The sequence below is a fragment of the Anolis carolinensis genome, unplaced genomic scaffold (assembly GCF_035594765.1).
Source record: "Anolis carolinensis isolate JA03-04 unplaced genomic scaffold, rAnoCar3.1.pri scaffold_10, whole genome shotgun sequence".
Lineage (NCBI taxonomy): Eukaryota > Metazoa > Chordata > Lepidosauria > Squamata > Dactyloidae > Anolis > Anolis carolinensis.
In genome coordinates this window covers 27,373,391-27,445,479 of record NW_026943821.1, presented here as the reverse complement: position 1 = coordinate 27,445,479, position 72,089 = coordinate 27,373,391, and the positions used below count along the sequence as shown (strand labels likewise).

The 72,089-nt window shown below is 40.9% G+C and overlaps 3 protein-coding genes and 1 long non-coding RNA gene across 7 annotated transcripts in view; all 4 read right to left on the bottom strand.

Annotated features, from left to right (window-relative positions):
• The window catches only part of sesn2 (sestrin 2), a 29,196-nt gene extending 637 nt beyond the window's left edge, over positions 1-28,559 (bottom strand). Inside the window, exons 1-10 of one of the 3 annotated variants that reach the window (XM_062962046.1) lie at positions 28,401-28,559; positions 17,028-17,093; positions 13,188-13,385; positions 12,229-12,411; positions 11,079-11,294; positions 9,171-9,321; positions 7,434-7,549; positions 6,245-6,435; positions 4,705-4,849; positions 1-3,537 (exon numbers count right to left, since the gene is read on the bottom strand). The exon at positions 1-3,537 is cut by the window's left edge and continues 637 nt beyond it. In XM_062962046.1, the coding sequence (XP_062818116.1) occupies positions 3,451-3,537; positions 4,705-4,849; positions 6,245-6,435; positions 7,434-7,549; positions 9,171-9,321; positions 11,079-11,294; positions 12,229-12,411; positions 13,188-13,385; positions 17,028-17,093; positions 28,401-28,469 (1,422 nt within the window). In that variant the 5' untranslated portion in view covers positions 28,470-28,559 and the 3' untranslated portion in view covers positions 1-3,450. The remainder of the gene's footprint in view (positions 3,538-4,704; positions 4,850-6,244; positions 6,436-7,433; positions 7,550-9,170; positions 9,322-11,078; positions 11,295-12,228; positions 12,412-13,187; positions 13,386-17,027; positions 17,094-28,400) is intronic. The other 2 variants (XM_062962048.1, XM_062962047.1) reach the window with 2 other exon arrangements.
• On the bottom strand, positions 20,375-24,023 carry LOC134293708 (uncharacterized). The gene is made up of 2 exons (XR_010000667.1): positions 20,854-24,023; positions 20,375-20,767 (listed from the first exon to the last, which is right to left on the bottom strand). It is a non-coding gene; the product is annotated as an uncharacterized LOC134293708 (long non-coding RNA).
• Positions 28,560-36,479: 7,920 nt separating the features above from the next.
• fam76a (family with sequence similarity 76 member A) lies at positions 36,480-48,663 on the bottom strand. Of its 2 annotated transcripts, XM_062962049.1 has the most exons (10): positions 48,506-48,663; positions 47,154-47,218; positions 46,734-46,788; positions 46,495-46,647; positions 45,510-45,664; positions 44,315-44,401; positions 43,654-43,785; positions 41,358-41,493; positions 40,710-40,811; positions 36,480-39,716 (listed from the first exon to the last, which is right to left on the bottom strand). In XM_062962049.1, exons 1-10 carry the CDS (start codon positions 48,584-48,586, stop codon positions 39,630-39,632), a joined length of 1,053 nt encoding a protein of 350 aa, XP_062818119.1. In that variant the 5' UTR covers positions 48,587-48,663; the 3' UTR covers positions 36,480-39,629. The 2 variants fall into 2 exon arrangements, with proteins under 2 accessions (XP_062818119.1, XP_062818120.1); XM_062962050.1 differs by lacking the exon at positions 43,654-43,785.
• A 2,341-nt stretch (positions 48,664-51,004) lies between these two features.
• On the bottom strand, positions 51,005-68,769 carry LOC134293707 (digestive cysteine proteinase 2-like). The gene is made up of 11 exons (XM_062962045.1): positions 68,562-68,769; positions 67,624-67,704; positions 64,205-64,297; positions 62,006-62,178; positions 60,206-60,446; positions 58,809-59,010; positions 57,705-57,898; positions 55,765-55,856; positions 54,160-54,321; positions 53,162-53,351; positions 51,005-51,634 (listed from the first exon to the last, which is right to left on the bottom strand). The coding sequence occupies exons 1-11, from the start codon at positions 68,599-68,601 to the stop codon at positions 51,447-51,449; spliced, it is 1,656 nt and encodes a 551-aa protein (XP_062818115.1). The 5' UTR covers positions 68,602-68,769; the 3' UTR covers positions 51,005-51,446.
• Positions 68,770-72,089: the final 3,320 nt, after the last annotated feature.

Below are 72,089 nucleotides of genomic sequence, written 5' to 3'. Positions count from 1 at the left end.
GAAAGAGCCGAGCAGGTTCCAGAAAACGTGACAATTTACAAGTAAACAAAAACAAAAAATTCAAGCAAACACGGAAATGGGTTGCTGTGAGTTTTCCGGGCTGTCTGGCCATGTTCCAGGAGCATTCTCTCCTGACATTTCACCCACAACTATGCTCAGAGTTTGGGAAATCTGTTGTAAACAAGGGTTATTGGGTTGCTGTGAGTCTTTTGGGCTGTATGACCATGTTCCAAAGCTTTCACTCTCCCACATCTGTGGCAGGCATCCTCAAGGGTTGTGAGACATATAAACCCCACTTGCCTAGTTTCCAACAGACCTCACAACCTCTGAGGATGCCTGCCACAGATGTGGGAGAGAGAAAACTTTGGAACATGGTCATACAGCCCGAAAGACTCACAGCAACCCAGCGATTCCGGCCATGAAAGCCTTCAACAATACAAGCCTTTCTCCCACCCTGGACTTTCCACGGATATATAAACCCCACTTGCCTAGTTTCCAACAGAACATACAACCTCTGGGGATGCCTTCCATAGATGTGGGTGAAACGTCAGGAGAGAATGCTTCTGGGACATGGCCAGACAGCCTGGAAAACTCATAGCAACCCAGTGATTCCAGCCATGAAAGCCTTCGACAACACAAACATGGAAATAATAATAAAAATATCTCTAAACCTAGCAAGGATTTTTGAAAAGGAAAACAAAAGATACAACAGCATATTTTCTTCTAACAAACTAGTTCATGAAATCTTCAAAGAAACCAATCAAATGAAACTGAGACCTCCAAGGAAGGAGAGTCCACCAGCTTCCACTTGGGATTCATTCGGTTGGTTTCTTTGAAGCTTTTGCCAACTAATTGGATGGATGGTCATTTCTCAGGAGTGTTTTAGTTGTGTATTTGCACATGGCAGCCGGGCTGGGTGAGATGGCTTCTGTAGTCCCTTCCAACTTGATGGCACCAAGTTGCATTTATTTCTCTGGATTACAAGGTCTGCAAAATACTGCTTCAGTTCTGATCTGAGGTTAGCTTCACTTTTCCAATTCTACTGACAATAAGCAAAGATGGACCTCTCCTATAGTCCAGTTAGGACGTAATGCCGGCCTTTTCTGACCAGACTTCGCAAGGGGACGGGACTGGCTTGAAGGTCAATAAGACACCTCAAGGCTCAACCTCAACAAACCCGATTACGTTTAGCCCTTGTCATTGGAACTGATTGCTTCACTGAGTTCAGAAAGGTCTGGAAGGCTTGGCATTTTCACAAAGCGGCACAGGTCCCATCCTAAGATGGTCACGACTGACGGGCAGTTGCTTGGTTTTCTCTAGAACTCTAAGAAGAAGGTTCTAATTCCCAAAGATACTTGGTAAAGAGGAGCCAAGGCACAGAGATGGAGATATACTCCAAGAATTTAGGACTTTTCACACGTATCTTTTTCCCAATTTAAGGGGGAAACAACAGGATGATAGGTCTCCCTCCAGATGTCCAACAATCCTAGTCAACTGGGTGAAAATCAGGTGGAGGGCCCACCAAGACATGGAGAGGCCACTGAGACATGGAGAGCCCACCAAGACATGGGAAAGCCCACCAAGGCATGGAGAGCCCACCAAGACATGCCTACCAAGACGTGGAGAGCCCACCAAGACGTGGAGAGCCCACCAAGACATGCCTACCAAGACGTGGAGGGCCCACCAAGACATGGAGAGCCCACCAAGACATGCCTACCAAGACGTGGAGAGCCCACCAAGACATGCCTACCAAGACGTGGAGGCCCACCAAGACATGCCCACCAAGACATGCCCACCAAGACATGGAGGGCCCACCAAGACATGGAGAGCCCACCAAGACATGCCTACCAAGATGTGGAGGGCCCACCAAGACGTGGAGAGCCCACCAAGACATGCCTACCAAGATGTGGAGGGCCCACCAAGACGTGGAGAGCCCACCAAGACGTGGAGAGCCCACCAAGACGTGGAGGGCCCACCAAGATGTGGAGGGCCCACCAAAATGTGGAGATCCCACCAACTCTACTTGTTGCCACCTTGCAGAGGTGACACTTTGAAATAATGGACACAGAGACTCTTCCTTCAAACAGAACAATAGGTTTCAGAAGTCACTTCGACATGTCTTTTCACAGTTTAATGATCTACTCCAGGCATAGGCAAACTTGGTCCCTCCAGGTGTTTTGGACTGCAACTCCCACAATTCCTAACAGTTGCAGTCCAAAACACCTGGAGGGGCCAAGTTTGCCCATGTCTGATCAACTCTTTTCACGCAACCTTCTATACCAGTGGTCCTCAACCTGTGGGTCCCTCATCAGGTCAACCTTTTCATGCAACCTGGTCCTCAACCCGGCGTCCCCAGATGTTTTCAGCCTACATCTTCCAGAAATCCCAGCAAGTTTACCAGCTGTTAGGATTTCTGGGTGTTGAAGGCCAAAACATCTGGGGACCCACAGGTTGAGAACCACTGCTCTATTCTATCAGTGGCCAGATCGCAACCCTTGTGTTATCTCACCCGTGACTCTGTGAGATTAGCCTGCCAAAAACATTGAGAGGACGGTGTGTTCCCTAATCCTGTTCTATCCCTAGGTATTTTTCCCCAGCGGCAAAGAGATGTGCCCGTCTTCCTGTGCAAAATAAGGCAAGTCGGAGTGAAATCCCCAACTGAGCCACGTAGTGTGGTTGCCAACTGCAAGCGGCGTACGGCTCGTCCAGCTTCACCTACGTCTCCCCTCCATATAAATGTGTATAAATCACCCAAAGCAAGAAAAGAGAGATGAGGAATCTGCTTGGACATTCAGGAGTCGTACATTCGAGAGTTCTTCGGTCAGTAGAGGCCACGTGGAGAGGACGGGGTGGGAAAGAAGGCGCCGTGCCATTTCACAGCAGGGAGATCTCTTTGGTTGGCCGAGTCTTGTGTTTCAGCAGCACCTTTGTCAGAAAGGACACGGCCATGAGATCCAACATTCATTGCACTAGTCACCAGTTATGGAGGGAGGACGATGGGAAAGGCAGTTTGGAGCAGCCACAATCGAAGCACGGTGAGGCCGGGAGATTGAGCACGTACCGGACCCAGATACGGACACCGACTCTTCCAAATGTTCCGGAAAGAACGGGCAGCCCTTGAAACCATTTGCCCTCTTGGTTGCAGAGCTGAAACAACTCAAGAGAAAGCACAGGGAAAGTCCAGAGTCTTAGAGGAAGAAGGCAAAGATGTGCGGCTGAACCGTCTGGTCTCTCCTCCTCCTCCTGCTATCCTCTCGACCCACAAAACAAGCAACCTCTCGGCTTGTTGTTTCTTGGAGGGAGGGGATTGAGACGCTCTCGAAACACAAAACATGCCTCTCTCCAGAAAGCGACAGACAGGGATCCCTACCCTACACGGTATTCCAGAAAAAAACAAGTCTTTTGAGAAAAGGAATCTCCAGTCTGCCCGGTCCATCGCCACTTGGAGGGTCAGGTCATGTAGCGGGTGATGGCACGCAGCGCATACAGCAGGGCAGCTTGCATGCGCGCCTCCAACAGAAGCAGGTTGATGTGCACCTGGAAGACAAGGAGCGATGGGTCAGGGGGAGCATAAGCATCAATGGGAGAGAGAGAGAGAAGGAAGGAAGGAAGGAAGGAAGGAGAAGGTGAGTAAGCTGCGGAGGATGCTGCAAGGCCTCAGACAGATACGGATTCAGCCGAAGACACTATGGCCTGCAAGTCAGTCAAGAGCAGGCTCTTGGATCTCGACTTCCATAATCTGACTCTTGCAGCAAAGACAACTTGTTCCCCTACCACGTCATTAATTCCGTGTGAGAATGGCTTCTCTTTGCTTATTTTGATTAATCCCACCCAAGCAAGGCACCCACTGTAATGGGTATATTACAAAGAGCACACTTTTTTTTTGCTGCGCATTACATGAGTCAGCAAATACTTTTTTATTTCAAAGTACTGTACTGAAATGTGAGAAATGCGCATTAGATTCGATGGATTCGATAGATATTTTCATGGATTTTAACAGTGAATTTTAAAAATACTGTTTACATTTAATCCTGATTTAATGTTTGCGTACTTGTACATTTCAAATTGTATGCTGATGCTTTTATGTTAAGCCGCTTTGAGTCTCCTTCGGGAGAAATAAAGCAGAGTATAGATAAATATACAGTAGAGTCTCACTTATCCAACCTTCGTTTATCCAACGTAGTTTGCCATTTAGTAGTCAATGTTTTTGTAGTCAGATTTTCAATACATTGAGAAGTTTTGGTGCTAAATGTGTAAATACAGTAATCATTATATAACATTATCATGTATTGAACTTTTTTTCTGTTGTGAAGCATGATGTTTTGGTGCTTAATTTGTAAAATCATAATGTAATTTGATGTTTAATAGGCGTTTTCTTAATCCCTCCTTATTATCCAACATTTTCACTTATCTAACATTTTGCTGGCCCGTTTATGTTGGATAAGTGAGACTCTACTGTATAATAATAATTCAATGGCGCATTAGACTCGAGTAAATATGGTCATTTTCCTTAACCCTAAGAATGAGTGCCATGGTGAAGTTGTTCACATTTGGGCACAACAAGCGTCCAGTCCACACCTTGGGCCGGTTCCTATTGTTCACTCATCGGAAAAAGTTTTGTGTCTCTGCTTTGTGTGAAGTCTCAGCCCAGACTAGTCTTTAAGGTCCAGAAGAAATAGGAGGTGGCCACGGGCTTCTTCTCACCTTCTCAGAATGTTTGAAATGCCTCCAGAAGTGGGTGTACATTCTCTTGGTGGTTTTCTCTGGATAGCAGGCGACTGTTTTGATGTAGATTTTCAAGCTGCGCTCCAAAAGCTGGTTCACCTCCCTGTAATCATAGTCGTCGTACCTGGAGACAGGTGAAGACGGAAACATAAGGCTTTGGGCAAGGTCAGATCTTCACAATGCGTCCACAAGGCAAAAAAAGTTGGCCCATTGTCTCCAATGGTCTAAATCTTTCCAGAATGAAAACGGAACAACCCTCCCTATTTCGGCAATGACTCAGAAAATTATACGGTTTTGAGACATTAGGCACAACCCTATTGAGAAGTCCATTGATTCCCGTTCAGATCTATCTTCCCTACCTCTCGTATCTATTTGATGTACAGTAGAGTCTCACTTATCCAGCACTCGCTTATCCAACGTTCTGGATTATCCAACGCATTTTTGTAGTCAATGTTTTCAATACATTGTGATATTTTGGTGCTAAATTCGTAAATACAGTAATTACTACATAGCATTACTGCGTATTGAACTACTTTTTCTGTCAAATTTGTTGTATGACATGATGTTTTAGTGCTTAATTTGTAAAATCATAGCCTAATTTGATGTTTAATAGGCTTTTCCTTAATCCCTCCTTATTATCCAACATATTCACTTATCCAACGTTCTGCCGGCCCGTTTATGTTGGATAAGTGAGACTCTACTGTATGTCCTATTTGTAATAGACACTCCCTAAATCCGTTTTGATTATCGCCCAGATGTTACCTTATATTGGACCTTTAATGCCTGGATGATTGTTTAACATTTTAACTATGCCGATTTTAACTATGACCTGTTTAAATTGTTTTTAAATTGTGTTGTCTGAAGTCTAAATTGTTACTTTATGATTTTATGTGATTATATTGGGCTTGTTCCCTGTGTGAGCTGCCCCGAGTCCCCAGCTGGGGAGATGGAGGCGGCATACAAAAATAAATTTATTATTATTATTATTATTATTATTATTGACACAACGACACTGTATGACACAGTCACTATATTGGATCACATGTCGGACACTTCCCAAGTGTCTAGGACTGTGTGATGTATTATTATTATTATTATTGACACAACGACATAGTATGACACAGTCGCTATATTGGATCACATGCCGGACACTTCCCAAGTGTCTAGGACTGTGTGATGTATTATTATTATTATTATTATTATTATTATTATTATTATTATTATTATTGTTGTTGTTGTTGTACATTTATCCCTAATTTAAGGAAAGGCCTTGAAAACAGAAGATCAAAAAAAGAGACAATCCTAGCCAAATGTTGGACTGAATAGGAATCAAATGTCGGAATAATCCAGCTTTTAAGAAAATGAACCAAAACATCGAGAAGAGGGCTGGACTAGATGGCCCTTGGGGGTCTCTTCCAACTCTGTAATTCTATGATGATTCTCTGTAGGAGAAGAGGCACCACAATCAATGTGAAGAAGACCGAAAGGATGACGTTTTGATGGGGCAACAAACACATACCGGATCCCAAAGACGCAGTGGACGTAGTTCCAGATGGCTCTCCGGAGCATGGACGTGTCCACCCCACTGTGCATGGCTATGGTGTGATAGGTCAGGTTGTAGACCACCTGGAACTTCTCGTCGAGCAACTGACCCACATCGGGATAGAGGCGGTTGATGAGTGAATATCCGTGATCTTCCCAGGTGTAGTCCTGCAAGGAGAACATACGCATCTCTGTATCTGTGTGTCTCACAGGGTGGGAACAAGTGGTCCTCCAGGTATGGTTGAGGGCCTTGTCATCACTTAATATAGTGAAGGAGGATGGGAGATGTCATCCAGAAACACATTGAAGCAGGGCTACATGGGCCCTGAGGGTTACATTGAGACAGAGTTTGAGAGTGTAATGAAGTACGGATTTTTGGTTTACAGATATTATGTCTAATTGTGTGTTTGTGTTTTTAAAAGGGTAAGAATTACAGTTATTGCATTTCGGCACTCAGAGGCTGGTTGCCATGGAGAAGTAGGCGGAGCCAACTGCCGTTTTGTTGAAGAAGTGCAAAGTTTTTTTTAAAAAAGAGGTCAGTCTGTGCTCTGATGAGGCACAGGGAAGATTGATCCCAAGTTTAGGGGATCAAGGGAGACTCAATCGGTCATTTTGAGTCGGTTTAAAATAAGTTTGGTGACTTATTTAATGTAGTCTGTGTCCTAGCAAGGAACAGAGAATCTGTGATCGCATATCACAGGGGTGACTGTGGTTTTAAAAGTAGCAGAGGAAGAAGTTCTAACTACTTTAAGTAAAATAAGTGACACTTTAGGGAGTTTGACTCATCTTATTCTAGCATTGTAACTGTTAATAAAAATACCTCCAAGGAGAAACAACATTGTAACCACTAAGCTTTGTGCCTGAATAAACTTGTTTTTCCAACACTGAAGCCTCTGTCACATATATTATAAACCAAGTTACGTTACCATCTAAAGGGAATAAGAAGAAGAAAGGAAGAAAAAGTAGAAGGTCTAATCTCTAAGTCTTTGGTGGCTGTATCTTTACAAAGTGGTGGCAGCGTTATTAGTTCCTTAAAATTGGTAGCAGAGGTGGGATAAAAAGATCCTGAAAGAACCTTTAGACGTTCATAGCCTCTTTACAGAGAGACACGGGAAAGGAAAAGGCCTCTTGAAGACGATGGGCTTGGATACACAGAGATGGGATACCTGAGCTCGGAAAGTCGGAGGCGTTTGTTCTCCTCTTCTAGTAAAATCCTTGTATCCAAACTCAGGGTCCTCCACGAAGCACAAGATGTTGGGAGGCAGGGAGTGTTCGGCAATATCTGATGGGGAAAATATATATTTTAATGCTTTAGTGTGGTCAGTAAGGACTCTCCTTCTATTGCCCGGTCCTCTCCGGCCGCTACAGAGACCATAAATGGTGTGTCGGATAAGACGGCTGAATTATTCTTCACAAGGAGATGCGATTTGCCAAGAGATGACCAGGTTACAGGCTCTCTCTCTCTCTCTCTCTATATATATATATATATATATACACACACACACACATACACACCCGTATATACTTGAGTATAAGCCGACCCGAATATAAGCCGAGGCAACTAATTTTACCACAAAAAAACTGGGAAAACATTGACTCCAGTATAAGCCGAAATACCAATAAAGTTACATTAATTGAGGCATCAAGTAGGTTAAATGTTTTTGAATCTTTACATCAAACTGTAATTTACAATATGAATGTCCGACTCTGATTAAATCATTATTTTCCTCCTCTTCAATGTAAATGTGCTTACGTATCCTTTCAGTAATAACAGAGTGAAATAAATACAGTAAAATAATAAATGTAATGATAATAATTAATGGAGTGAAATAATAAATGTAACAATACCAATAATAATAGAGAAAAATAATAAATATACCATATATACTTGGAGTATAAGCCGACCTGAATATAATGTCGGCTTATACTCCACCAGGACCCTCACCCGAGTATAAGCTGAGGAGGGTTTTTTTTTCAGTCCTAAAAAAGGGCTGAAAAACTAGGCTTATACTCGAGTATATACAGTATATATACAGTATATATATATACATATATGGAATGTTCCAAAAGGGTTTGGTTTCTGTTGAAACACTTCTCCGTTTGTGTATGTGTATACACATTCACACACATATACAGTAGAGTCTCACTTATCCAACATAAACGGGCAGGCTGAATGTTGGATAAACGAATATGTTGGATAATAAGGAGAGATTAAGGAAAAGCCTATTAAACATCAAATTAGGTTATGATTTCACAAATTAAGCACCAAAACATCATGTTATACAACAAATTTGACAGAAAAAGTAGTTCAATACGCAGTAATGCTATGTAGTAATTACTGTATTTACGAATTTAGCACCAAAATATCACGATGTATTGAAAACATTGACTACAAAAATGCGTTGGATAATCCAGAACGTTAGATAAGCGAGTGTTGGATAAGTGAGACTCTACTGTATATATACACACACATCCAAAAGAGCTGATGGCAGCACATTGCACCTTGCAGTTGCCAAAGCTCTCTCCTGGGTGGGATGAATCGTCATGCGAAGCGATGCTGCTCTGACTCTACGCTCGCATGGAATTAATGACGTGGTAGGGGAACAAGTGGTCTTTGCCGCAAGAGTCCGATTGGAGTCACAGAACCATTTTGAAGAGGATATTTGTGAGAAGGTATGGGGTGAGGATGCCTTCAGGGCTTGGTGGTGCAAATGCTGCCTTCCTCATAACCCCCCAACGGCTTTTCCTACCCCAGTTGAGAAAAGTATTGCCAAGCTGCCCAAACCGGGATGGTCGACGGATGGGCTGGCTGGGGGTCCAATTCACCCAATAGCAGCAGGGTCATTGAGGCTTCTGCTTGGCCTTCCCTCCCCCCACCTGGTTGACTTCTTATCTCGTCTCACCCGCGGGAGTGACCAGGAGGCTCTCTCTCTTTTCCCTCTCAAAGCAGGTTTCCATTTCCTCCGGGGTGACCTCTTCTTCGTCCAGCTGGCACTCCTGCAAGAGCTTCATCCTTTCCATCAGCACCTCCACCTCCTCCATCGCATCGGTGCCCTGGGAAAAACAGAAGCAGGTGGGGCTGGTTGAGCCACGGCTGCAGGAGCCAAGATGCACCATGGAGTTCTCCCAGAAGATCTAGGCCAGCTGGGAAACATGCCGGCGGCCTGAACAATTTACTTCTGTGATTGTTTACTACTGTTTGTGGCATTGAATGTTTGCCATAGATGTGCCTTGTAATCCGCTCTGAGTCCTCTCGGGTTGATAGAGTGGAATATAAATAATAATAATAATAATAATAATAATAATAATAATAATAATAATAATAATAGCTTTATTTTTATACCCCACCTCTTATCTCCCCAAAGGGGACTCAGGGCGGCTTACATGGGGCCAAGCCAGAATAAAAATAATAGCAATATAATAGTAATAATAATAACAACTTTATTTTTATACCCCACCTCTTATCTCCCCAAAGGGCTCAGGGCGGCTTACATGGGGCCAAGCCCGAATAAAAACAATAGCAATATAATAATAATAATAATAATAATAATAATAATAATAATAATAATAGCTTTATTTTTATACCCCACCTCTTATCTCCCCAAAAGGGACTCAGGGCTGCTTACATGGGGCCAAGCCCGGATAAAAACAATAGCAATATAATAATAATAATAATAATAATAATAATAATAATAATAATAACAACTTTATTTTTATACCCTGCCTCTATCTCCCCAAAGGGGACTCAAGGCGGCTGACATGGGGCCAAGCCCAAATAAAAACAATCGCAATATAAAACACAACAATAGACAAGAGACATGCACAATGATAAAAATTTAAACATTAGCCAATAAAAACAAATGACAAGAACTAATAAAAACATGGATAAAAACGGAGAGGTTGTAAAAGTAGACTGGGTAAGGTGCACCATATAAATATTGTAAACACGAGGTGATTGATAAAGTGCTGCAAATTCTTGGAAGTATATAAAGTATATTATTATTATTTTTTGTGTCAGGAGCAACTTGAGAAACTGCAATTCGCTTCTGGTGTGAGAGAATTGGCCGTCTGCAAGGACGTTGCCCGGATGTTTTGATATTTTTACCATCTTTGTGGGAGGCTTCTCTCATGTCCCCGCATGCAGCTGGAGCTGACAGAGGGAGCTCATCCGCACTCTCCCTGGGTTGGATTCGAACCTGGAAACCTTCAGGTCAGCAACCCAACCTTCAAGTCACAAGGCTTTAACCCACTACGACACTAGGGGTTCCTGTATATTATTATTATTATTATTATTATTATTATTATTATTATCATTATTATTATTATTATTATATTGCATGACACAGCAAACAAGATAGATATGCTGGATTTCGTAACACAAAATCACAAGTCGAACACTTCCCAAGTGTTTAGGGTTATTATTATTATTATTATTACTACTATTATTATTGTTATATTGTATGACACAGCAAACAAGATAGATATGCTGGATTTCGTATCACAAAATCACAATTCGAACACTTCCCAAGTGTCTAGGACTGTGTGATGTATTTTCAGATCATGCACACATTATTATTATTATTATTATTATTATTATTATTATTATTATTATTATTATTATTCTGAATAAGGTATTATTCTGAATAAGGTTTCCTTTCTCTTGGTCTAAAATGCATTTCTATTTTTCTCCCTTTTCTTCTCTTTTTGTTTTTCATTTACATAACAACAAAATAAATAAACGTTCATCTTTTCAAACCCGCCCCAAAGGCATTCCTATTTTCAGAATGCGTCTTTCCCCTCGGCCAACTCACGCCGGGAGCGTGGACCCCCTCGTCGGAGCCGGGGCTGCTGCTGTCACAGCCGAGTGGGGAGGGGGCCTGGCCGGCGTGGGGGGCCTCCGGGTCGCTCTCCAGGTTGACGCCGCAGCCGAACACGAAGGAAGCCAGCGAGTGGTAATGGGTGAGCAGCACCAGCGCCTGGATGAGTTCTGCCAGGGACCAACTGTTCTCACCCGTTTTCAGGAGCGCCTGTGGGGGGGAAAACAACAACCGGAGTCTCTCTGAGCTCTACGTACCAAAGAACGGCCCATCTACAAGAAGGAAATTGGCAGGGGGTGGGAATGAATGGACGGCGGGTGCATCCTAAACATAAGGGTGGCCCAAGATGATTTACTACCTACACAGTGTGCAGAGGAGAGGAGATTCCTCCTGAACTTTAGGAAGAACTTCCTGACTGTAAGGAGAGCTGTTCAGCAGTGGAACTCTCTGCCTCAGAGAGTGTTAATAATAAATAATAAACTTTATTACGGTCCATGGACACACAGCTGTTAAGTGAATAACATACAGAAAGAGTTAAAAGCTTCCTAACTGAAGCATGTTTTGAGTTAAAAGCCACCACTCGGATTGGGCTTTGCTTTGACGTATGAGCAGCACTTTGAGTTAAGAGCTAAGTGAGTAGCATGTTGGGGAGAGCTCATATTTGGGAAGATGTGTGAATATTTGGGAAGATGTGTGAAGTGCCTTAAATGTATATTTAAATGTATAATTATGCATATTTTTAATGTATATTCTTAATTTTATTGTAATTTTTAATCCCGATGGATTTTTAAATTTGATGAAAACTGTTTTCTGATGTGTATGTTTATATTGTAAGCTGCCCCGAGTCCCCCGATGGGTGAGAAGGGCGGGGTAGAAGTGATGTAATAAATAATAAATAAAAATAATCTTTTATATTGCTTTATATTGCTTGCTGCCTGGGCTTGGCCCCATGTAAGCCGCCCCGAGTCCCCTCGGGGAGATGGGGCGGGGTATAAAAATAAAATTATTATTATTTATATTATTATGTTTGAATCTGACCATTCTCCCACATTGTTGAGATGTTTTTCCAAACTTGCAGAACGGGAACGGCTACAGGACTGCTAGCCATTTCAAAGTTCCCAGACCTGATCTGCCCTGAGCTCACCTTAATGTGTTCCTTGGTGATCAGCCAAGGCCGGTGGGCCAGGATCTTGTTGATTTCGTTGAGGTTCCTCAGCTTCTGTGGGGCGAACTGCAAGCCGCGCAGCCACTCGGGGTCCCCCCCCATGTGCAGGAACTCCCCCATGTGGAAGCCCACCAGGTAGGAGCACTGGTGCCTCGCCGCAGCCTGAGAAAACAAAGATAAATTATTATTATTATTTATTATTATGTACAGTATTTCTATTCCACCCTTCTTTCTCACCCTGGCAAACATTCAATGCCATTATTAGATATACGACATATAGACAGGCACAGAGGCAATTTAACATATTTCCAGCTTCATGAGGAAATATGCTCGATTCTGGCCACAGGGGGAGCTGCCGCTTCACCGTCCACTTGTGACACAGAGTCCTTGATGGGAGGAGTATTTCCTCATTCCTTTCTGCACACCGCTGGAAGTTTTTATGGTGTTATAAATTAGTTAAAATAGCCTCCCCGCATAAAGCGGTACCTAAATTTCCTACTCGTCAGATGCAACGGTGGAAGGCATTAAAAGCTGGTTCTATCTTTGGAAAACACAAAAAAAAATATTTTGCAGGTCTGCACCCTGCAGTATGAAGCTCAGCTATCCTTTAAAGGCAGAGAGTCAAAATTCTTCAGGCGAGACGGGGGTTCCCACAGAGGTTTCTGGATTGCAACCCCCATCAGGTCCAAGTCAGCACTGTCAACAATGCTGAAGCCCAGCAACACCTGGAAGCTTATATAGAAGGTTTCTGGATTTACAACTGTGCAATTCCAGAAGCTGGGCTATTAACTCTCAGCAATCTTCAGCTGCCAAATCCCAGTATTTTGCTCTGTTGTCTGAGGCTGCTGGGAACTGCAGCATATGGAGCTCCTTACGATGGGTGGTCTTGCAAACCAAACAAGGCTCCTTTGGAGTCTCCAATGCAGGTATGCGCTCACCATGATGGCGATGTAGTGGCGCTTGTGGTAGGGCAGAGGCCCGTCCATCCGCAGGAGGAGGTACTGCGTCTTCCAGAAGCTGGTCAGGTACTCGGGATGAAGGCCCATCACCATGGTGATGTTGTCCACCCTGCCGGACGACAGAAAGGCCTCGATGAAGAGGTGCCGCTGGGCCCGCTCCGCTCCTTCCTGCAGGATCTGCAAACACACAACACACAACTTTTTGATCAGCACAGTGGCTTAGAGCAGGCCTGGGCCAACTTCGGCCCTCCTTCAGGTGTTCTGGACTTCAACTCCCACAATTCCTAATAGCCGGTCGGCTGTTTTCAACGCATTCTGGCCATGTTCCAGAAGCGTTCTCTCCTGACGTTTTGCCCACATCTATGGCAGGCACCTTCAGAAGTTGTGAAGTTTGTTGGAAACTACACTGTGATGTACTTTCCAACTACTGTTTGAACATCAAGCGTAGTTTCCAACAGACCTCACCACCTCGGAGGTTGCCTGCCATTAATGTGGGAGAAACATCAGGAGACAATGCTTCTGGAATATACGCAGACAGGCTAGCTATATTCCAGAAAAACCCAGGAGAGAATGCTTCTGGAACATGGCCAGACAGCCTGGAAAACACACAGCAACCCAGTGATTCCAGCCATGAAAGGCTTCGACAACACTTCTTTTTTGCAAGGTGCAAAGAGAGTTTACTCTGGGTTGCTGTGAGTTTTCTGGGCTGTATGGCCATGTTCCAGAAGCATTCTCTCCTGATGTTTCGCCCACATCTATGGCAGGCATCCTCAGAGGTTGTGAGGTCTGGGTTGCTGTGAGTTTTCTGGGCTGTATGGCCATGTTCCAGAAGCATTCTCTCCTGACGTTTTGCCCACATCTAATAATAATAATAATAATAATAAACAAAAGTATGGATTGTCGATATAGCAATCCCAGGTGACAGCAGGATTGAGGAGAAACAATTGGAAAAGCTGACATGATATGAGGATTTGAAGATCGAATTGCAAAGACTCTGGCAGAAACCAGTGCAGGTGGTCCCCGTGGTGATGGGCACATTGGGTGCCGTGCCAAAAGATCTCAGCCGGCATTTGGAAACAATAGACATTGACAAAATTACGATCTGCCAACTGCAAAAGGCCACCCGACTGGGATCTGCGCGCATCATCCAAATATACATCACACAGTCCTAGAAACTTGGGAAGTGTTCGAATTGTGGTTTTGTGAAACGAAATCCAGCATATTTATCTTGTTTGCTGTGTCATAATAAAATAATAATAATAATACATTATAATATAATAATATACATCACACAGTCCTAGAGACTTGGGAAGTGTTTGACTTGTGATTTTGTGATACGAAATCCAGCATATCTATCTTGTTTGCTGTGTCATACAATATAACAATAATAATAGTAGTAGTAATAATAATAATAATAATAATAATAACCCTAAACACTTGGGAAGTGTTCGACTTGTGGTTTTGTGAAACGAAATCCAGCATATCTATCTTGTTTGCTGTGTCATAATAACAAATAATAATATATTATAATATAGTAATATGCATCACACAGTCCTAGACACTTGGGAAGTGTTCGACTTGTGATTTTGTGATACGAAATCCATCATATCTATCTTGTTTGCTGTGTCTGACTATGCCGTTGTGTCAATAATAATAATAATGTGTTGTCAGTGGCCTTCATGCTTGGAGGAGTTGTCGTTATTTATTTAGGTGGCAACATCAATGACCGACATGCTTGCATAACGAACAATGGTGTCACATATTATCCTTTAGGTTAAGAACATGCAATCTGAACAACAACAAGAAAATAAAAAGCCAACCGAGATTGCTCAAGGCAGGCCAAGTGCGCAGATGCCTGAAAGGTTGTTTGTTTGTTTGCTTCACCCGTGCAATGCACACCCGCCCTGCCCTTTCCTTTGCAGGTCAATTGCGAAGCTCCAAAGACACGCTTCTGGGGTCAATATCTCCCCAGTGACATCTTTAGATTGATGGACGGATGGATGGACGCGGGGACGGCCCGTGCTGCCAGCACCACAGAGCTGTCCAGGAACATGCGCGGATCGGGTTCCCATGGATCCAAGAGCTCGGCTCTGGACAGGGAAGGAGGAGAGCCGCCCAGAGTGACCGAGCGAGCGGTCAGCAGAGCCAGCAAAACAGCAAAGCGGTGGAGCCACAAGGGTGCTCTGATTGGCCGGGAGGCACAACACACAATCCAATGGGCGGGTGAAGCCGCTGGAAGGTTGCTGACGCCGTTGCCGAGAGATGTTGTTTTGTGCATGCCGGGGGAGTCCTTGACAAACGCGGAGATGATGACACCGCAAGGCAATGCAACAACATGTGTCACCTCCCGTCACCCAACCAGCAACCAAAGGGGAGGGAGAAAAAAAAATACACAAGGAAGCGAGGACGGACAAGCAAACAAAGGCCTGCCCTGCGCAACCGTGGTGCGGACTTATCGCTTCCAATGCCTTGTAATATCCATAGTCTGTTACAACACTCTTACGGGACGTACAAGCAAGGGACAAAGAATATTATTGCCTTTGTGTTGTCGAAGGCTTTCACGGCCAGAATCACTGGGTTGCTGTGAGTTTTCTAGGCTGTCTTGCCATGTTCCAGAAGCATTCTCTCCTGATGTTTCGCCCACATCTGTGGCAGGCATCCTCAGAGGTTGTGAGGTCTGTTGGAAACTATGCAAGTGGGGCTTATATATTATTTGTTTACAGTATTTATATTCCGTCCTCACCCCGAAGGGGACTCAGAGCGGATCACATTACATATGGGGCCGGGCTGTGGCGCAGCTAGCTAGTAACCAGCTGCTATAAATCACTACTGACCGAGAGGTCATGAGTTCGAAGCCCGGGTCGGGTTAAGCCTCCGACCATAAAAAAAAAAAAATAGCCCCGGCTTGCTGTTGACCTAGCAGCCCCGAAAGACAGTTGAATCTGTCAAGTAGGGAAAATTTAGGTACGCTTTATGCGGGAGGCTAATTTAACTAATCTACAACACCATAAAACTGCTCATGAGGAAACGAAGAGGAAGAACAGCCACCAATGGACGGAGAAGCAACAGCTCCCCCTGTGGCCGGAAATCGTGAAGCTGGAAGATGTTAAAAAAAAATGCCTCTGTGTCTGTCTAAAACTGAATGTTGTTTGTCTGTTGGCATTGAATGTTTGCCATATATGTGTTCATTGTAATCCGCCCTGAGTCCCCTTCGGGGTGAGAAAGAAGGGCGGAATATAAATACTGTAAATAAATAAATAAATAAATAAATAAGGCAAACATTCAGTGCCTTAACATAGAACAAAGACAGAGACAAACGCAGGCTCCGAGCTGGCCTCGAACTCATGACCTCTTGGTCAGAGTGATTGTTGCAGCTGGCTGCAGCTGGCTGCTCACCAGCCTGCGCCACAGCCCGGGCCTATCTGTGGAAGGATGCCCAGGGTGGGAGAAAGAAAGAACTCTTGTCTGTTGGAGGCAAGCATGAATGTTGCAATTGGTCACCTTAATTAGCACTGAATAGCCTTGCAGTTTCAAGGCCTCGTTGATTCCTGCTTGGGGGACTCCTTTGTTGGGAGGTGATAGCTGGCCCTGATTGTTTCCTGTCTGGATTTCCCCTGTTTTCAGAGTGTTGTTCTTTATTTACTGTCCTGATTCGAGAGTTATTTTTTAATACTGGGAGCCAGTATTCATTTTATTGTGTTCATTTCCATGGTTTCCTCCTTTCTGCTGAAATTGTTAAAACCTGTTGAAATGGTTCAAAGAGAACCAACCCTGTCCTGGGAGAGAAGGTCAGCAAAAGTTGCGAGCCACGCAGCCTACCTCTTCCACCGGGATGAAAGAACTCGGGCCTCGTCCCAGCTGCCGAGGGATTTTTATTCCTCTGGTCTGGGGAAAAAAGAGAGAGAAGGGCACGGGCATTATTACACACCCCAATTTGGCACACACCTAGCCGGGCCATGGTTGATTCCATGCATTACGGTAACAAATGCAAAAAGCAGGCACAGCCGTGAAAGACGTGGCAAGGGATCAATGTGGATGAGCTGCTGACCACTTGCTACGTCTGTGCGGACGCCACAGGGCCTCTGCTCCACGGTGGAAACCACATCAGTCAGTCGCAAACCGAGACGTCTTCGCACAGCAAGGTCTAGGTCTACATCCGCAAGAATCTATGGCATTGCACCTCTCCGCTGCCCACAACAGCGCTTTAATCCATTTCTAAGCTCAAAAGACAGTTGCATCTGTCAAGTAGAAAATTTAGGTACTACTTTATGTGGGGAGGCTAATTTGACCGATTTAAAAAGTAATGGTTTTCCCTTTGACATTAAGTCCAGTTGTGTCAGGGGGTTGGTGCTCATCTCTATTTCTAAGCCGAAGAGCAGGCGTTGTTCGTAGACACCTCCAATAAATAGCTCCATAAATAGGAATATAGTACAGTAGAGTCTCACTTATCTAAGCTAAACGGGCCGGCAGAACCTTGGATAAGCAATTATCTTGTGGCCACAGCTATGACTGAATGGAGCGCCGTTACCTTCCCGCAGGAACAGTACCTATTGATCTACTCACACTCTGGGGGTTGGGGCTCATCTGTATTTCTAAGCCGAAGAGTCGGCGTTGTCCGTAGACACCTCCAAGGTCATGTGGCCAGAGCCATGACTGCATGGAGCGCCAATGTTACCTTCCCGCAGGAACAGTACCTATTGATCTACTCACACTCTGGGGGTTGGGGCTCATCTGTATTTCTAAGCCAAAGAGCCGGCGTTGTCCGTAGACACCTCCAATGTCATGTGGGCAGAGCCATGACTGCATGGAGCGCAGTTACCTTCCTGCCAAAGCAGTACCTATTGATCTACTCACATTCTGGGGGTTGGGGCTCATGTCCGTTTCTAAGCCGAAGAGCCAGCATTGTTCGTAGACACCTCCAAGATCATGTAGCCATAGGCATGACTGCGTGGAGCGCCCTTACCTTCCCGCCGGAGCAGTACCTATTGATCTACTCACACTCTGGGGGCTGGTGCTCATCTCTATTTCTGCCACAGAGCCGGTGTTACCCATAGACACCTCCAAGGTCATGTGGCCATAGGCATGATTTATTTATTTATTATTTAAACTTATATGCCGCCTACTCCCCTAGGGCTCGCATGGAGCGCTGTTACCTTCCCGCTGTAGCGGTACCTATTGATCTACTCACACTTGCATGTTATCGAACTGCTAGGTTGGCAGAAGCTAGGGCTAATAGCGGGAGCTCACTCCTCTCCCTGGATTCAAACCTGGTGACCTTTCGGTCAGCAAGTTCAGCAGCTCAGTGCTTTAACCCGCTGCGCCACTGGAGGCTAACTAATTTACAACACCGTAAACTCTGTGTCGTCCACATACATTTGACACCGCGCTTCAAAACTCCGGGTGATCTCTCCCAGCGGTTTCATGTCTACTCCACAAAATGCAAAACCTCTTTTGCTTCATCTGGTCGTCCTTTTCTTTTCCGGAGACCTCGAAGCTCACGCCCAGAGAGGAGAAGGAAAGAGGCCTTTGTGGTAGCCTAACCTTTGCCTCCCTTTTTTCCTCTCTGCTCAGCAGCAGCCTCACCAGCAAGTCCAGCTCAGATGGAAAATAAAGCTCTGCAAAGTTGCTGACTCCGCAGGATTTGCCCCAGAGGGAAGGAGAGAAATGCCTGCTGGAAAGAGACGCTTTGCAGAAAGAAGGCTTCAAAGTCTGCAACAAGTGGGGCCGAAAGTGGAGGGTCAGGCTTTGCGGCCGGAGAGCAAGAGGGAACCCAGGTTGCCAATCCGTACACCTTGCTAAGTTATCTTCCTTTGTCACCAGATATTAAAGCAAACCAATCACCGCAAGGAATGCAATCATTGCGCAATGGCTTGAGCTTCTAGAAAAGCTGTTTAGAAAAGCTCGGATGCTGAACCAGTGCCTGGCCGCTGTGGCGGACTGGATGAGGAGGAACAAGCTGAGGATCAATCCTGACAAGACAGAGGCCCTCCTGGTCAGTCGCTTGTCAGATCGGGGTATTGGGTGGCAACCTGTGCTGGACGGGGTTGCACTCCCCCTGAAATCACAGGTCCATTGCAGTTTGGGGGTCGTCCTGGATTCAGCGCTGACGCTTGAGGCTCAGGTGTCGGCGGCGGCCGGGAGGGCCTTCGCACAACTCAAGCTTGTGCGCCAACTGCGACCATACCTCGTGAAGTCTGACTTGACCACGGTGGTGCATGCCTTAGTTACCTCTAGACTGGACTACTGTAATGCGCTCTACGTGGGGCTTCCCTTGAAGACGGCCCGGAAACTACAACTGGTCCAACGCTCGGCGGCCAGATTAATAACGGGAGCGAGTTACAGGGAGAGATCTACTCCCTTGTTTAAGGAGCTCCACTGGCTGCCGTTCATTTTCCGGTCCCAATTCAAGGTGCAGACCATCATCTATAAAGCCCTAAACGGTTTGGGACCCGCCTACCTTCGTGACCGTATCTCCTACCATAAACCTGCCCGAGCCCTTCGATCATCTGGGGAGGCCCTCCTGTCGCCACTGTCTATATCCCAGGCCCGCCTTGTGAGTACAAGGGAGAGGGCCTTTTCTGCTGTGGCCCCCCGTTTGTGGAGCTCACTGCCCATTGAGATCAGGCAAGCCCCCACTCTTTTAGCCTTTAGGAAAGATTTAAAAACATGGCTCTTCTGGTGTGCTTTCGGAGAGTAACTGTATATACCTCCTTTGTTTCTCCCCCCAACATCTATTCTGTAGACCCTGTTCCCCATGGTTTTATTCTTATCTCTTCTTACCCCGAGTTTTTAACTTTGTGTCCATGCGGCCCGCCCTTGTTATGTTATGCTACGTTTTGCTTTGATTTTGTTCTGTACTGTGTAGTGTTATTCTTGTATTGTTTAATTGTATTTTGATATGTTGTTTTTATATTTTGTTTATTGTATTGTCTTGGGCATGGCCCCATGTGAGCCGCCCCGAGTCCCCGTTGGGGAGATGGTGGCGGGGTATAAATAAAGTTTTATTATTATACTATTATTATTTTAAGATTCTGATAATAAGACCATCTCAGGTGGTTATTAGACTTCAGATATTGCTATTGCTTTACTACATTATATGATGTGTTACTATGCCACTCGTTTGGGGCTTTTCTTGATCACCTCTGCTTTAATAATAATAATAATAATAATAATAATAATAATAATACTTTATTTATACCCCGCCACCATCTCCCCGTGGTGACTCGGGGCGGCTTACATGGGGCAAAGGCCCAAACAACATAGAACAAAACATAGGCAACATAATACAAATCACACTATAAAAAGATAAAACAGTAATACAATATATCAATTAAAACAAAAATACAAGATAAAAATTGCATTTAAAACACATAACATTATTATGTATATGATGCTCTAATATACATATTGTGTTCTATGCTTTGAACCTTTATCGTGGTGCATATTTTTCAGATATGATCAAGTGTTAAGAGCCAAACATTCCTGGTTTCTCCGCTCCATTGAAGGAAACCTTCTTACTCCCAGTTCCATTTTACTCCCAATTCAAGTCAGGGAACCATCTGGGAATAAGGAATTACGACTGCGTTCAGACACTTATGGAGAGCAAGCAACTACAACCGACAACCTCTCCCTCTCGAACTCGCACCTCTCCTACCCAACAGACCAGCCTTGCCTTTGATGCCTCTGCCTGGAATGCGGCCACACTGCCCGACCTCGGCTCCGGGATTCCTTTGGAGAATAAAGCAAGCCTTTCTCAACGTCCAGCCCGGGCAGCTCCGCTCCAACCACGTCCCATCCTCCGCGGATGTTGTGCCGGCCGCTCACACTCAAAAAGGCTCCCTACCGCTCAATGCGCCTGCCCACAGATGCATCACATCACAGACAACGCAGGATGATGTCACCTCTTTCTACAGAACGGGCGAAATAATGTTGACTCCAGCCTGACTCCAGAGAGCAAGCCAAGCAGAAAAACCGGACTGAGAACACACACACCACGCATATAGGTAGAGGTTTCTCCCTGGCATGAAGTCCAGTCGTGTCCAACTCCAGGGGTTGGTGCTCATCTCCATTTCTAAGCCAAAGAGCCGGCGTTGTCCGTAGACACCTCCAAGTTCACTGGCATGACTGCATGGAGTGCTGTCATCTTCCCACCGGAGCGGTACCTATTGATCTACTCATATTGGCATGTTTTTGAACTGCTAGCTTCGCAGAAGCTGGGGCTAATAGTTGGTGCTCACCCCACTCCCCGAATTTGAACTGGCGACCTTTCAGTCCAAAAGTTCAGCAGCTCAGCGCTTGAAATGGTACGCCACCAGGGGCTCCATATATATATATATATATATATATATATATATATATATATATATATACACACACACACACACACACACACACACACACACACACACACAGTAGAGTCTCACTTATCCAATATAAACGGGCCGGCAGAACGTTGGATAAGCGAATATGTTGGATAATAAGAAAAAGCCTATTAAACATCAAATTAGGTTATGATTTTACAAATTAAGCACCAAAATATCACGATGTATTGAAAACATTGACTACAAAAATGCATTGGATAATCCAGAACGTTGGACAAGTGAATGTTGGATAAGTGAGACTCTACTGTATATAAATAAAAATGTATTTCCAACATTTATATCCCACCCTTCTCAACTCCCAAACTACAACTCCCAAACTCAATGCCCACCAAACCCTCCCAGTATCTTTGTTGGTCATGGGAGTTCTGTGTGCCAAGTTTGGTCCCGTTCCATCGTTGGTGGACTTGTTGATTTAGGTGAACTATACATCCCAGCAACTACAACTCCCAAATAACAAAATCATTTGCCAGTGTTCAAATCTGAGCGTATCGGGTCTTTGTGCCAAATTTGGTCCAGTGTATTAAAAGCCGGAGCCGTATCTATTGGGTTCCCAGGTTGGCAAACAAGAGCCTGAGTGCTGACTCAGTTAAGGTGACGATGCCGGAGAGTGTGCGACTCACGCTTAGTCAGGAACCGTCCAAAACATACTTGATAAGCAAGTCAGAGGAGGTTAAACAAATTACAAGCTGTGCTACAAAACAAGGTTATCCCAGTGTCACCAACTGCAGAAGGCCAGCCTGTGTGTAGAACCCAAGCAATCCATCCAGCCAGCTCTTTTACGTCAAATGGGGTATCTTTGTTTTCATAGATTACTAGCTGTGCCCGACCACGTGTTGCTGTGGCTTGTGGGAATCCTTTGTTAGCCACAGGGCCTACCCTTCTGACCGGTAGCCAGGGTTGAAAACGGCTCTTCCTCGTCCTCTAATTTGGACTTTCTTTTTCTAGGTTTTTTGTTTGAAAGACATAGATTGGATGACGATGTCTTTTGTGGCCAAATTTGGTGTGATTTGGTTCACTGGTTTTGTTGTTTACTCCATAGTAAAACAAACATTACATTTTTATATACTGTATATACTCGAGTATAAGCCTAGTTTTTCAGCCCTTTTTTAGGGCTGAAAAAGCTCCCCTCGGCTTATACTCGAGTGAGGGTCCTGGCCGGCTTCTATTCAGGTCAGCTTATACTTGAGTATATAGGTATTGAGAGTTTGACAGTCTTATCTTATTAAAATCTTATTATTATCTTAAATTATAGTTTTATATAAATATTCAAAAACATTTAACCTACTGATGCCTCAAATAATGCAATTTTATTAATATTTATTTTATTTTTGAAATTGACCCGTAGCTGCTGCATTTCCTACCCTCGTCTTATACTCGAGTCAATAAGTTTTCCCAGTTTTTGTGGTAAAATTAGGTGCCTCGGTTTATATTCGGGTCGGCTTATACTCGAGTATATACGGTAATTGTCTTGTTATGTCATTTTTGTTTATTGTTGGAATGTTTTAAGTTGCTGTTAAGTTTTATACATGCAATGCTATGTTGCATTGTTGTTCGGGCCTGTCCCTGTGTAAGCCAGCCCGAGTCCCTTCGGGGAGATGGAGCGGGGTATAAGAATAAAGATGATGATGATGATGATTAACTGGTATAAATCATGGTGAATTCTCCCCAAACCTCCCCAAACATATTTTCACTTTTAATATGTGTATAAATAACATTTTATCCAACATAAACACCCCAAAAGTGGCTAGGTTTTACGTGAGATACAACGCCCAAATCATTCCCAACCCAACACGCTCCAGAACGGTTGCACAACAATCCCACGATTCCTAACAACATCACTCACAAATTGACGCGGTTGGCAAGTGTTGTTCAAGAGATCTGGAGAATGTACTAGAGAGGACTATCATACAGTTTAACTATGACTCATGGGAACACATTAATATACGTATTGATAGAGGCATGGTAATTGCCTTATGGGTCCCAACACATGCCAAGAACAAGAGTCTCTGCCAGACGCTTGACAGACACGACTGGATCGAAGTCCACTTAGTCCCGCATCCTGTTTCCTACACAGGCAATCACATGCTTCAAATAACACTCTCTGCCCATGCCTGGGTTAGAGAGACTACTACTGGTAGTACTTGCAGGGTTGAGGCTGGGCCCATAACCAATGTCGGGTATTTGTGAGGATGGGCCCATAACCCATGCCAGGTATTTCTTCAAACCCTAGAGATGGGTTATAGCTGTCATGGCTAGGATTGTTCCATGATGCATGAAAAGACAGCCTTATTCCGAGACAGCACACGCTGAATCTCTTTTCACGCAAAGCAAGGGCTCGACCAACAGGATACAGCAGGTAGATAATACTAATACTACTAATAAATACCAATAAAAATAATATTATACTATACTAATATTATAATATATTGTATTACATGTAATAATAATAATATTATGATGTAATACAATGTAATAATAATTATAATTCACTAATAATATTACTAATAATATTGCAATATAGTCATATAATATAATATACTGTATGCATATATACTTGTAAACCGCCCTGAGTCCCCTTCGGGGTGAGAAGGGCAGGGTATAAATGTCGCTAATAAATAAATAATAAATAAATAATAAATTATAATATAAGATCCGTCTCACCCCCATTCTTAACTAGGAGTCACTTGTAAGTCGGGTGTCTGTAACTCAAGGACTGTCGTTGTATGTGTGTGTTATATGTATGTATGTGTATGCATCAGACTTACAAACAACTCATAGCTAAGAACGGGGGTGAGGCATGAGGAAATGAGCGGGATCTCCCCTGGAAGAGTTAATATCTTGGGAAAAGGCACCTATCTCCCTTGAAGCTTTATCACCAACCCTTGTTTGCACAACCAGCCAAATTTTGCAAAATCCAACGATCACAGGGACAGAAAGGGAACGGAAATCTCGCTGCAGCAAAACAAACACCAGGGAGATGCAAACCTTTCCCTATTTCTTATGATTATACTGACCAGGATCTGTATTTTCCACAGGCCCAGAAGGAGGAACCAGAGACACGGCTTTGGCCACATATGAAGGTAGGAACGGGCCAACGTGGGGCACGACTTCACAGCCAAAGACATGAAGGCTCGCAACAGCTGGAGGGTCATGTCGGGACTTGCCCACCGCTCGCTCGGCTTGAGCAACGCTTTTGCAAGACACGCCAAGCACACGCTGCCTTTGCCAGAGTGGGCCCCGCCTGTGTAAGGACACTTGAGGGGGGCACAAGGCATGACAAGAGGGCCTGGCTTGTTCTGAGAGAGAGAGAGAGAGATGGTAGCCTAGATGTGGAAGGGACACCCAAAGGCCATCCAGTCCAGCCCCGCTCTTCACTAGGAGTTGTTGCAAGGCGGGTGTCTGTAACTTAGGGACTGCCTGTGTGCGTATGTACCTATGCATGTGTGTGTGTGTATATATATATATACAGTAGAGTCTCACTTACATTTGTATCATAATTTTCCAACACTCTGGACATCTGATAAATACAGTAGAGTCTCGCTTATCCAACATAAACGGGCCGGCAGAATGTTGGATAAGCAAATATGTTGGATAATAAGGAGGCATTAAGGAAAAGCCTATTAAACATCAAATTAGGTTATTATTTTACAAATTAAGCACCAAAACATCATGTTAGACAACAAATTTGGCAGAAAAAAGTAGTTCAATACGCAGTAATGCTATGTAGTAATTACTGTATTTATGAATTTAGCACCAAAATATCACGATATATTGAAAACATTGACTACAAAAATGAGTTGGATAATCCAGAACGTTGGATAAGTGAGACTCTACTGTATATAGAGTCTCACTTATCCAACATAAACGGGTCGGCAGAATGTTGGATAAGCGAATATGTTGGATAATAAGGAGGCATTAAGGAAAAGCCTATTAAACATCAAATTAGGTTATGATTTTACAAATTAAGCACCAAAACATCATGTTAGACAACAAATTTGGCAGAAAAAGTAGTTCAATATGCAGTAATGCTATGCAGTAATTACTGTATTTACGAATTTAGCACCAAAATATCACGATGTATTGAAAACATTGACTAAAAAAATGTGTTGGATAATCCAGAACGTTGGATAAGTGAGTGTTGGATAAGTGAGACTCTACTGTATATATATATGTGTGTGTGTTTATGTGTGTTTATATATATACACATACACATGCATACACATACATGCAGTCCCCGAGCTATTATATATGTCTGTGTATGTGTGTGTATATTATATATATATATATATATATATATATATATATATATATATATATATATATATATACACACACACACACACACACACACACACACACACACACCTGAGATAGAGATATTGTCCTAGATGTGGAAGGGACCCCCAAAGGCCATCCAATCCAGGCCCACTCTTTACTAGGAGTTGTTGGAAGTCGGGTGTCTGTAACTTAGGGACTGCCTGTGTGCGTATGTACCTATGCATGTGTGTCTATGTGTGTGTGTGTGTATGTATGTATCAATATCTATATATATATATCTTTGAGATAGAGATATTATCCTAAATGTAGAAGGGACCCCCAAAGGCCATGCAGTCCAACCCCCGCTCTTAACTAGGCAGTGTTTCCAACTTGGGTGTTTGTAACTTGTATATGAACAGATGTAAACCAACCCAAACATGTGCCAGGCTGAAGAAGAGGCGGGTTCACATGTCCCTGCTCAGGCTGGAGATGGGGGGGGGTCCTCTCTGAAGGCCCCCCACAGCCTCTCCCTAGGCTGATGCAATCTGGGCCTAATGCAACCCAGGGGCTAGACTGAAACGACTTGGAGGCATGCAACAATAAGAACAACAACAACAACCCTCAATAACTTAATTAAATTATATTATAATCTATATATATAAAAGAGTGATGGCATCACGGCGACCCACAAAACAGCAAAACTACAGGCCCCCCAACCTCGAAATTTGACAACACAACCCATCATCCACGCCTCTAGGTTGATACAACAAAAAGAAAAGAAAAATGAAGTCCTAATTAGAGGGAGAGCAATAATTGCTTTTATCCAATTGCTGCCAGTTAGAAGGCTAAGCTCCTCCAACTTGGTCTCCTAGCAACCCAATAAAAAATAATAAAAAACACTAAAAAATTGATACAATAAAATACTATAATAACAGAAAATAACTAAAAATAATACAAGAAAATAATAAAATATAATAAATAAAAATATAACTTACAATAAAATTAATTTTAAAAATGCAAATAACGTCAAATAAAAATTACACAACAATTTTTAACCAATACCACCACCACTTTGCCACAGCAACGTGTGGCCGGGCACAGCTAGTTTATTATAATAATCGTATAGTACAGTAGAGTCTCACTTATCCAAGCCTAGCTTACCCGAGCCTCTGGATAATCCAAGCCATTTTTGTAGTCAGTGTTTTCAATACATCGTGATATTTTGGTGCTAAATTCGTAAATACAGTAATTACAACATAACATGACTGCATATTGAACTACTTTTTCTGCCAAATTTGTTGTATAACATGATGTTTTGGTGTTTAATTTGTAAAATCATAACTTAATTTCTTCTTAAGATGTTCTTCTTAATCTCTCCTTATTATCCAACATATTTTATTTATTTATTTATTTATTTATTTATTTATTAGACTTGTATACCGCTACTCCCAGTTTGGCTCAGAGCGGTTTACAGAAATAGATTAAAACAATACACTTAGCTTTAAAATAACAATAAAAACAATAAAAACAGACATAGCCCCGAGTTTTTCATTCGCTTATCCAACATTCTGCCGGCCCGTTTATGTTGGATAAGTGAGACTCTACTGTATATATACATACAATATATTATATTATATGACTATATTGCAATATTATTAGTAATATTGCTTGTAATATAAATATAATAGAAATATAGCATCCTAGGTGTGGAAGGGACCCCCAAAGGCCACCCAGTCGTGCCCCGCCCTTAACTCACTTTATGAAACCTGTCCCCACTGGGTTGCTTTTAATTACTCTGATTTTATCTGCTTGGATTTTAATGTATTTATCCATTATTATTTTATTTTGTGTATTGTTGGAATGTAATAAGTTTATGTTAAATATGTTGCTGTTGTTCGGGCTTGTCCCTGTTGTGAGCCGCCCCGAGTCCCTTAGGGCAGATGGGGCGGGATATAAAAATAAAGTTTATTATTATTATTATTTCCAATACTTTTTCAGGTTTGTGATCTCACCAGTTCTTTGCTGCTGGGAGGTGGTACTTGAGGCATAAGTTCCAATGAATCATTTGGGCCACATAGTTGTGCCTCTGTTTGTAGTCTGTCTGTGCGATTTTCTTACAGCAGCTGAGGATATGATCCATGGTTTCGTCGGTTTCCTTGCACAGTTTGCATTTTGGGTCATCAGCTGATTTATTATTTATTATTATTTATTTATTTATTATTAATAAAGTTTATTATTATTATTATTATTATTATTATTATTATTATTATTATTATTATTATTATTATTATTATTATTATCTCGGAGCCCCTTGCCAGTCTGATGCCTGTAAGTTGTATTTAAACAGATGTAAACAAATGCAAACCTTTCCTGAGACTCAGACCAACTGCCTTGGCAAGGCTTGCTGCAGAGGCGGACTCGCGTGTCTGTCCCTGCTAAGGCTTCTCTCCCCAAGACACGCGTGTCCGACTCGGGTGTCACGTCTGGACGCCCCCTGGGGATGATGCAACCAGGCGCAACTGGGGAGGGGTCGGGAAAGGGCTCTGGCACCTACCTTCCTGCTCCGGGTCTGGCGCGGCCACAGCCCCGAAGGGCCCCCGCTCTCGGGCTCGGCCACGCGCATGGCTCCACGGAAGGGACGGACACTCTCTGCCAGGCCCCTTCCTCGCAGGCTGTTTATAGACGCCACTCAAGGGCAATGTGCGGGGATGGCCCCGCCCCCTGGCCGCTGATTGGTCGCCCGGGAACGGGGGCGGGGCCGTCCCTGCCCCTCTCTCCCCATGAGGACTGCCTCCTTGTCTCTGGGTTTTGACAACCCCATTAACTACAGTAGAGTCTCACTTATCCAACATAAACGGGCCGGCAGAATGTTGGATAAGCAAATATGTTGGATAATAAGGAGAGATTAAGGAAAAGCCTATTAAACATCAAATTAGGTTATGATTTTACAAATTAAGCACCAAAACATCATGTTATACAACAAATTTTACAGAAAAAGTAGTTCAATAAACAGTAATGCTATGTAGTAATCACTGTATTTATGAATTTAGCACCAAAATATGATGATATATTGAAAACATTGACTACAAAAATGTGTTGGATAATCCAGAACGTTGGATAAGCGAGTGTTGGATAAGTGAGACTCTACTGTAGCTTGGGTGCCTGGCCTTGCCCAGGCCATTTGCAAAAGCCAGGGCTCTTCTGCACAGCCCTATAACCCAGAATATAAAGGCAGATAATCTACAGTATCTGCTTGATGATAATAATAATATTATGCCCTGGCAGAATATGTCAAGCAAAGTGAAGAACCTGCTTTGATTGAAGTCAAAAATCAGAAACTCCTCAAAGCACAGCAGACAAAAAACCAGTACAAGAAAACCGCACTACAAACTAGAGCTGACAGCTGGCACAACAAAACATTGCATGGAAAGTTCCTTGACAAAATTGAAGGAAAAGCTGATCAGGAGAAGACCTGGCTCTGGCTCACGAATGGGACCCTGAAGAAGGAGACAGAAGGCCTGATCCTTGCAGCCCAGGAGCAAGACATCAGGACAAAGGCCATTAATAATAATAATAATAATAATAATAATAATAATAATAATAGAAGACGTGGCTCTGGCTCACAAATGGGACCCTGAAGAAGGAGACAGAAGGCCTGGTCCTTGCAGCCCAGGAGCAAGACATCAGGACAAAGGCAATTAATAATAATAATAATAATAATAATAATAATAATAATAATAGAAGACCTGGCTCTGGCTCACGAATGGGACCCTGAAGAAGGAGACAGAAGGCCTGATCCTTGCAGCCCAGGAGCAAGACATCAGGACAAAGGCATTTAATAATAATAATAATAATAATAATAATAATAATAATAATAATAGAAGACCTGGCTCTGGCTCACGAATGGGACCCTGAAGAAGGAGACAGAAGGCCTGGTCCTTGCAGCCCAGGAGCAAGACATCAGAACAAAGGCAATTAATAATAATAATAATAATAATAATAATAATAATAATAATAGAAGACCTGGCTCTGGCTCACGAATGGGACCCTGAAGAAGGAGACAGAAGGCCTGATCCTTGCATCCCAGGAGCAAGACATCGGAACAAAGGCAATTAAGGCCAAGATCGAAAAATCAGCGGATGACCCAAAATGCAGACTGTGCAAGGAAACCGACGAAACCATGGATCATATCCTCAGCTGCTGTAAGAAAATTGCACAGACAGACTACAAACAGAGGCACAACTATGTGGCCCAAATGATCCATTGGAACTTATGCCTCAAGTACCACCTCCCAGCAGCAAAGAACTGGGATCACAAACCTGCAAAAGTCTTGGAAAATGAGCACGCAAAGATACTGTGGGACTTCCGAATCCAGACTGACAAAGTTCTGGAACACAACACACCAGACATCACAGTTGTGGAAAGGAAAAAGGTTTGGATCCTTGATGTCGCCATCCCAGGTGACAGTCGCATTGACGAAAAACAACAGGAAAAACTCAGCCGCTCTCAGGACCTCAAGATTGAACTTCAAAGACTCTGGCAGAAACCAGTACAGGTGGTCCCGGTGGTGATTGGCACACTGGGTGCCGTGCCAAAAGATCTCAGCCGGCATTTGGAAACCATAGACATTGACAAAATCACGATCTGCCAACTGCAAAAGGCCACCCTACTGGGATCTGCATGCATCATCCGAAAATACATCACACAGTCCTAGACACTTGGGAAGTGTTCGACTTGTGGTTTTGTGATATGAAATCCAGCATGTCTATCTTGTGTGCTGTGTCATACAATAAAATAATAACAACTTTATTCTTGTACTCCGCCTCCATCTCCTGGAAGGGACTTGGGGCGGCTTACATAAGAAAAACAACCCATAAATTTAAATCACAATATAATAACACACAGTAGAGTCTTGCTTATCCAACACAAACGGGCCGGCAGAACGTTGGATAAGTGAAAATGTTGGATAATAAGGAGGGATTAAAGAAAAGCCTATTAAACATCAAATTATATTATGATTTTACAAATTCAGCACCAAAGACATCATGTTTTACAACAAATCAACAGAAAAAAGCAGTCCAGAACACGGTAAAGTTATATAGTAATGAGTGTATTTATGAATTTCGCACCAAAACATCGCAATATATTGAAATGTCTTACACACTGATTAAAAAAACATTGGCTACTAACAAATTGACTACAAATAAAGATAGAATTGTATAAAATGACCTTACAGTAGCAACATTGTTGGAAATTAAATCCATAAAAAGTTCAATCTTTGCTGCCTAGAGAAACAGCCGTGGATCGGGGCGGGAGGCAAACTGCGTTAGATAATCCGGAACATTGGATAAGCAAATGTTGGATAAGCGAGACTCTACTGCAGCTATAAAACAACATAACAATGATTAAAACCAAGAGGGTGATTAGTGCAAAACTCTGAGTAAAATCCATGAGTAAAATAGGGATGGGTGGGCAGGACAAGGAACTGATTGTTTTGAACTGTGTTGCCTGAGTCCACACTGCTATAGAATCCGGATCAACGTGGAAGGGGCCTCAAACAACCCACTCCAAAGCAGATCCTGTGCCGATTTTCTGCCTTTGCATTCTGTATCTTTCTCCCTAAGCGTCCTATCTTACCTCTGTCCTTGTTGAGATCCATGGCGTTGATTGTGGCCAATCCTCTCTCTAATCTGTCCAGGTCCTTTGGAGTCCCGATCCTGTTTGCTCTCCCTCCTCGTGTGTTGCCCTTTGTTCTCTTCTTAACATCCTTCAGACAATGGGTGGAACGAACAATAAGGTGCCTATCTTGTCAGGTTCCTCACCGGCTATCTGTCCCCGTTTTAATCACAACACTGAGATATGGGAAGACAATGCTAGGAACTCCAATTGTTTCAAGCAGCCTTTGTTGTAGTTACAAACATTCAACTTACAAATTACTTACAAAAGCACGTTGGCCATGGATGTTGCCACCTAATTTGCCACATTGCCTCCCAATACATTAGAGTCTCACTTATCCAACACTCACTTATCCAACGTTCTGGATTATCCAACACATTTTTGTAGTCAATGTTTCAAAATATCGTGATATTTTGGTGCTAAATTCGTAAATACAGTAATTACTACATAGCATTACTGCGTATTGAACTACTTTTTCTGCCAAATTTGTTGTATAACATGATGTTTTGGTGCTTAATTTGTAAAATCATAACCTAATTTGGTGTTTAATAGGCTTCTCCTTAATCTCTCCTTATTATCCAACATATTTGCTTATCCAACGTTCTGCTGGCCTGTTTATGTTGGACAAATGAGACTCTACTGTATATTGGGCACGTTTTGGGATTTGGGTGGTTTTGATTAGTTTGTTCTTTTAAATATTGTACGGCATTGAATGTTTGCCGCAGCTTGTTGTAAACCACCCTAAGTCCCCACATCGAGTCAGAGCGGGATATAAATGATTGTTAATAATAAAGTAGAGTCTCACTTATCCAAGCTAAACGGGCCGGCAGAATGTTGGATAAGCGAATATCTTTGATAATAAGGAGGGGTGAAGGAAAAGCCTATTAAACATCAAATTAGGTTATGATTTTACAAATTAAGCACCAAAACATCATGTCAGACAACAAATTTGACAGAAAAAGTAGTTCAATATGCAGTAATGCTATGTAGTAATTACTGTATTTATGAATTTAGCACCAAAATATCACGATGTATTGAAAACATTGACTACAAAAATGGCTTGGATTATCCAGAGGCTTGGATAAGCGAGACTCTACTGTAATAATAATAATAACTTTGTTTTTATATTCCGCTCCCATCTCCCCAGAGGGGACTCGGGGCGGCTCACATGGGGACGAGCCCAGTTTCAACATACAATAAAATACAGCATAATTAAACCAATGAAAAACAAGTAAAATAGTATAAACATACAAACCAGCATAAAACATCAACATCAAAACATTAGAACATTAGAGTCTGAACATAATATACAAACTGTAAGATAAAATTCAGCAGACTCTACAAAAGGGAATTAAGGATCTCATTGCAGAGTTCAATCAATAAGAGTGGAGTGTGATAAAGTGCAGTAGTCCTGGCAACTAATAACTAACTGGAACTATTTATTCGAATGCACATCGAAATAACCATGATTTATTCGAATGCACATCAAAATAACCATGTTTTAAGGTCCTTTTGAAAGATGGATAGTGAGGGTGCCAGCCTGATCTCCCTGGGGAGGGAATTCCAGAGCCAGATATAAATTATTGTTAATAATAATAATAATAATAATAATAATAATAATAATAATAATAATAATAATAAGTTTATTTATATCCCGCCTCCATCTCCCCCGAAGGGGACTCGGGGCGGCTCACAGCAAAATCAGATACTAAACAATGATAAAATAAAATATGAAACATCAAAGAACAATAATAAAAACCAATAATAATATATACACAGCAGCCGAAAAAACACAATAATATTATATAATAATAATAATAATAATAATAATAATGATGTAGAATCTCGCTTATCCAAGGTTCTGTATTATCCATTGCAGTTTGCCTTTTAGTACACAATGTTATTCTAGTCAATTTTTCAATAAATTGCAAAATTTTGGTGCTAAATTCGTAAATACAGTAATTATTACATAACGTTATCATGTACTGAACTGCTTTTTCTATCCATTTGTTGTAAAGCATGATGTTTTGGTGCTTAATTTGTAAAATCATAACATAATTTGATGTTTAATAGGCTTTTCCTTAACCCCCCTTACTATCCAACATTCTCGCTTATCCAATGTTCTGCCGGCCTGTTAATGTTGGATAAGTGAGACTCTACTGTAATAACTTTATTTTTGTATCCCGCCTCCATCTCCCCGAAGGGACCCGGGGCGGCTCACATGGGGACAAGCCCAACAACACAAATTAAAACACAGAACAATCAATTAAAAACATCTATATATATAAAAGGGTAATGGAATTTCGGCCTAGGACAAAACAACAAAACTACACATCCCAGAAACACTAAACTTGGCAGCACAACCCCTCATCCATGCCTCTACGTTCATACACGAAAAAGAAAAGAAAAATAAAGTCCTAATTAGAGGGAGAGGAATAATTGTTTTTATCCAATTGCTGCCAGTTAGAAGGCTAAGCTCCGCCCACTTGGTCTCCTAGCAACCCACTCAGCCCAGGGGACAGGCAGAGTTAGGCCTCACTTAGGCCTCTTCCACACTGCCTATAAGATACAGATTATCAGATTTTAACTGGATTATATGGCAGTGTAGATTCAAGGCCCTTCCACACAGCTATATAACCCATTTATAATGGACTTAATGTAAGGTAAAACCTTTACCCTTTACTTTAACTACTACCAGTTCCTCAATACTTTATTTCCCATATCACCATACTTCGCCACAGCAACGTGTGGCCGGGCACAGCTAGTAACGACATAAAACAATAAAACACATCAACAGAATTAAAACTGTTGTTGTTTTCAGCAACTGTAAAAAGCAGAAACTGAACTTTTTGCATTTTTCCTGAACTATTTCCAGCTCTGCTAAGCCCTTGCAATAAACCTAATCTCCCTGTGTGTCCCTATCTCAGGACAAGGGCCCCAAAGAGCAATCTCGGGTGTAATTTGCCAACTTCCAGGCAGCAAAGTCCAGAAAACAGAAATAGCTGCTGCTGCTGCAAAGCTCCTAGGTCTGTCTCTCTTTTATCTCTCTGCCCAGCAACAGCTTCCTTCTTCTGCTTGCATTGGGAAAGGCTGCCAATAAGAGCAAACTCTCTCTGCACCTTGCTTTTAAGGACGCTTCCTGCAGCAGCCAATGAGCCACATAAGAAGTTTGGAGAAGAGGAAGTTTGTGGTCTGGCAACTCATCCCACCCTGTATTGACTTGTGAGCAGCCGGGGGTGGGAAAAGGCACACCGCACCGCCCTAAGGGCTATTTTTACACCAGGTTCACTCACTGCAAAACTGGCTCCGCAAGAGTTTTCACCAGGCTCTCTGGGAAGGTTGTTTGTTGTTATTGCCGGGGGCGGCTGTTTTTCCAAAGCGCCACAGCGCTAAGCATCCCGCCGTGTTGATTGCAGAGGGACATGGTTACAAGAGAGCTAGCTCTTCACAGTCCCAAACTGAAGAAAGTTGGCGTGGGATTGTGGTGGGGTCGGCTCTGCTGAAATGGGACCGTGCGGGAGAGTCCTGTGGATACAATGGCGCACTGGGAAAGACACATAAACGGGCCCGAGAAGTAAACATAAAATAGTTACTACTCTCTAAACCAGGCCTGGGTCAACTTCGGCCCTCCTCCAGATGTTTTGGACTTCAACTCCCACAATTCCTAAGTTGGAAGTCCAAACACCTGGAGGAGGGTCAAAGGTGGCCCGTGCCTGCTCTAAACCACCGTGTAATTTCCAGATAGGCGTCTGCTTTGGAGACATTGTCTCTTCTTCCAGTACAACTGTAAACAACTTTTATGTTCTGAGTAAAACCATATATATATATATATATATATATGCATAATTAAGAAGATTTGTCATTGCATGTCAATATTTAGGCGGCCTTTAACTCTGTATATGATCTGCCTGTCCACCTGGAACCTTATTGTTGTAATAATAATAATAATAATAATAATAATAATAATAATAATAATAATAATAAACTAATCATTTGCAACATTTGAATGCATCGTTTTTTGGTCTGCCTGTCTACCTGGAACCTTATTGTAATAATAATAATAATAATAATAATAATAATAATAATAATAATATAGTTTGCAACATTTGAATGCCTCATTTTCTGGTCTGCCTGTCTACTTGGAACCTTATTGTAATAATAATAATAATAATAATAATAATAATAATAATAATAATAATAATAATAATAATAATATAGTTTGCAACATTTGGATGCATCATTTTCTGGTCTGCCTGTCTACTTGGAACCTTATTGTTATAATAATAATAATAATAATAATAATAATAATAATAATAATAATAATAATATAGTTTGCAACATTTGAATGCATCATTTTCTGGTCTGACTGTCTACTTGGAACCTTATTGTAATAATAATAATAATAATAATAATAATAATAATAACAATATAGTTTGCAACATTTGAATGCATCATTTTCTGGTCTGCCTGTCTACTTGGAACCTTACTGTTATTATAATAATAATAATAATAATAATAATAATAATAATAATAATAATAATAATAATAATAATTCACAACATTTGAATGTATCATTTCCCGATCTCTCTGAAAAGGGGGAAAAAAATCTATAGAGTGCCAGCAGTCATATCACTATTTGGTAGAGCTCCAATATTGTCCTTTCCAATAGCTGTCCAAATCTCAAGCCAATTTGGGAAGGACAAGGGATGCAGGGCAACAGAACCGAACCAAACCGAAGTTTGCTCATGCTTGTTGTATCCCAAAAGAAAGAGGCATATAAGTTCTCTTCTCGCTTTTGATACTTGTAAGCTACTTATCAACTGAAGAATAGGGTCAAATGGTTTCAAGCAATAGAACAAAAACCTACAGGAAGTGCCATTTAAACCCCCACACAGATACATAATAATAGACGCTGTTATTTGGGGAGATTGAAGGACAGACATCCAAGAAAGCGCAATTACAGAAAATACTGTTTAATCCTGTACATACATCAAATTCCGCCATAGCACCAAATGTTCTTTATACTTCGCGTGCTTGGATTAGGCCTAAGCCAAGGGGAAAATAAATTGACTTTCTGCCGACTCAAACCAAGACATAGACAAAATATATCCCAACGCGAAACCGCGGAAAGATCCCACCCGTCCCCAAACCGGTTTTTGTCCATTTTGCACTTCTTTTTTGTACAAATCCGAGCTCCCTTTTAACACCACGAATATTACAAATATAGAAAGAAAAGAACAGCATCACTATAAACCACCCACTTGAATGCATGATCCACTTCCACAAATAAGAAAAGAACAAAGGCCCTCTCTTTACAGGAAAATCCTAACTTTTCTCATCCGAGGGAGCTAAAAAACATCCTCCCCCGTTAAAATTTCTACGAACCAGCTTCTTTCAAAAGATGCCTTAAGTATAAAAAAATTAGTGTTCTGCTTTACACTTTGTGGCAGGTTCTCACACGCCGTCTTCCCTTCGAAGCAAAACAAAGGAAAATAATAAATAACCCACAGTTGTGAAATTATTTCGGTTATGCTTCCTTCTGTGCCCTGAGGCTTGTCGTTCTTCAAAGTGCGGCTGGAGAAAAGCATCCTTGACTCGGTTGCAGCAGAAGTCTCTTTTTAAAATCATTTCAAAAGGCAAATCTTGCATTGCCCTGTGTGTCGGTGTTTCTTTCTCTCTCTTTCTCCCCTGAGCCATTTCTTCAGATGTGTTTCTGCAGATGAAGCTGGTCAGAAACGACTCGTGTGATTTCAGCGGTTTTCCCCCAAAGATGCCTTGACGGAAGCGGTAGAGCAATTCTCATTCCATCTTTCCATTAGCATGGAGTTCATGAGTTTAGACCCTCTTTTGACAGTTCTTGCTCTGACCCATCTCATGTTTCCAGTGAAATGATTAGCCCGAAAGACATACAACAACCCTGAAATGATTATTGTTTCATAGGACAGCCATTCTCCTGTCTTGTAACTCTCCAAGCTCCTTTTGCATCACAATAACCATTCCTTTCTCCTGCCCTGGACATCATTCCACAGATATATAAACCTCACTTGCCTAGTTTCCAACACACCTCACAACCTCTGAGGATGCCTGCCATAGATGTGGGCGAAACGTCAGGAGAGAATGCTTCTGGAACATGGCCAGACAGCGCGGAAAACACACAACAACCCAGAAATGATTATTGTTCCATGGGATATCAATTCGCCTTTCTTAAACCTCTCCAAGCTCCTTTTGCAAGGCCACAATCAGCAACACCATCATAACCATTATTTTCTCCCGTCCTGGACATTATTCCACTGATATATATATCAACCCCACTTGCTTTGTTTCCAACAGACCTCACAACCTCTGTGGATGCCTGTCATAGATGTGGGCGAAACGTCAGGAGAGGATGCTTCTGGAATATGGCCATACAGCCCAGAAAATTCACAGCAACCCAGAAATGATTATTGTTCCATAGGATATCCGTTTTCCTTTCTTAGACCTCTCCAAGCTCCTTTTGCAAGGCCTCATTCAACAGCACAATAATCATTCCTTTCTCCCGCCCTGGACATTATTTCACAGATATATAACAACCCCACTTGCCTTGTTTCCAACAGACCTCACAACTTCTAAGGATGCCTGCCACAGATGTGGGCAAAACATCAGGAGAGGATGCTTCTGGAACATGGCCATACAGCCCAGAAAATTCACAGCAACCCAGAAATGATTATTGTTCCATAGGATATCAGTTTTCCTTTCTTAGACCTCTCCAATCTCCTTTTGCAAGGCCACATCCAACGGCACCGCAAGAACCATTCCTCAAAATTCTGCATAGTTGTGTCTTGCAAAAATTAACCCTATATTTTGCTGAGAATAGTCTCACCCTGACTGTGACTTTTGTATGAAATCCACTAATCTTGATCAAGGAAGTGCCCAGCTCTAAATAAAAGCAATGCCATGGAAGCCAGCATAATAATAATAATAGTAATAATAATAATCATGTTGCAATCCCAGGCAATAGCAGAATTAATGAGAAGCAATTGGAAAAGCTGACATTATATGAGGATTTGAAGGTTGAACTGCAAAGACTCTGGCACAAGCCAGTTAAGGTGGTCCCAGTGGTGATCGGCACACTGGGTGCAGTGCCGCAAGATCTTCGCCAGCACTTGGAAACAATCGGTGCTGATAAAATCACAATCTGTCAGCTGCAAAAGGCTACTTGGATCTGCATGCATTATTCGCTGATACATCACATAGTCCTAGACACTTGGGAAGTGTCTGACGTATGATCCAATACAACAGCAAGCAGAATGGTTTTGTTTGCTGTGTACTCATCCTGTTGTGTATCAAATAATAATAATAATAATAATCCAGCATATATATCTTGTTTGCTGTATCATACTATGTCTTTGTGTCAATAATAATAATAATATTTTTGAAAAGAAGTTAATTCCCAATCAGTGATCAGTATAGTCAGCCAGAATAACAAAAATTCCAATTAGTAATCCAACTTTACCTTCGAATTAATGTCCCCAATTATTCAATTAAGAGATCATTATGCTATTAAGACTTTAAATAGACTGTCAATGACTTAAAACATGATCCCCAAACAATTCTATAGAACAGAATGAAAAGAAATGTTTGCAAAATGGCATCAAGGTGCTCCAAAGAACAGCATGAAAGCATCATATGAGAAAGCAGCATTTGGAAAATTCAGAATGTGAATAAGAGTACTAAAGTAGCTTCCCACAAAGGAAAGCCTACCTGGAGACAAGGCCACAGGAGACTGTGGAGGACCCAGAAGCAACACATTCCCTCTGTCCAGGCCAACCCAATGGCAGCGAAAATCAGAATATAGGAAATCCCTATATTCAGCCAGTTCGTGGGCTTGGAGGAACGGGGGCGGCAGTGGAAGATGCACCGCAAATCCCCCCCCCCCCATCTTCGTAGTATGATAGGAAAATAAAAGATTACAAACCCAACACACAAGCATGCTATTGAATGGGCACACACAGAGATTTTTCATTGCATTCGCAGCAACAACGGTTTAAAGATTCCAGTCGAGCCTGTTGAACGAAGGGATTTATAACCAAAAAGGACTCCTCGATACGGGAGAGATCCCCCATTGTGCCTAAGGGGAGGTGATTGCCCCAGACTTCTCTGTCTTTTTGCCCTTCGACAAAGCTGCGGCTTGTTTCAGGAGCTCTCTGTTCTTGGTCTATTGGGGGAAACAACCAGAAAAAGAGAGAAAAAACAACGTGCTTGAGTGCACTGTGGTCTACTCTGCAACCATGGACAAGTACACACAACCCCGGACTGAAAGGAACGAAAATAAGCAAAGAAGGATGCAAAACAAAAGCAAGCCCTGCTCAGAGAAAAGTTCTGTGATATTATATATAAGATACAGTAGAGTCAGTCTCACTTATCCAACATTCGCTTATCCAACGTTCTGGATTATGCAACACAGTTTGCCTCCTGCCGGATTTAATTTCCAACAATGTTGCTACTATAAGTTCATTTTTGCAATTCTATTTTTATTTGTAGTGAATTTGTTAGTAGCTAATTTTTAAAGACAATTTTTCAATATATTGCGATGGTGCTAAATTCATAAATACAGTAATTACTATTTATTTATTTATTTCCATCATTTATATCCCACCCTTCTCACCCGAAGGGACTCAGGGCGGCTCACAATCTGGCAAAATTCAATGCCATATATAGTCAAAAAATAAACATAGGCAATTAAAACAATCAATTTAACATAATACAATAAATACATTTAAAACAGTACAATAAAAATACTTAAACCATTCATCCACAAAAACCTTGCACCTAAACCTTAATCCAGACCGAGTCAAAGCCAACATAATTCATTCATTAAATGCTTGTTCACAAAGCCAGGTCTTCACCTTTACTACATAAAGTTACAGTATTTTGGGCTGCTTTTTCTGTTGGTTTGTTGTAAAGCATGTTTTTAATGCTTAATTTGTAAAATCATAATATAATTTGAAGTTTAATAGGCTTTTCCTTAATCCCTCATTTTCGCTTATCCAACATTTTCGCTTATTCAATGTTATGCTGGCCCGTTTATGTTGGATAAGTGAGACTCTACTGTATTATTATATGTGATTGTACAAACTCTGTCTATTATAATAAATATCTACTTGATCTCATGCAAACTCCCTGATGGACCAAATTCATTAAAAATCACCTGCAATTGTTCTGTGACTTCCTTGTGAGTCTTTTCCATTTGGTTCATTTTGACCCTCATCTGGGACTCCTGGTATTGCAGGTCAGCCTTCAGCTCAGTTATCTGCAAACCGAACAAACAACCACAAGGAAAATAACACAGTTTGAATTGCACTGAATGTATGTTCAATAGTGGGATGCATCCCTGTAGAATTCCAATATGGATATTAGTTACACAATTCCCTTAGCAGTTGAATCATATGTACCACTACTACTAATAATCTTTATTTAAGCCCCGCCAGGATCATGCTTGTTGAGTCCCATTTCCCCACAAAAGAGGCGGAATTATTAATATAATTATTATAATTATTAATATAATTATTATAATATAATATAATTAATTATAATTAATAATAAATAAATAATTATCATAATCATAATACACTATTATAATGGTATATTTATATATTACATACAATATTACTAATAATATTACAATATAGTGTTACAGCACAATATAACAATATATAATGCTTATATTGTGCTATACGAATAATGTAATATATTGTATATACATATGACTTGTAAGCCGCCCTGAGTTCCCTTCAGGGTGAGAAGGGCGGGATATAAATGTCGCTAATAAATAACTAAACAAATAAGGAGGCACTACCTTTTTCTCTTTCTCCAGAATCATCTGATCTTTCTGATGCAACATTTTCTTCAGCGTGGCCACTTCTTCTTTCAGCTGAGCTATGATGACAAAGTGGTCAGTGCCGGGAGAGTCCAAGGCCAGGTCCGGAGAAAAGCTAAGGGAGACAAAGAGAGCTCAAGTTGTATATCATGGTCGTTCAATCCATAGGGAGAGGTTAGAGCATCAGGCATAACAACTCCATGGTCATTCAGTCATTCTCACTCACTGAGATTCTCTTATTTATTTGCAACATTTATATCCCACCCTTCTCAAGTTATATGTATATACAATACATTATATTATTAGCACAGCACAATACAAGCATTATATATCACTATATCATACCATACCACTATACTGCAATATCATTAGTAATATTACATGTAATATATAATATACAATTATAATAGTGTATTATTATTATATTGTTCTTATGCATTTGCACACCTTCCATGCATAATGCCCTGTGCTCCTTGCGTCTAATGTGATTTAAGCAACAAAAGCTTGTTTTTTAACTCTGAGTAACGTATTTTTTTCTTATATAATGCCACATTAGCAGCACTGCAGTTATGTTCAAGAAAATAATTACAAACAATGAAGTCAGCACTGACAGCAGCAACCTTTCTCATAATAATAATAATAATAATAATAATAATAATAATAATAATAATAATAGCAGGAATGACTGTTTAGTGGCAGTTTGCTATACACATCTGTTCTCATGTTCAGTTTGTCTTTTTATCTGTGTTCATGTTTTCAATCCACCTTTTCCTACTGCTGTTATCTTCACCAAGCATTACATTTTTCCATTAGAGGTGGTTAAATAATATATGGTGGAAGATATATTACCGAATGTACTAATATCCACTGGTTTAAAAAATGTTTTTGCAAACATTCTTCTACCAGAATAATATATTTTCAATATGCATTGTCTTTCCAGGCCACACAATAATGTATGCCATTGTTTTCACTATTGTGCCCCTTACTGCAACATGAAAAAAACTTTTGGGAAAGGGGGTACTGTATTTTTCATGGGAAGGGTTCTTAAAAGGAGAATTAACCCTGGGTTGCTGAGAATTTTCCGGGCTGTATAGCCATATAGCCTGGAAAACTCACAGCAACCCAGTGATTTATTTATTTATTAGCGACATTTATATCCCGCCCTTCTCACCTCAAAGGGGACTCAGGGCAGCTTACAAGTTATATATACATACAATATATTATATTATTAGTACAGCACAATATAAGCACTATATAAACACTATATATTATTATATTGTACTATACAACTATATTGCAATATTATTAGTAATATTACATGTAATATAAATATACAATTATAATAGTGTATTATTAATATATTGTATTACATTATATATAATATAATATAATATAATATAATATAATATAATATGATTCTGGTCATGGAAGCCTTCGACAACACAATATTCTGACTATGAGCCTGCCATTTATTTCAGTGGGTTATTTCTGCTCTCTAGTGGCATCGAACAGATACTGCAAGAAGCTGTGTTAATCACAATTAAATTCCAAACAAAGTTCTTCAGAAATTGTAAATACATATGTATTTATTTATTTATTATTTATTTGCTACATTTATATCCCGCCCTTCTCACCCCGAAGGGGACTCAGAGCGGCTTACAAATTAAATTTACATACAATATTATATTATTAGTATAGTACAATACTGCCAATAAATTACTATATTGTACTCTCTCTCTCTCTCTCTCTCTCTATATATATATATATATATACACACACACACATACATTTAAATGGTACTCAGATTATAAAAGGACTAGTAAGAATAAAAGCAGACACACACCCACACACATACTTGCAATTCTAGTGAATATTTTAAAAAGACACATTAAAATATACCTTATATAGCATGCATGGGAAAACTTGGGCCCTCCAGGTGTTTTGGACTTCAACTCCCACAATTCCTAGCAGCCTACCGGAGGGCTGCAGTTTGCCCGTGCCTGATCTAGCATAACCTTGTCTCCGCACCTCAGGATTTCCTGCCTTGATATGTCTATATCTAGTCACCACAGACAACGGAGAAGTGGCAGAGAAGCATAAGGGACTGTCTAGCAACGAATTCAGATACACGCAGAGGCCCTGGCCTGCCACCTGGCCCATGCTCCTGACACAATGCGCTCTAGGAGGACACCCATCAGCATGGAGTAAGTACTTCCACAGGTGAGACAATTCCCAGGGTTGGGAAGGAAACAGGGAAGAAAATATGTGGTCTCACTTCAGGACGTCAGTGCCTTGAGAAACAGGACAATCCTGGGCAGCGAGACTCTGTTGGGAAGCAGCCCACTGCGCCAACACGGACGGGGCACTCTGGATAGGGGGGCAAAGCGCCTCGGGAGAGGAAGGAACGCTGAGAATTAGAGAGGAAAGGGAGGAGTGAAAATATGCACAGCAAGAATGGAACAAAAGTTTAACCTCAGCTCCCTCTATCAGGGAACCCTAGCCTGCTATCTCAATTGAGAAAAAAAATAAGAAAGAAATCCCAACACATTTTGCATAACGCGGCTGCAGAACAGAAGCTAGAGAGGGTTGGGGCTTGCCTTCTCCCAGGATAAGACAGGGAGGAAATGGAAGGATTTAAGACACTTCTGCTTGACAATACCTTCTCTCACTTTCCCCCCTCTCCCATCTCTCTCTTCTGCACAACCTGAACTGAAGCTGCTTCTCAGGACATCTAAACTGCATTGTATAACTAAAAGAACACAGTTTGTTGCCCAATGTTTTCCCCATAGTGACAAAGCGGTTCCACAAGAACCCTCAAACTTCAGAAGCATTTTACTTTTTAGCCTCTAAGCAGTGGGACACTTGTTCTAAAATCTTTTATTTTTAGTCCACAGACCAGCCTTCCCATCTACACTCTCAAATTTTAACTGGCTCACCTGTCCCCATTGGCTGATATAGCATCAAACTTGGGCTTTTTCTTTGGAATTTCATTCTGAATAGAAGATGTAGACAACGTTTTCTGGCTGCAAAAGGAAACAAATCACAGGCATTAGGGCTGCAATTCTACATTTGGATTCCTGGATATATATTTTTTCTATTACTTGCCAAAATCCAAATTTTCTTGAAGAAAATGAAGGCGAGATTACTTTCAATGCACTCATTTTTAAAACCTGGATATGCTCAGTAGTTAAGCATTTTATAACAAGATAAAAGAACTACACTCCAGATAAAGTAACCTGGCTACTTTATCTGTACAGATGGGTTTCTGTCTATATAGTTTTATCATATTCAGAAACACTAGTTTGGATCCTTTTGACTACAATTAAAAAAATAGTATATATTAGGAAAGTGGTGTGTCATATATGGTTCTCCACCTTCAATTTTTTTTCCTATACGTTTCATTTTGTCCTTACAATAGCATTATGAGATTGGCTAGATTAAGGAAGAGACAGAAAGACAGATGAACAGACAGATAGTATGTGGTGGTGGAAGGAAAAGAAAGAAAGAAAGAAAGAAAGAAAGAAAGAAAGAAAGAAAGAAAGAAAGGAAGGAAGGAAAAGATATAGGCAAACAGGTAAGAGAAAGAGACATTGGATCCAGATCATTACTTTAACTTCACAGCCAAATCCAGACCGTAATAATTTTAAATCAGGTTTTTTAAATTATATTTTACTGTATTTTAACTTGCATTCATGAAACAAATATTAATTGTTTATAAAATTGCATTTGTCTTGTCTTCAATTTTAACTGGAAAAATTTCTGTTATTTTTCTCTGCCTTGAGTCCCTTTGGGAAATAAGGTGGGGCAGAAATGAAGTAAATAAATTAAATAAAAATACAAATTCTATTCTAAGAATAAGGTTAACAAAATCACAATATCTTTCCAACTCTCACATTTAGTATAACTATCATATCCAAATCATCTATATTCCTCATTGCAGTCAGAATTTTGACAGTGACATGTTTCTGCATCAATAAGAAGGTGCCTGGCCTTGTTAGTTTTTTTTGTTGAAGGATGCAAAGTTGATTACACAAGAGAGATGGTGGTGTTGAGCCCTTGACTTGCTACTTCCCTTCTGCAAAAGAAATGTATGAAGCTAAACATGTTAACAGCAGAGCGATGCGCAATTACCTGTAGTGGCTGCTGCTGGTAAGTCGGCCATACTGTTCCTTCTCTTGCAGGCTGGTTCGGGAGGATGTGCTCAGGTGTTTACGTTGCTCTTTGGTCTTCTGTAGCACTCTTTTATAGGACAGCGTGCAAAGCCAACAGAGTAGCTTCCCATCCACCTACGGACCGTGAAACAAGTCAACCAGAAACACAAGGTAATATTTCCTATCCTTTACCGAACAAACAAACAAAGGTGTTTCAAAAAATGCTTAATGATTTGGAGTGAGCATCCAAATCTAAATTTCCAAATCTTGGATACAAATGCTGACTGGAACACAGTTATATTTTAGATTTTCCAGGATTTAAAATATATATATGAGAATATATATATATATATATATATATATATATATATTAGTGGGAGTTCTTTTTTATATTTATTTACACTTTAAAACTTTATATTCCAGGAAAATAAACAAGCAAAATATAACCAATACAAGCAAGGGATCTTGACATCTAAAACCAAGTAGTATTTACGTCATCAAATATGACAGATACATGCAAAAAATAAAATTAAAAGATATTATTTGAATTAGAATGGTTAAGGTGAGGTTTGTTTGACTCAAGGTGAGTCAAACTTCTATGTTTCACAAGCTGGTACGCATCAAAAAAGTACCAAATTTATCTCCATCATTTCGTACTTTGGGGGCTGGAATTTGATACATCAATAGAAGTATAATTCGAAGTCATATTCTCACTATATTCTGCTCTGGTTGGGTCTCATCTGGAGTACTGCATTCAGTTCTGGGCAACTCATTTTATAGGCCAGACTATTCCAAACAGCAAATTGTGAATACTGGAGAAATAACAGGATGGCAGCTGTAGTTCAACACAATCTGAAGGGCCACATGTTCCTCAGTCCAATGACACAGATAGATGTGACAGTGCTCAGAATCTATGCACAATGGGTAGCCCATTTCCCATAAGGAACAAGGACAGAGATACTCACTTTTTTCCTATCGTCTTTCCTGTCAAAGGCACACTGTTGCTTGCACTGCTCGCAGGAATGAGGTGGCCCATATTTCTTCTCAGAGTTTGTACACCGCTGGCACTTGTTCCCAATAAACGCTGCAATTATATTGCAGTACTGGCAGGGTTTGGGCTTCAAAAATAAACATCAAAGGTAGAAGATATTCAGCATGTCATGTCAAAGTGATCACCCTTTACAGGTTAGGTAGGTATACATACCGTTCCATAAAGTTTCACGTTCTGAGCACACTTCTTGCATATTGTGTTGGTTTTGCTAGAAAATCAAGAAAGAGAAACATTAATGGATTATGGGGGGAATGAGCAACAGGAAAAAATGAGTATTTTAATGGATTTTCATGAATGTCATATTAATATAATATATTGTATATATACATATAATATTGATATTACAATGTAATACAATATAATAATAATACATTACTATAATTGTCTATTATATATTACATGTAATATTGGATATACATGTAACTTGTAAGATGCCCTGAGTCCCCTTCGGGGCGAGAAGGGCAGGATACAAATGTGTTTGGGAGAAAAGGAACATTGTAAAGTCACTTTTTAAACCCTATCATAAAGTTGATGGTTCGGGCTTTCTCAAGCACACAAAATCTGAGCCTTTACCTTTCTTGCTGGAATTCAGTTCTACAGTAAGTACATTTAACAATGGGGTGTGCAATCCGACATTCCTGAAAGAAAGAAAGATTATTACAATACAAATCCATATATGAAAAGGGCAGATTGTCATAAAACAGTCAGTAAAATTATTATAATAATAATTATAATTAAATTCATTATTATTAAAATGTTATTATTATTACAATACAAATCCATATACGAAAAGGGCACATCATAAAACATTCAGTAAAATTATTATTATTAAAATCATTATTAAAATATTGTTATTACTTTACAAATTCATACATGAAAAGGGCACATCAACATAAAACATTCAGTAATATTATTATTAAAATTATTATAATTAAAATCATTATTATTAAAATATTGTTGTTAATATTACTATACAAATCCATACACAAAAAGGGCACATCATCATAAAACATTATTATTATTATTATTAATAAAATTATTATTATTAAAATCAATATTATTAAAATATTGTTGTTAATATTACTATACAAATCCATACATGAAAAGGGCATATCATCATAAAATATTCATTATTATTATTATTATTATTAAAATCATTATTATTAAAATATTATTGTTAATATTACTATACAAATCCATACATGAAATTGTCACATCATCATAAAACATTCATTATTATTATTATTATTATTATTATTATTAAAATTATTAAAATCATTATTATTAAAATATTGTTAATAGTTTAAGGTAAACTAAAATTTAATAATAATAATAATTTTGATAATTTTACTGAATATTTTATAATGATGTGCCCTTTTTGTGTATGGATTTGTATAGTAATATTAAAATCATTATTGTTAAAATATTGTTGTTAATATTACTATACACTCCATACATGAAAAGGGCACATCATCATAAAATATTCATCATTATTATTGTTATTATTATTAAAATCATTATTATTAAAATATTGTTAATATTATTATACAAATCCATACATGAAAAGGGCATATCATTCAGTACAATTATTATCAAAATTATTATTATTAAAATTATTATTATTATTAAAAGACAAATACATGTGTGAAAAGGTATTTCTGATATATCAGGAACTCAAAAGGCACCTGACAACAAAGCAGGCCTCAAAAAGGGGAAGCAGCCGCCTTCGCAGTCCTAGCCCTCACAAGTGTTTGGGACTCCATTTCCCAGAAGCCCCTGCCGCCGCCGGTGATGAGGAGGCATTCTGGGAGCTGTAGTCCAAAACACCCTGAGGGCCAAGGGGTCCTGGCAGCCGCCGCCTCAGCCGCCCGCCTCCCGTCCCTTCTCCTCCCTCGCTCCCTCCGTCCCCTTCCCGCCGAGCGGACCTTGCAGAGCTGCTGTCCCTGGCTGAGCGCCTCGAAGGAGCAGCGCTGGTGGCACTTGGTGCAGGCGTACAGTGCCGCCATCCCGCCGCCCCGCACTGACAGGACAGGCCCGGCCCAGCCACGACGCCATTGGCTCTGCCAGGCGCCACTCACGCCCCCGGGGGCGGAGCCTCGGGTCTCACCCGGAGGCGCATTGGCTCCCGGGGGGCGTCACTCAAGCGAGGAAGGCGGGACTCCCGCGTTTGTTGTGTGGGAAGACCCGGCCTTGAGAGAGAGGGAGGGGCGCGGTGACGTCACCCCCGTTGCACAACTAGGCCTCTGCGGCCATAGAGATAGGAATAATAGAGGCAGCGTCCCTCTTGAAAGCGTCGGTCTTGAGAGTAGATTCAAACATTTTCCCAATATGAGTCTAAAGTAAACACACTTCCATCTAATGAGGTTCAATTGTACTATATGAGTCTACACTGCCATCTAATGTGGTTCAATGGCAATACATGAGTCTACACTGCCATCTAATGTGGTTCAATTGTACTATATGAGTCTACACTGCCATCTAATGTGGTTCAATTGTACTATATGAGTCTACACTGCCATCTAATGTGGTTCAATGGCACTACATGAGTCTACATTTCCATCTAATGTGGTTCAATGGCAATACATGAGTCTACACTGCCATCTAATGTGGTTCAATTGTACTATATGAGTCTACACTGCCATCTAATGTGGTTCAATTGTACTATATGAGTCTACACTGCCATCTAATGTGGTTCAATGGCAATACATGAGTCTACATTTCCATCTAATGGGGTTCAATGGCAATACATTAGTCTACACTGCCATCTAATGTGGTTCAATTGTACTATATGAGTCTACACTGCCATCTAATGTGGTTCAATTGTACTATATGAGTATACATTGCCATCTAATGTAGTTCAATTGTACTATATGAGTCTACACTGCCATCTAATGTGGTTCAATTGTACTATATGAGTATACATTGCCATCTAATGTAGTTCAATTGTACTATATGAGTCTACACTGCCATCTAATGTGGTTCAATTGTACTATATGAGTCTACACTGCCATCTAATGTGGTTCAATGGCACTACATGAGTCTACATTTCCATCTAATGGGGTTCAATGGCAATACATTAGTCTACACTGCCATCTAATGTGGTTCAATTGTACTATATGAGTCTACACTGCCATCTAATGTGGTTCAATTGTACTATATGAGTATACAGCCATCTAATGTAGTTCAATTGTACTATATGAGTCTACACTGCCATCTAATGTGGTTCAATTGTACTATATGAGTCTACACTGCCATCTAATGTGGTTCAATTGTACTATATGAGTCTACACTGCCATCTAATGTAGTTCAATTGTACTATATGAGTCTACACTGCCATCTAATGTGGTTCAATTGTACTATATGAGTCTACACTGCCATCTAATGTGGTTCAATTGTACTATATGAGTCTACACTGCCATCTAATGTGGTTCAATTGTACTATATGAGTCTACACTGCCATCTAATGTGGTTCAATTGTACTATATGAGTCTACACTGCCATCTAATGTGGTTCAATTGTACTATATGAGTCTACACTGCCATCTAATGTGGTTCAATGGCACTACATGAGTCTACATTTCCATCTAATGGGGTTCAATGGCAATACATTAGTCTACACTGCCATCTAATGTGGTTCAATTGTACTATATGAGTCTACACTGCCATCTAATGTGGTTCAATTGTACTATATGAGTATACATTGCCATCTAATGTAGTTCAATTGTACTATATGAGTCTACACTGCCATCTAATGTGGTTCAATTGTACTATATGAGTATACATTGCCATCTAATGTAGTTCAATTGTACTATATGAGTCTACACTGCCATCTAATGTGGTTCAATTGTACTATATGAGTCTACACTGCCATCTAATGTGGTTCAATGGCACTACATGAGTCTACATTTCCATCTAATGGGGTTCAATGGCAATACATTAGTCTACACTGCCATCTAATGTGGTTCAATTGTACTATATGAGTCTACACTGCCATCTAATGTGGTTCAATTGTACTATATGAGTCTACACTGCCATCTAATGTGGTTCAATTGTACTATATGAGTCTACACTGCCATCTAATATGGTTCAATGGCACTACATGAGTCTACACTGCCATCTAATGTGGTTCAATTGTACTATATGAGTCTACACTGCCATCTAATATGGTTCAATGGCACTACATGAGTCTACATTTCCATCTAATGTGGTTCAATGGCAATACATGAGTCTACACTGCCATCTAATGTGGTTCAATGGCACTACATGAGTCTACACTGCACTCTAGTGCGGTTCAATTGCACAATGAGTGTAGCACTGCCATTTAATGCGGTTGTCGTTGGCCTTTGCACACTTCAGTATTAAACAGAAAGAGTTCACAGTGTTACTCGGAAGGCGTCGGAAACACAAACGACTCCAGCACATCTGTTTGTATGTAGCTTATAATTTATTCTGAGCACAGAAATATGAAATGCATGTGGTTTATTATCCTTCCTTCCTTCCTTCCTTTGTTAACTGCATGTCGCAGTTAACAAAGAATATATACCTTGGCTTATCTAAAATTGACCAATTGCTGAGGGTCTTCCTCACCTTCCACACCTATTTTTGGCACAAGTTGCATCTGTGACCTCACTTATTTACTCCATGCTAAATTCTCTCCTTAGAACTTTCTGGAGAAAAGCACCAGCCCACAAGAAGGGAGGGGCACAGGCCCTGTGTTTACACATACTACTTTGATTCATACAAAAATCTTACATTGTCTATATGAAAGGCTAATATGATATATGCAGAGGCAAAGCCACATATGCAAAAGTCTACTATTTTCTGGCTTATGGTCCCTTCAGTTTGACATATCCGCCTGCCTTTGGCATCACACCAGCACTGGGAAAGAGGCAGTGGTTGTGACCCCACAGTTGTTCTCCTCCGTGGACAAGAGAACATAGCCGTCGTTGCCCCAGTAAGTCGACCACGAGTTCTTGATGAGCCAGTAGTCCTCTCCCAGGAGGGTCCCGTACCCAACGGCCAGCACCGCGTGGTCCAATTCCGTGCTCCTGTTCCCTACAAGAAAAATATAGGAAAGGCTTCTCAGGAGGGATATAGAGGCTCAGCCCTGTCTCGGGCTCTTGGAAGGAGGCCCCGCCCCTAGCCCCGCCCTTTAGCCCTAAAAGGCCTCTCAGTAGAGATATAGAGGCTCAGCCCTGTCTCGGGCTCTTGGAAGGAGGCCCCGCCCCCTTCCCTAGCCCCGCCCTTTAGCCCTAAAAGGCCTCTCAGGAGAGATATAGAGGCTCAGCCCTGTCTCGGGCTCTTGGAAGGAGGCCCCGCCCCCTTCCCTAGCCCCGCCCCTTAGCCCTAAAAGGCCTCTCAGGAGAGATATAGAGGCTCAGCCCTGTCTCGGGCTCTTGGAAGGAGGCCCCGCCCCCTTCCCTAGCCCCACCCCTTAGCCCTAAAAGGCCTCTCAGGAGAGATATAGAGGCTCAGCCCTGTCTCGGGCTCTTGGAAGGAGGCCCCGCCCCCTTCCCTAGCCCCGCCCCTTAGCCCTAAAAGGCCTCTCAGGAGAGATATAGAGGCTCAGCCCTGTCTCGGGCTCTGGGAAGGAGGCCCCGCCCCCTTCCCTAGCCCCGCCCCTTAGCCCTAAAAGGCCTCTCAGGAGAGATATAGAGGCTCAGCCCTGTCTCGGGCTCTTGGAAGGAGGCCCCGCCCCCTTCCCTAGCCCCGCCCCTTAGCCCTAAAAGGCCTCTCAGGAGAGATATAGAGGCTCAGCCCTGTCTCGGGCTCTTGGAAGGAGGCCCCGCCCCCTTCCCTAGCCCCACCCCTTAGCCCTAAAAGGCCTCTCAGGAGAGATATAGAGGCTCAGCCCTGTCTCGGGCTCTTGGAAGGAGGCCCCGCCCCCTTCCCTAGCCCCGCCCTTTAGCCCTAAAAGGCCTCTCAGGAGAGATATAGAGGCTCAGCCCTGTCTCGGGCTCTTGGAAGGAGGCCCCGCCCCCTTCCCTAGCCCCGCCCTTTAGCCCTAAAAGGCCTCTCAGGAGAGATATAGAGGCTCAGCCCTGTCTCGGGCTCTTGGAAGGAGGCCCCGCCCCCTTCCCTAGCCCCGCCCTTTAGCCCTAAAAGGCCTCTCAGGAGAGGTATAGAGGCTCAGCCCTGTCTCGGGCTCTTGGAAGGAGGCCCCGCCCCCTTCCCTAGCCCCGCCCTTTAGCCCTAAAAGGCCTCTCAGGAGAGATATAGAGGCTCAGCCCTGTCTCGGGCTCTTGGAAGGAGGCCCCGCCCCCTTCCCTAGCCCCGCCCTTTAGCCCTAAAAGGCCTCTCAGGAGAGGTATAGAGGCTCAGCCCTGTCTCGGGCTCTTGGAAGGAGGCCCCGCCCCCTTCCCTAGCCCCGCCCTTTAGCCCTAAAAGGCCTCTCAGGAGAGATATAGAGGCTCAGCCCTGTCTCGGGCTCTTGGAAGGAGGCCCCGCCCCTCCCCTGGCCCCGCCCCAGTGTCCTAATAGGTGCCATCACCGCCCCCCTGGATCACTGCAGCGCCCACCAGGGGGCGGTAGCGCCCACTTTGGGAATCACCGATGTAAATAAATAAATAGATCTGAACGTACCGCAACTTGGTTCGTAGTAGATGCCGCTGGAGTAGAACGCAAAGGACTTGTGGGAGGCGTCGATGTTCACGGCCACCGGGCCATGTTTGTAGAGAGCGGCCCGCAGAGCCGTGGCGTTTCCGGAAGGCACCATGACGAAACCAGAGACTCTCGCCAACAGCTCGGTTTGGTTGTAGTGACAATAGCCATTCTGGGAGACGGGAAAACACACACAAGAAAGCCATTTAATAATAATAATAATAATAAAACTTTATTTATACCCCGCCACCATCTCCCCGTGGGGACTCGGGGCGGCTTACATAGGGCAGGGGCCCAAACAACATAAAACAAAACATAGGCAACAAATACAAATCACACTATAAAAAGATAAAACAGCAATACAATATATCAATTAAAACAAAAATACGGGATTAAAAAAATTGCATTTAAAACACATAAATGGTAAATGGCAATTTGGGATATATGTTTTGTCAATGGCATTTGGCAGTTTGGGATATATGTTTTGTCAATGTGAGATTTGTGTAATGAGAGTATTTAAATGTAGTTTGTGCCATGCTTGTATTGCAGTCAGATTGCATCATCCAGAGTGTGTAATAGTGTGTAAAGAGTTAATCACTAATGAGCTATGATGACCTTGGTGTGTGGCTGGAACTAGGGAGTATCCAGGCACAAGAGTATGCGCATATCTATTACATCAGTTCAGTCTGTCTTGAGTTCGAGTCGAGTTTGAGATCTGTTGGAGAACAGATCAGTCCTGTGTTTGTTTGTCGTCTGCAAGAGTCTGTTTGTGCTGTTTACTGCTCCATTCAGTAAAGCTTTGTATACTGCTTTTACTGACGTCTCGAAGTGTCGCTTCATTCTGCGCTTCATTGCTTTTCATACTACTACTGCTGCGCTGCAGTACTCTGACATGTTTGTCAGCATTAGTTCGTTTGCAAGACACATTTTTAGATTAGCTCTCCTATACCAGGCTGGGACATTGGAGTCTCCAGGCTCACCTGCCCAAGGTACGGCCCATAAGACTCAGTGCTGGGAAGTCCGCCGTGCTTCATAATCCATTCGTAGGCAAGCCACTCCTCACCCCCATCGCACGCGTGGTTCCCGAAGCCCCAGGAGCAGTCGATCAAGGCTTGCTGAGAGAGTGGAGTGAGCACTCCAGTCTGTAGGGAGTGAAGGAAAGACGGGTGAGTCCGCTCGTATTAATCGTGCTGCTGTAGAGTGCTCACTAATGACCAGCAGGTGGCGACATAAGGAGGACGGAAGAATCCATCTTTCTCTCTCCTGTGTGACTCAGGTGAGTATTGGCCTATGTTCGGTATGTGACTGTCTGATGTAATTAAATAACTTTTTAATTGATTCACAATATATTGTACAATTGTATATATGTGTTTTAATTTAAGCTGCCCTGAGTCCCCTATTGGGTGAGAAGGGTGGGATATAAATATTGTAATAAATAAATAAATAAATAAATAAATACTCTGGCTGTTTGCAAGTACAGTAGAGTCTCATTTATCCAACATAAACGGCGCTGGCAGAACGTTGGATAAGCGAATATGTTGGATAATAAGGAGGCATTAAGGAAAAGTCTATTAAATGCCAAAATACATTATGATTTTACAAATTAAGCACCAAAACATCATGTTTTAAAACAAATCAACAGAAAAAAGCAGTTCAATACCTGGTAATGTTATGTAGTAATTACAGTAGAGTCTCACTTATCCAACACTCGCTTATCCAACGTTCTGGATTATCCAACGCATTTTTGTAGTCAATGTTTTCAATACATCGTGACATTTTGGTGCTAATTTCGTAAATACAGTAATTACTACATAGCATTACTGTGTATTCAACTACCTTTTCTGTCAAATTTGTTGTATAACATGATGTTTTGCTGCTTAATTTGTAAACTCATAACCTAATTTGATGTTTAATAGGCTTTTCCTTAATCTCTCCTTATTATCCAACATATTCGCTTATCCAACGTTCTGTCGGCCCGTTTACGTTGGATAAGCGAGACTCTACTGTATTGAAAACATTTTATAAAAAAATTGGCTACTATCAGATTGACTACAAATAAAGATAGAACGGCATAAAATGAACTTACAGTAAAAACTTTGTTGGAAATTAAATCCATAAAAAGTTCAATCCTTGCTGCCTAGATAAACAGCTGTGGATTGGGGCGGGAGACAAACTGCATTGGATAATCCAGAATGTTGGATAAGTGAGAATCTACTGTACAAGGAAAGTGCATTTGCGAATCCTGATTGCATATTTGTATATATTGCAACTGGGAAGATGAAAGAAATTTTGGATGAAAACCTGAATCCGTGAGTTTATCAAACAGTGTGTCGATCAGGTCAGTTGAACTCTGTTGATAGATGCGTTGAAGTGTGTTTGTGTTGTGAACGGATTCAGCTGTATTTTTGTATTCAGCTTGTAGCAGTTTGGGGAGGTTGCAATGTGGTAACTGTAAATCACTTCCCAACCATCAACCAGCATTACCTGGCCTTCTTGTTTTTGCAAATCCCTTTATGACCATGTCAATGGCAGGCAGTCTTGTGTCGTTGTTGCAGAGCTTCCCTTTGAGACGTGTCGGTTCTCACCTTGAGAAAAAGCGCTCCTTCCAGGGTCCCGGTCGTGGCGAAGCTCCAGCAGGACCCACACACGGCCTGGTCCTTGACGGGGGTCACGGCACCTTCATGGGGGGCAATGGGGACAAGGCGTAGGGATGGATATCCTGCTGGGAACAGGACTCTCCAAACAGACAGACAGAGAGACAGACAAAAATCCCTGACCCACATGTACAGGTGTAGCATGCAACAGCCAATGTGAGAGGTGCTGTGGACTGGGATTTTCTGGGCTGAAACCTAAACAGGCTTCTCTTAAAAACCACAACGAGAGTGTTGTTTTCGTTTTAGCTAAATGAAGACCTGTGCCCTGCCTTGAGTTCATTGGAGGAAAGGACATACAGTAGAGTCTCACTTATCCAACACTCGCTTATCCAACATTCTGGATTATCCAACGCATTTTTGTAGTCAATGTTTTCAATAAATCGTGATATTTTGGTGCTAAATTCGTAAATACAGTAATTACTACATAGCATTACTGCGTATTGAACTACTTTTTCTGCCAAATTTGTTGTCTAACATGATGTTTTGGTGTTTCATTTGTAAAATCATAACCTAATTTGATGTTTAATAGGCTTTTCCTTAATGCCTCCTTATTATCCAACATATTCGCTTATCCAATATTCTGCCGGCCCGTTTATGTTGGATAAGTGAGACTCTACTGTACCTGTATATCCTCGAATATAAGCCGACCCGAATATAAGCCGAGGCATCTAATTTTACCACAAAAAAACTGGGAAAACATTGACTCCAGTATAAGCCGAGATACCAATAAAATTACCGTATATACTCGAGTATAAGCCGACCTGAATATAAGCCGAGGCACCTAATTTTACCACAAAAAAACTGGGAAATCATTGATTCAAGTATAAGCCGAGGGTGGTAAATTTCAGAAATAAAATTAGATACCAATAAAATTACCTTAATTGAGGCATCAGTAGGTTAAACGTTTTTGAATATTTACATCAAGCTCTAATTTAAGATAAGACTGTCCAACTCTGATCCAATCATTTTTCTCATCTTCAATGTAAATGTGCTTATGTATCCTTTTAATAATAATAGAGTAAAATAATACATGTAATAATAATAATAATAAATACAGGAAAATAATACATGTAATAATAAATAGAGTAGAACAATAAATGTAATAATAATAATAAGATCAGAGTGAAATAATAAATGTATTAATAATAATAATAATAATAATAATAATAATAATAATAATAGAGTAAAATAAATGTAATACAGTAGAGTTTCACTTATCCAACACTCGCTTATCCAACGTTCTGGATTATCCAACGAATTTTTGTAATCAATGTTTTCAATACATCGTGATATTTTGGTGTTAAATTCGTAAATACAGTAATTACTACATAGCATTACTTTGTATTGAACTACCTTTTCTGTCAAATTTGTTGTATAACATGATGTTTTGGTGCTTAATTTGTAAAATCATAACCTAATTTGATGTTTAATAGGCTTTTTTAAATATCTCCTTATTATCCAACATATTTATTACAATATTTATATCCTGCCCTTCTCACCCAACTCAGGGCGGCTTACAATAAAACAGGTAATAATTATTAACTTACATCGGACATATTCGCTTATCCAACATTCTGCCGGCCCGTTTACATTGGATAAGTGAGACTTTACTGTAGTTGCAACAATAATAGAGTGCAATAATAAATGTAATAATACCAATAATAAAAGAGAAAAATAATAAATGTACCATATATTCTTGAGTATAAGCTGACCCAAATATAAGCCATCCAGGACCCTCACCCGAGTATAACCCGAGGGGAGCTTTTTCAGTCTTAAAAAGAGGGCTGAAAAACTAGGCTTATACTCGAGTATATACAGTACATCAAGGTCCCTATTATACAAACCAAATGTTTATGAAATACAGCAATCACCATAGAGCCTCCAGTCCAGGCTGTCTGGCAACGTGAGCTCCTCATATTGACGTGCCGGGAAGGGCAGCCCGTTCTTGGGTGGCCCGTTCTTCAGCCTCCCCCTCCTCGCGGCTATCTCTTCCGTGGTTTGGTCGGCCAAATGGTTGACCGCCAGCTTGTAGGAGAGGTTGGCCCGGTTCTTGGAGTGGACGTATCTAGAGGTGGGAAAGACGAGATGGGAAGACCCAAAAACGAAGGGTTAGAAAGACATTCTGCAATATATACATATACAAATAGATTCTAGGCCAGGCGTGGGCAAACCAGGAGTTTTGGGCTTCTACAGTTCCTAATGAAATGGCAGACAAAGGTTTGAGGAAATGAGACAAAGAGAGTTCCGGTGGCTATAGAAAAAATGACGTTTATTCTCAATGGCCATTGAGAATATAGCAATATAGAAAAGACCTTCCCCTGTAATCAGGAAAGCGAAGGTACCTAGACAAAGGAACACAGATCCTTATATACTATTTTGGCCTGCCTCTATCTACGTCACATAGGTATTATCCATCACCAATTAGTGTCAAAAAAGTCTTACTTTGCACTTACTAAAAGCTATCTTTGCATTTTCCTAAAATATAGACTACTTCAAGACCTCTGACCCTCCATTAGCCTTATCTCTGGAATTCTCATCTCATCCATTAGGCCTCACCTCGTCCTCCATTAATTAAGGAATTTACTCCCTACCTTAGCTTGTCAGAGAGAGTAATTAGTATTCCCCCCGGCGCCAGGTCTTATCTTGACATCCCAAAAAGCCTTAATTTGTCTCTTGTCCATTAGCTTATCTACTCTTGTTGACACTTAACATATGTCTCTGGCACTTAGGGTGAACTTTGGTCTTTGCTATGGGGAGACAGTTATTTTGCTGAGCAGAGTGTATTTTTGGCTATAGGCACACAATTCTGCTTGTGATTATATTTTTCCTATTCCTACCTTTTAATACGATAACATTCAATATATAGTTTCCAATACAAGTATTATATTTTCCCAATACACCTTCATCACTAACAGCCTACAAAACAGAACATAGGACGTTGCAGGTGCGATTGGCCGCTGTGCTCTCTGCCATACCTTACGTTGTGGATGAAGTTGCGCTTCCGGTGGGCCTCCTCCTCCTCGGTCTGATAGGTCTTTTGGAACTTCTCCTTGTAATGATGGAACAAGCGATCGTGGACTCTTCCGGTGTCACCGGTGGTCCCGACGAATTCCTGCATGGGGTTGGCCAGGACTCCGTGCTCTGGACCTCCCTCCGGCCAATGCGAACACTGCACACCTGCGGTACCAGGAGCGGAAATGGTCATTGCCAAGGGTAGGCCAGCTGCAGGTTATCATGCCTTTTCATGAGGGCGCCTCCAGGCAACAACAGTCAGGCTACCTCTACGCAAAGACCCTCACTGATTGACTTTGCAAACTTCACGATCCTGGCCAAGAAAGCCTTTCATAATACAAGCATGGGCCAACTTGGGCCCTCCAGGTGTTTTGGACTACAACTCCCACAATTCCTAACAGCCTACCGGCTGTTAGGAATTGTGGGAGTTGTAGTCCAAAACACCTGGAGGGCCCAAGTTGGCCCAGGCCTGCTCCAAGGGCTCTAAGGTCCACAATGTCCAGTGATTCTGTGCAATTGGGCACCAGGATGGGACCATCCGTGAGAATAATAATACAATACACAGAAAGGATTCCCTGAAAAGCACAGGCAAGAGGCCACTACAGCTAGAAGTGTAATCCAATGATATACACTATGCAACAGTAGTTAAACCAAAATATAATCCATGTGTTACCAACACACATACATTCATAGAAAGTAAAACTCTATATTCAGCGTTTGTGAGTCCAATGCCCACCAGAGTTCATGTTCCACACGGAGGACTGTATAAATCTCTAATTGTGAGTCCAAATTTAAACGTCCAAGTGAGTTTCCAAATTTAAACGTCCAAGTAACTAACCTTGGACTTGTTCAAAACATTGGATTTCATAAAAGGATTCACTCACTTGGACGTTTAAATTTGGACTTAAATGATCAAAGGTCTGGAGAACAAGCCCTATGAGGAGCGGCTTAAAGAACTGGGCATGTTTAGCCTGCAGAAGAGAAGGCTGAGAGGAGACATGAGAGCCATGGACAAATACGTGAAGGGAAGTCATAGGGAGGAGGGAGAAAACTTGTTTTCTGCTGACTAGGATGCCATGGAACAATGGCTTCAAACTACAGGAAAGGAGATTCCACCTGAACATCAGGAAGAACTTCCTCACTGTGAGAAGGGCTGTTCACCAGTGGAACTCTCTGCCACAGAGGCTGGATGGCCATCTGTCAGGGTGGCTTTGAACGTTACTTTCCTGCTTCTTGGCAGAATGGGGTTGGACTGGATGGCCCATGAGGTCTCTTCCAACTCTACGATTCTATGATTCTATGATTCCGTGCAATTGGTGACCAGGATGGGACCATCCGTGAGAAGCCCTTGGAGACGTACCGTGTGGGAGATTGAAGACTCCGGGCGGGAAGGAGCGGGAGATGCGGGTGTAGTCTATCTCGTACTTGTCGTAGTGGGAGCCCAGGAGGGTGTTGTAGCCCCACATCTCATAGTGGACGGGCACGGGGTCGGGGGAGCCATTGGAGACCCACAACTTGTAGGTGTTCTTCTTCTTGCCCCAGTAGGACACGCTCTCCAGGACGGTGCAGCGCTGGCCCTGGTAGTCCTCCTGCCCCACAACCTGGGATTCGCAGTGAGCGGGAGGTGGAGAAAGGAAAATGATAAATACAGTTCATATGCAACAATTATCATCATCATCATCATCATCATCATCATCATCATCATCATCATCCAGTTTCTATGCAAATATTATTATCATTATCATCATCATCATCATCATCATCATACAGTTTGTATGCAACAATTATCATCATCATCATCATCATCATCCAGTTTCTATGCAATTATTATTATTATTATTATTATTATTATTATCATCATCATCATCATCATCATCATCATACAGTTTGTATGCAACAATTATTAGCATCATCATCATCATCATACAGTTTCTATGCAACAATTATTATTATTATCATCATCATCATCATCATCATACAGTTTGTATGCAACAGTTATTATTATTATTATTATCATCATCATCATCATACAGTTCGTATGCAACAATTATTATTATCATCATCATCATCATCATCCAGTTTCTATGCAATTATTATTATTATTATTATTATCATCATCATCATCATCATCATCATACAGTTTGTATGCAACAATTATTATTATTATTATTATTATTATCATCATCATCATCATCATCATACATTTTGTATGCAACAATTATTATTATCATCATCATCATCATCATACAGTTTGTATGCAACAATTATTATTATCATCATCATCATCATCATCATCATCACCATCATACAGTTCATATGCAACAATTATCATCGTCATCATCATCATACAGTTTGTATGCAACAATTATTATCATCATCATCATCATCATCATCATCATCATCATACCGTTCTTATGCAACAATTATTATTATTATTATCATCATCATCATACAGTTCGTATGCAACAATTATTATTATTATTATTATTATTATTATTATTATTATTATTATCATTATCATCATCATCATCATCATACAGTTTGTATGCAACAATTATTATTATTATTATTATTATCATTATCATTATCATCATCATCATACAGTTCGTATACAACAATTATTATTATTATTATATTATTATTATTATTATCATCATCATCATCATCATCCAGTTCATATGCAGCAATGCTTCCTAGGATCATGGACAAACACCCACTATCAAACAATAGTTGTAGGACTGCAATATTCGTAATGCAATCCTACAACTATCTATTATATGGCAGCGTTGGGCCCTTCCACACAGCCATATAACCCAGAAATTAAATATTTGGCAGCAGCAAAACACATTAAAAAATACAATAGTTCTTGAAAAAAGTGGGTGAGGATGAACATTGATGGGTTGCTGTGCGTTTTCTGGGCATTCTCTCCTGACATTCTGCCTCACAACCTCTGAGGATGCCTGCCATAGATGTGGGCGAAGTGTCAGGAGAGAATGCTTCCGGAGCATGGCCAGACAGCCCGCAAAACTCACAGCGACTCAGAATTTGCTAGATCTTGTGCGCCTTGCTCAAGTGCAACTTGTATGTCAATCTACAGCACAAGACACAAGTATCTTTGGTGTAAGTACGTCTGAATTGAGATAGTAGATGAAGGACTCGCCTTGAAGTCCGTCAAGTTGGGAAAGACACTTTGGGGCCCGATGGGTTTTTCGGACGTCCCGTTGACCCGAAAACATTCTTTGAAGTTGGCCTTGTTCTCGGTGGTCTCGGGGGTCACCTTGAAGCTGGCCCCAAAAGGCTTTTCAGAAGCAAACTGGAACGTCACCACTTGGCCTGGAGCAAGAAGAAAAATATTACGCCTCCAAATATTTCAAAAATATTGCATTTTAGGCAGAAGGGGTTTATTTGGCACGAGCTTTTATGAACAATCCACTTGGGGACATTAGGTGGAATACAAATAAAGTCGCTTATGGGGTTGTTTGTCTTTCGGGCTTATAAAGTCGCTTATTATTATTATTATTATTATTATCATCATTATTATTACTGTATTATTATACAGTAGAGTCTCACTTATCCAACACTGGCTTATCCAACGTTCTGGATTATCCAACGCATTTTTGGAGTCAATGTTTTCAATATATCATGATATTTTGGTACTAAATTTGTAAATACAGTAATTACTACATAACATTACTGCGTATTGAACTACTTTTTCTGCCAGATTTGTTGTATGACATGATTTGTTATATGACATAATAATATAATAATACAATAGTAATAATATGATAATATACTACCATAATAGAATAATAATAGAATGAATGATATAATAATAATAGAATGAATGATATAATAATAATAATAATAATAGAATATAAAAATATAATATAATATAATGATATAAAATATATTAATAGGATAATATAATAATAGGATATAATAATAATGTATATACAGTAGAGTCTCACTTATCCAACACTCGCTTATCCAACATTCTGGATTATCCAACGCATTTTTGTAGTCAATGTTTTCAATATATCATTATATTTTGGTGCTAAATTCATAAATACAATAATTCCTACATAGCATTACTGCATATTGAACTACTTTTTCTGCCAGATTTGTTGTATAACATGATGCTTTGGTGCTTAATTTGTAAAATCATAACCTAATTTGATGTTTAATAGGCTTTTCCTTAATCCCTCCTTATTATCCAAGACATTCGCTTATCCAACGTTCTGCCGGCCTGTTTATGTTGGATAAGCAAGACTCTACTGTATTTATCAGATGTCCGGAGTGTTGGAAAATTATGATACAAATGTATTGTCGAAGGCTTTCATGGCCGGAATCATTGGGTGGTTGTGCATTTTCCGGGCTGTCTGGCCATGTTCCAGTAGTAGCATTCTCTCCTGATGTTTTGCCCACATCTATGGCAGGCATCCTCAGAGGTTGTGAGGTATATGGAGAAAGTAAGCAAGGGTGGTTAATAAATAATAATAATAATAATAATAATTATTATTATTATATTTTTATACCCCGCCCCATCTCCCCGAAGGGACTCAGGGCGGCTTACATGGGGCCAAGCCCAGGCAAAACAGACAATGTAAAAAACTCAACAATAAAACAAATCAATCAACAATAAAACAAGTCAATAAACATACTATGATAAAATTCTTCATGATCACTTTGGCCCAGCTCTCCTTATTATCCAAGATATTCACTTATCCAAGCTTCTGCCGGCCCATTTAGCTTGGATAAGTGAGACTCTACTATATATATATATCATTCTATTATTATTGTAGTATATTATCATATTATTACTATTATATTATTATTATATTATTTATTATTCATGACTACATGGAAACTACAATAGAGAGAAATCAGCGTGGAAACTGCAAGAGGTACCATAGATTGTTGTACATGGAAATAATGGTAGTAAATAGTTTTTGATTTATTGAATACATAATATTACAATTATATATTTTTATTATTTAAACTATACATATTGAGAAATTATGGAGGTTTTTTTCTCAAAGTGACACACCAAGTCATGCTAGGTTTTTTGGTGAATTTTGACACACCAAGCGCAAAAGGTTGCCCATCATTGGCCTAAGGCATTCAGATGGAGAAAAGGCTAAATCGAAATGCCCACGAAAGACAATAACAACGTAGCCGTTCATGGGAAAGATCCCTTCTCGAGAACGTTGCTATAAGCCTTAGTAGACAATATGCAGCTATACAGACAAATAGTCCTTACCTAATATAAAGAAGCTTCCAGTCTTTCCAAAAATATGTTTATATCTATGGGATGTTTTTACTGGGTTATCACTACCGTATCCTCAAGTGCTTTGCTTACCTTGGTAATACTGGATCCGACTTCTTCCTGCAGATTCATTGAACCAGGCTTCAAAAGGCTCCACTATTTCAGCATAAGGCAGTTTGAGGATCCCTGAGAGAAGCCATTTGGCGAAGGAACAAATAATAATAATAATAATAATAATAATAATAATAATAATAATAATAATAATAACAACAACAACAAAATTACGATCTGTCAACTGCAAAAGGCCACCCTACTGGGATCTGCGCGCATCATCCGAAAATACATCACACAGTCCTAAACGCTTGGGAAGTGCTCGACTTGTGATTTTGTGATACGAAATCCAGCATGTCTATCTTGTTTGCTGTGTCATACAATAAAATAATAATAATAATAATAATAATAATAATAATAATAATAATAATAATAATCAAATAATAATAATAAAGACTCTGGCAGAAACCAGTGCAGGTGGTCCCAGTGGTGAACGGCACACTGGGTGCCGTGCCAAGAGATCTCAGCCGGCATTTGGAAACAATAGACATTGACAAAATCACAATCTGCCAACTGCAAAAGGCCACCCTACTGGGATCTGCACGCATCATCCGAAAATACATCACACAGTCCTAAACGCTTGGGAAGTGCTCGATTTGTGATTTTGTGATACGAAATCCAGCAGATCTATCTTGTCATAATCAAATAATAATAATAATAATAATAATAATCAAATAATAATAAACAAATAATAATAATAAAGACTCTGGCAGAAACCAGTGCAGGTGGTCCCAGTGGTGAACGGCACACTGGGTGCCGTGCCAAGAGATCTCAGCCAGCATTTGGAAACCATAGACATTGACAAAATCACAATCTGCCAACTGCAAAAGGCCACCCTGCTGGGATCTGTGCACATCATCTGAAAATACATCACACAGTCCTAGACACTTGGGAAGAGTTCGACTTGTGATTTTGTGATACGAAATCCAGCATATCTATCTTGTTTGCTGTGTCATACAATAAAATAATAATAATAATTATTATTAATAATAATAATAATAATACATCACACAGTCCTAGACACTTGTGAAGTGTTCAACTTGTGATTTTGTGATACAAAATCCAGCATGTCTATCTTGTTTGCTGTGTCATAATAAAATAATAATAATAATAATAATAATAATAATAATAATAATAATACATCACACAGTCCTAGACACTTGTGAAGTGTTCAACTTGTGATTTTGTGATACAAAATCCAGCATGTCTATCTTGTTTGCTGTGTCATAATAAAATAATAATAATAATACTTTATTTTTCTATCCCGCCACCATCTCCCCGAAGGGACTCGGGGCAGCTAACATGGGGCGATGCAGAATAAAAGCAATTACAATGAATCTCAAAACAAAACCAGTAATAACATAAATCAAATCAAATAAACAATGTAAACATTTTAAAAATACAATAAAACACATAAAATCAGAACAAATGAGTAATAACACAGCATCAGCTACTAGAGATAAAAGGGGTCAGGCATATAAAATACAATATCCAAAGCTTTAATAAAGTGCATAAACAAGTGTCAGAGAGGCAACTGGGATAATATGGGATAAGGTAAGGTAGGCAGGGAATAAAAGTGCTAAGAAAACCTGAATGCAATATTTTATTTATTTAGTATTTATTTATTACATTTATATCCCGCTCTTCTCACCCCGAAGGGGACTCAGAGTGGCTTACAAATCAAATGAACATACAATATATTATTAGCATAGCACAATATAAGCATTAAATTACTATATTGTACTATATCATTATATGGTAATATTAGTAATATTACATTTAATATATAATATATCATTAATATTATTATATTGTATTATTAGTAGTATAATATTGTATTCCATTATAATATTATTATCAATATTATATGTATATAGGTAAAGGTAAAGGTTAATAAGCAGGCGAAGCTGAAAACCACTTCTTGGATATTGAATATTAGAAATACAGGAGACCAGTTTGAAATACAGTAGTATAATTTTTTTGCATTTGGTGAATTCACTGAGTATCTCTTTTCCAAAATGCTCAGGACCAGAAGTGTTCTATAGTTCAGAATACTTGAATACTTGCATTGACATAATGAGATATCTTGGGAATGGGACCCGGGTTTAAGCACAACATTGGTTTATGTTTAGTGCATGAAACAAAGTTGGTGTCCATTGAACCATCAGAAGCAAAGGCGTCACTATCTGAGCCATTCATGTGGACGGTTTTGGATTTTGGAATTTGGATTTTGGAATTGTTGTTGTTTGGTATGTTGTAGTTTGGTGGGAGTTGTAGTTTGGGGAGGCACCGGCACTCTTTGGAAGCGAAAGAGCTAAAGACCTTGCAAAAGTCCAAGTCCCATGATTCCATAGCATGAGCAATAATAATAATAATAATAATAATAATAATAATTTATTTATACCCCACCACCATCTCCCCGCGGGGACTCAGGGCGGCTCACATTGTTACAAAAGTAACAACACAAATATATTAGCACAATATACACAGGTTAAAACACAATAAGGTAATAAAACAAAAGTTAATACATCAGTAATAATAATCAAACAACCACCACAATTCCTAACTTTGGATAGAAACAATAGAAGTACAGTAGAGTCTCACTTATCCAACATAAACGGGCCGGCAGAACGTTGGATAAGCGAATATGTTGGATAATAAGGAGAGATTAAGGAAAAGCCCATTAAACATCAAATTAGGTTATGATTTTACAAATTAAGCACCAAAACATCATGTTATACAACAAATTTGGCAGAAAAAGTAGTTCAGTACGCAGTAATGCTATGTAGTAATTACTGTATTTACGAATTTAGCACCAAAATATCATGATGTATTGAAAACATTGACTACAAAAATGCATTTGATAATCCAGAACATTGGATAAGTGAGACTCTACTGTAATGTAGTTTGACACCACTTTTCAATGGCATTGAAAAGTGGTGCCAAACTACATTAATTCTATTGTTTCTATCCAAAGTTAGGAATTGTGAGAGTTGGAGTCCAAAGTTTGCCCATGCCTGGTTTAAGCATTAAATAAACACTGAAGATGCATCCAAAGGGAAACAAGGCTAATTTGATATCACTGACTTGCATGCAAAGGAATGGAAAGTGCCAGAGATAATTAAACTGAAATCCATGGATTGAGACGTAGAATGGATGGATGTTTCGCCTTTCAATTACAAGTAGTGCAATTGTCAGGTGCATAATATAACATGAATATGGCCAAAATCCTCACCGAGACCCATGCAACTATTCCCGCCTCCTCCATCTTTTTGGACTTCATGTCCCAATCAGCACAGTAAATGGTAAGTGGTTTCCAAAACATATGGTTGATCCAAAAATCCCAAGCCTGATCTACCCATTTGCTACGAACCATGAAGCATCCAAGCAAAGCATCTTACCTGTAATGTGATAGACATCCCATAGCTTGGGAAGCATATGTAGAGGGGTTTGCAGCGTGGTACAGCCCACGGCTGACATGCCTGCCGAGGAAGACAACCAAACCGGATTCAGTTAGGCATCTTTAATATCTATATATATAAAAGAGTGTTGGCATCACGGCGACCCACAAAACAACAAAACTACAGGCCCCCCAACCTCGAAATTTGACAACACAACCCATCATCCACGCCTCTAGGTTGATACAACAAAAAGAAAAGAAAAATAAAGTCCTAATTAGAGAGAGAGGAATAATTGCTTTTATCCAATTGCTGCCAGTTAGAAGGCTAAGCTCCTCCAACTTGGTCTCCTAGCAACCCAATAAAAAATAATAAAAAACACTAAAAATGGATACAATAAATAATAAATATAATAACAGAAAATAACTAAAAATAATACAAGAAAATAATAAAATATAATAAATAAAAATATAACTTACAATAAAATTAATAAAAAAATGCAAATAATGTCAAATAAAATTACACAACAATTTTTAACCAATATCACCAATGCGTGGCCGGGCACAGCTAGTACTGTATATACTTATATACAATGTGTTGTCAAAGGCAATAGCCAATCATTCCCAGAGGGAAATTATGTTGCAGGGAATCACTATTTGTTTCCAAATCAACAAAGACTTTTACTGGTGGTTATATTCCTGTAGTGAAAAAAAGATTCACAGCACATAATGTACCGTATATACTGCCCTAACCAGGGAGAATCTCTCCCCATTCTGTTCCAAATTCAGACCTTTTCTTGCTCTGTTGTTTGTAGCTCTGCTTGGTTATCAGTCCTGCCGCGTTCCCCAGACCACATTAGCCTTGAGAAAATGCAAAAAAACCCAACATCCACCCTGCACATTATGACTATTCCATGATCTAGGAAGACAAGAGAGACTCACCGAGAAAACTTGTCCACGTCAAGAAGATCAGCGTCTCCATTCCAGACACAGGCACGGCCGGGCCAGAGAAATCTCCCGTGAGAGGCAGCTTAAGAAAGAGCCGTTTTATTGTGTTGTGCCAATGGCTAAACCAAGACCCTCCCAAAAGATAAGTGTGGAAGTGCTGCCGAATATAAGGATATAAGCATGGGTCTGGAAGAGGTCCTATTGGTTGGTTAGAAGTCCCAACAAAGAATCACGAGAACAGGCTCCAAGGCCGGGTATTGGCTTTAGTCTCAAAGTGGCCCATGGACCAAACCCAATTATTTTATCCCCAGAGAGCAGGAGTCAAGGCTAGGGGGGCAAATAATACGATTTATTAAAGCAAACACAAACACAGTAGAGTCTCACTTATCCAACACTCGCTTATCCAACATTCTGATTATCCAACGCATTTTTGTAGTCAATGTTTTCAATACATCGTGATATTTTGGTGCTAAATTCGTAAATACAGTAATTACTATGTAGCATTACTGTGCATTGAACTACTTTTTCTGTCAAAATTGTTGTATAACATGATGTTTTGATGCTTAATTTGTAAAATCATAACCTAACTTGATGTTTAATAAGCCTTTCCTTAAACCCTCTTTATTATCCAAGATATTCGCTTATCCAAGCTTCTGCCGGCCCGTTTATGTTGGATAAGCGAGACTCTACTGTATCTATCTGTGGAATGATGTCCAGGATGGGTGAAAGAAGTCTTTGAACTGGATTATATCAGTCTACACTGCCAGATAATCCAGTTCAAAAGAGGTAATCTGAATTTGATATGGCAGTGTAGAAGGGGCCATAGGCTACCACTCAGGGCTGAGTAGGATTGGGTTGTTGTATGTTTTCCGGGCTGTATGGCCATGTTCCAGAAGCATTCTCTCCTGACGTTTTGCCCACATCTATGGCAGGCATCCTCAGAGGTTGTGAGGTATGGCCATGTTCCAGAAGCATTCTCTCCTGACGTTTCGCACACATCTATGGCAGGCATCCTCAGAGGTTGTGAGGTATGGCCATGTTCCAGAAGCATTCTCTCCTGACGTTAAGCCCACATCTATGGCAGGCATCCTTAGAGGTTATGAGGTATGGCCATATTCCAGAAGCATTCTCTCCTGACGTTTCGCACACATCTATGGCAGGCATCCTCAGAGATTGTGAGGTATGGCCATGTTCCAGAAGCATTCTCTCCTGACGTTAAGCCCACATCTATGGCAGGCATCCTTAGAGGTTATGAGGTATGGCCATATTCCAGAAGCATTCTCTCCTGATGTTTCGCACACATCTATGGCAGGCATCCTCAGAGATTGTGAGGTATGGCCATGTTCCAGAAGCATTCTCTCCTGACGTTTCGCCCAGACCAGGGCTCTCCAAAGTTGGCAGGCATCCTCAGAGGTTGTGAGGATGCCTGCCATAGATGTGGGTGAAACGTCAGGAGAGAATGCTTCTGCAACATGGCCATACAGCCCTGAAAACATACAACAACCCTGTGATCCCAGCCTTGAAAGCCTTTGACAACACATTGAGTATGATTGTCTTCCAAGGGTAGAGTCTTGGTGGCAGATCTTCCAGGGACTGTCGATAGAGACAGAGAAGCCTAAGAGAAAGCCAGTTGGTCACTTCGTAAAGAAAGGAGATTTCCAGGGAGTTGCTGAGTGACCGTTTCCTCCTGGAAAGTGGGTGGAAGGCCAGATAGTACATTTGGGAACCTCTGACCTAATATTGTTCGTGCTGCTTTCCATTTTCCTTGTGGGTTTAACCAGAATCCCCAGATGGCCCTGATTCAAAACAAGCAACGGGAGGAATGGCTTGCGACCTCGGTCCGATCCAGCACAACATCTCTGATGTTCTTAAACAAAAGATAGTCTGCTGAAAACACCATTCCCGTCTCATCTCTCTCTTCCTCTTGTTCCAGATCTCGCCGGCTTCTGTTCAAGGTTGAAAACAATTTGTCCTTTGGCTGCTTTCGTCAGCAGTTCCTTCTGAAGTCACAACACGCCGAGCCAAACAGCCTAGTTCTGTCTAAACACTTGATTCAGAACCGTTTTATTTCCCTTTCTACAGAAATTAGAGAAAGGATTGGCAGGAATAATATGCAAACTGATGGTCAAGGATGATGAAGACAGTACTAACTAACCACAGAGAACTTAACGAAGGGGATCAAAATAATTGTAATGGAAAAATATAAGGAACTATATTGCACTATGCACTTTGAACAACTTGCACTTTTGGCCCAGTTGCTTTTGGAGCCAACCCAAGATTTTATCATTATATTTATTGTATGTGATCTTTTATGATTTGTTTTACTGAATTTGGAGTGATTTGGTTCAGTGGTTTTGTTGTTTACTCCATGGGAAAAACGCATATTACATTTTTAATACCCTGTTTCCCCGAAAATAAGACATCCCCGAAAAATAAGACCTAGTTGAAGTTTTGCTGAATTGCTAAATATAAGGCCTCCCCCGAAAGTAAGACCTAGCAAAGTTTTTGCTTGGAAGCATGCCCGCCAAACAACACCAGAGCATGCAGGATCGGTAAATGTACATACCATAGAGTGTTGTACATGGAAATATTGGTAGTACCAAGAAATTCTTGATAGGATTCACAGTTTGTCTAGTTATGCTGGTTTGTGATGACAACTACTGTACAGTGTATAATAAATGTTCATTTTTTTGTTCAACAATAAATGTGAATTCTTCCTCATGGAAAAATAAGACATCCCCTGAAAATAAGACCTAGCACATCTTTGGGAGCAAAAAATAATATAAGACACTGTCTTATTTTCGGGGAAACATGGTATATATACTAGCTTTGCCCGGCCACGTGTTGCTGTGGCTTATGGGAATCCTTTGTTGGCCAGGTGGAATAGCAGTGAACAGCCTTGCAGTCTCAAAGCCTGGCCGTTTTCTGGAGTAGCTGGAGCTGTTTATTGTATGAACATAGAGGCATGGATGAGGAGTTGTGCTGCCAAGTTTAGTGTTTCTGAGATGTGTAGTTTTGTTGTTTTGTCTTAGGCCGAAATGTCATTACCCTTTTATATATATAGATATATATAGATATAGATTGGAAATAACCCACTGTTGGTGCCTACCATTGACTTTTCCCACTTGCAGATGAAATCCAGTGACATAGATCTTGGGTCTGTGAGATTATCTGATGATTCCTGGAACCGAAGGCTCCATCCTGCCAATCTCGGCAGCATCAAAAAGCAGATATGATGACAACGATGGCACCATCCGCTTCCTTCTCTCCAAGGCTTGGTGCGCGTTCTCCTCCCTTGCCTCAAGCACAGGTTCCCATGAGGTGATGGAAGGAGGAATGGCACCAGGCCTTGCATGTTGCAATCGCTCCAATGCCTTTCTTTCATGATGCCCGGCCCCTGGATTGCAGAGCTCAGGGCAACAAAGCACGAACCCAGGAAGAACGTCCCTGGGAATTACGGGCACGTGTTCACCTTTGCTTGGGTGGCAGGATCAGGCCTACCTCTTGTCACAGAACCACAAC

Excerpts from the sequence above, each read along its gene's own strand:
- fam76a (XM_062962049.1), bottom strand. The coding sequence starts at position 48,586 with ATGGCGGCACTGTACGCCTGCACCAAGTGCCACCAGCGCTGCTCCTTC. Across the intron at positions 44,402-45,509 it reads ACCAGCAGCAGCCACTACAG|CCAGAAAACGTTGTCTACAT; the intron begins GTAATTGCGCAT and ends TTCCTTTTGCAG. Across the intron at positions 40,812-41,357 it reads TTCTGGAGAAAGAGAAAAAG|ATAACTGAGCTGAAGGCTGA; the intron begins GTAGTGCCTCCT and ends TTCGGTTTGCAG.
- LOC134293707 (XM_062962045.1), bottom strand. The coding sequence starts at position 68,601 with ATGGAGACGCTGATCTTCTTGACGTGGACAAGTTTTCTCG. Across the intron at positions 67,705-68,561 it reads GACGTGGACAAGTTTTCTCG|GCATGTCAGCCGTGGGCTGT; the intron begins GTGAGTCTCTCT and ends CTTCCTCGGCAG. Across the intron at positions 64,298-67,623 it reads GGATGTCTATCACATTACAG|GGATCCTCAAACTGCCTTAT; the intron begins GTAAGATGCTTT and ends GGCTTCTCTCAG.